This window comes from Alnus glutinosa, chromosome 12, assembly GCF_958979055.1.
Source record: "Alnus glutinosa chromosome 12, dhAlnGlut1.1, whole genome shotgun sequence".
NCBI classification, from domain to species: domain Eukaryota; kingdom Viridiplantae; phylum Streptophyta; class Magnoliopsida; order Fagales; family Betulaceae; genus Alnus; species Alnus glutinosa.
Window position 1 is genome coordinate 6,781,990 of NC_084897.1, and position 63,442 is coordinate 6,845,431.

Here is a 63,442-nt window from a genome sequence, read left to right on the forward strand (position 1 = left end):
TCTTCTCATTTTCAACATACTCTCTCCAAGCTCCCTTAGAGTCGATGCAAGTAACGATCCAACTGCTTCACATGGTTCTTTAAATGACTGCCTCAGAGTTGTTGGGGGCTAATGACATAATTCAAAAGAAATAAATTAGCCAATCAAATTTTTTTTTTTCTTTCAACTATTTAAAAGTTTGAAGTAAAACAAAAGTTATTGCATGTAATAGTCAAATGGCTATAATAAGAGCAAATATATATAGATGGTGATTATGTGTACCTGTCTAGGGGATTGAAGAGAACCTTTCAGTGAAAGGATGGTTGCTGCTACCTCTCTAAGTTGCTCTCCAATCTGTAGATATTTTCCCCAAGGGTAGGAAAGCCCAAATTTTCCATGCCATGGTTCCCATTTAGCAAAATTTGCCTGAATTAACACCACAGTATAACTGTATGAGCATGGATCCTTTTCCCTTTAACTTACACATATTTATTTGCTCTTCTTGACATAATACGTTTTAAAGTTAATGAATAATACAAAGATGAGTGATCCTTTAAAAAATTTAGTTTAGAGACGCCAAAAGTAGATAATATTGTGTCTTTGGGTGTTCGTTACATTTAGAGAATTAGATAATTATTTATAGCTTATCATTTCGTACTAACGTTGTCTTATAAATGGAATGAAGATCTAGAAGAGATATTATACCAGTGACTCATCCTTTGCCTTGGAGTTTAGGATGGATTTGCAGCTACTAAAATTTGCAGTGGTCTGGTTTTCCTTTTCGCTCATGAAACCAAAGTATTCCTCCAGGCAGCCTATAACAAACAAAAACAACATAATTAAGTCAACTTATGTAGTTTGAATACTCCTCTCTGTTTTATTGAGAATATATAAGAAGATAATTAAAGAAGCTTATAATTATTACCTTCAACAGAGCGTGCAACGTCTTCGAATTTAGAGGCCATAGAGTCGTGAAGTTCATCGCTTGCCCATATCGGGAAAACAAGCAAGCTTATGAAAATACAGATGGCGAAACCCATGGCGATTGTTGAGAGACGTTCACGCGCTATTGTAATTACCTCTTCAGCGCGTATACCAGACACCACTACTAGATTGAAGGTGAGGATGAATATGAGGGCCCCGTAGTCATATTTTTTCTTAATCCTCGGAATCAATCGTGCATACGTGGCTGCTGCAGCTGAAATTTTCATGATTTATGAGAATTAGTATCTTCTTTAATGAAATATTGGCTTGATTATATATATATAAGAGCTAGCTAGGCTACAGGCTATTGTGTAATACTTGCATATATATATATATATATATATATATATATATATATATATATATATATATATATATATATATATATATATATATCAGAACCCTCTACTCCCACATTGTTCATTTCAATGATTTCATGCAAGGTAGTTGTATATATATATATATATATATATATAAAATATAAAATAAAAATAATTAATACGAAAGAGAAAAGAGAGTAGAAGCGAAAAGAGATGTATGAGCAAATGTATTATATTCTCTATATTACGTGCAATGCTTCCAAATTATAGAGCAACGAACAAGTAAACTTAAAATATTATTATAAGAAAATTAATCAACATAATATGAAATATATATTCTAAAGCTTTAAACTTTCGTATTATATATTGGATGAGCTCAAATTTAATCTATTTCTTTAAATAACATTTTAGTAAATATGTATCTTTCATTGATAAGGCTCCATATATAAGAGTAAGTTTGGAGCTATCATGTGCATGTATATAGGGACAAAGACATGATACATAAATGCACTTCTCCATGCATGATAAATAAATGCACTTCTCCATGATGCTGCCACCTATTGAATATTGCTTAGGAAATATGTACATATGTGTGCATATATGCATGTATAATTTCCATACTTACAATAATAACAGAATCACTTTTGTGGTAAGAAACTGACTAATTAATAACGGGATGCCACCTCAGCTTCCCACATTCAACTAATAAGCTTCTTTCTTTTTAAACTCATAATTAGATGATTAAGAAAAGAAAAATCAATTACTCACAAAAAAAAAAAAAAAAAAAAAAAAATCAATTAATTAATTCTTTAGCTGCAAACTCGATCTTACCAAAAATGAATACAGAAGTACCAACAACAATGGCGTTGCCGATTCCACCGACTTGTTGAGCTAAAGCTGCCGCTAAACACCCGAGTCCGCCTCCTAAAATGGTTCCGATTCCACGGTTCAAGCCCTTGCTTAGTGTGGCACCTGCCCACAAATTAGAAGAGTCAGCAAAATGGAGATTTGAGAGCTCAAACATTTTCTTGTTCGATCTTTGACAAACCAGCGAGCAGATTAAGAATGTGGTAAACAAACCTGCGAAGAACTCAAAGATGACAGCAACAGTCATGATAGCCCACATGGCATTTTCTCCAACATGGCCGAAAAGAGGATCCAGTAGGAAGAGAAGTGAAACCAAGACGAGGGCAGTTCCAACCTTGATACTGTGAATCAGTTTTCTCAAGTCTTGCTTAGTTTTCTTCTCTCTAAGATAGGCAACAATGGGAGGAAGAGAATCTCTTAGATAGGAAATAATGGGAAGATGAGAAAACTGGAACTTCTTTTTCTCTTTAAGACCAAGTACTCCCTCTCCATCTGGAATAGATATTACAATTGACGCCATTGCTACTGAATACTTCTCTCTTGGAGAGGAACCATATGTATATATAGTGTATATAGACACGCACAGGCACCCATGATGTCAATAGTTGAAGAGCAAAAGAAGAACATGCAAAGGAGACACATGTAGCTTATGCATTAAACTCAATGGGGACACGTTAGTTTGAACTTAGTGTCTGTAGTGGAACACGCTTGCACGGCACGACGGTACCTTCGCATACATTTAATATTTTGTGGAGAATGGTCTTTTCGCAACACCTCTCTGTGCGTTGCGACATTGGCTGATCGAGAGGTGTTGTTGTACTATAATGCCGTTCGACTGGCTAGCTACTTCATGGAGATGGAGGCTTTCCGATAATCCCACTACTATACTTTTAAGGCTGTACTATATTCCCAGTGGAGAACCCATAGTACTCCAACACGACTAGTCTAATTAATTTTCGCCAATCTTTTCCATTATTTTTAGTGGTTGCAGAAATACATGGTAAGTTTTTTTTTTTTTTTTTTTTCTTTTTTATTCAAACATGGGAAAGGGGAAGGGGATAGAAATACATGGTACGTTGTTATGTATATTGTCATGTCCTACGTACTGCAGAGTTCATAAGATCGGAATGAATGTTTTGTTAGTATTTTTTTGTTTTGAATGGTTGATTAATACTTTAAAGACAAATAAAAACTTAAAACGCGTTGCAAAAGGAATTCATTATCTCGTGTGTGTTCATCACCCTTAGTCTCGAGTAATGCTAGGAGTCGGACCATCTTGTTATCCTTTTTTGTCCTCCTAAATTGATGCAGCTCTTAAAATTATCATTGGATTTGGGATAAATTTGACGCAGCACGGATTAAGAACAAAAGGACGACAATGGATTGGCGTCTCACCAACTGAATAAATATATATGATGTCACACCAGGAATGTAGAGTTTCACTACAAAAGAAGATCGAGCTCTTCAATCACAACTCTCAAAGAACAAACATCTATTTGTTTCTCAATCATAATCTATATGATCATTTGTCTTTACAATAGAAAAATATGCTTAAATAAACTAAGACATTGAACCCTAATGTGATTGACTTTTGGGCTAAACCCATTATTGCATACCGACTCTTAAAACATAAATTAAATATTAATAACGTTTGCAAAATAACACCGGCCGGTCTAATAAAATTTAAAGACCGAATGTTCTTTCCTTATTCTGCATCAGGATTACTATTGAATTTGATCCAATAAAGATTTTAAAAGTCAAATCAACTTTAAAAAAATATGACTCCTAACATTACTCCCTAGTCTCTCTATAAATTGAAAGCAATGTAATTCAATTTCAATAAATATACAAAATGTAGCCTATAATTCTCCAGTAATGTGGTTCAAGAAATGAGTCAAAGGAAGAGATATTATTAAATAAGTGGATCGAGGGTGACAATATAAAATGGCTGTGACTACTATTAAAAGTGATCATGATTAATTATCAGAAAATGATATCACCTCCGGCCAATAGTGGGCTATGTCGGATTGTGCTACATATCTTTTGTCTAGTACGTGATCATATATATATATACGAAGCTAGCTAGAGTCTTCTAATCGATCTAGCAGCTACGTTTTAAATTTGTTTACTTGAGTTTCATATGAAATATATATATATATAGTTGACAAAGTATTGGCCGGATGTTTTTGTCAAGTATATATATATGCGATGACCGAAAGGTCGCACTCCATATATATATATTACAATTATATATATCCTAATTCATTCATTTGGAGGTTTGCTCAGCAATTCATGATTTGGAGCGCACTTCAGGATATCCTGTTGAAGATGATCAGTTAATAAACTATATATTTTGGTAGAAATTAATACATTCTTTATGCCAGATTCAGATGATCTCCTGAAACATATTAGACTGCTCAAAACAAATTAATGAACCCCACAATCTCCTTTTATGCTGCTCGAAATTTTGTAAAATTCAAAAAGCCTAGCTAATTTGAGAAGATCCAATCCTCCTCCATATATATATATCAAGTAGAGAGATCAATCTTATGTTTTGGATTAGTTTTTGACCATCCCATCTGAAAATTAATTGGCATACATTTAGTGAGAGAAGCCAATATCTTTTATGACATTCAAAATCGTACTCAAGCCGTAACTACACGAGTAGAGTGGCACTATTGCACCCCAACATGATAAAATCCTCCTAAAAAAAAGGGGGGGGGGGGGCAATATTATGGTAGCTTCCAATATATATATATATAGGAGCCCAATAACTCCTTAATTAATTAAAATCTAAATTAGTAAACCTATAGAATAAAGCAAACATAGTAATATATAGTTAGTTAGATATAACCTAATTTAGTTTGAGAACCACTAGGTAGCACATTTTGATCCCAAGAAAGTTTGCTTTCTGATGTCCAAATGTTTTGGTGATTAGAAAATACTTGTATTCTGGTAAATGGATCCATCGCTTAACAAACACGGTTTAGCATCCTCGGACATCTCTTTCTTGGCTTTAATACATATATTTTGCTTCTTCGCTGCAACTTCGATCAGTAAGACCTAAATTAGGCCCTGAATTACCTTTATCAACATTACCAAAAGTTGAAATTCTTTTCTTGTACCAGAAAGGAGAAAGAGAAAAAGAATAAGAAAATGATATGATGCCTTTTTTTTCTGAGCAATATTTAAGAGAAAGATTTGCTTTATGAGACTGATGGGTCTAAATTCTCTCGATGCTGACAATTACAGAAGAGCTTCAACTGCGCGCTCACAAGGCACGTGGAATGCATATTGGTTTCTTTATAAATTTAAGAAAAGCATGCAATACTTTATCTCTCAAATGCGTACGAAAATTGTACGTTACGTGCGGCCCTTGGCCTTTGGGGGCACCGGTGATATCCACGCGTTAAGATGGTGTCTACAATCATTCCCTTTCAAAAAGCCGTCAGAAAATTATGTATATAATTAACTTTGATCTCGTGGGAACTTTTGTTAGTGCTATGGACTTTTGAATTTTGTGTGCTTGCAATGTTCACTAGTACTATACTAGAGCCTAATTGACAGAAACCTACCCATTGAAAGGTACGTATCTTGGCTTTAAGTAACATATACACCACAAATATGCACTAAAAGTCCCCATCTCATTCATGGAAGGGTCATTGGGTTCACATTTTAATTACCATCTTTCTCATTTTCAAATGATAAGAACCCAAGATAAGATGCTTCGGCCTGATATATAGATGAGGATGCATTTTCATTATCATGCATTGCTTCAATCTGAAAACGTTTTATTACTTTAAAAATATTAAGCTTGATTTATCTATTATTTCACATCTGGCTAAGAAGTTAAGAACCTAAGATAAGATGCTTCGGCCTGCTAGATGAGGATGCATTTTCATTATCATGCATTTGCTTCTATCTGAAACGTTTTGTTACTATAAAGATATTAATCTCGATTCTATTATTTCACATATGGCTAAGCAAGCTCTAGCCAAAGTGAGGTATATATAAGTTATCTGATTGGAGCTGTAGATCGATGTCCAATTGTAACGTACGTGGTCTGACAAAAAAATTTTTAGGGAAAACTTTACTTAATTTCTTGAACTTTTCTTCGCTTTTGTCATCATCCTCTTAAAGTTCAAAAACTCTTAATTTAATTTATTCAACTTTTAAAAAATTGGAATGTCGCCGTTCAGATATGATTTTCTATTAAACACTATATAACGGAGGCCTTGAACGTTTGGAAAGTACCCCTAGTGGGTCTTGTGGTCACCCATGTTGGGTCACATGCTTTTTTTTTTGGAAAAAAAAAAAAGGAAAATTTTATAATTTATAAATTTTACAGGGGTATAAAGTTCATTTCACCCATTTTCCATATGGTTTAACCCAAACCTTAAAAGGAATGGTAACATTGCAAATTCGTTAAAGTTTGATACACTAAATTGAGAGTTTTTTTTTTTTTTTTTTCTTTACTTAATGGAATGAATGCAAAAGCAATGAAAGTTCAGGTGGGTTAAGTAAATTGGTATAAAAGTTGAATTTGTTTCGCACTTTAAAGGAAGAGTAATGATAGAAGGAAGACTCGTGTCTTCCTTATGTCCTTTTAAAATTGATGTGACTTTTAAAATCACCATTAAATTTGTGATAAATTATTATTGGATTTTGATGCATGCAATTGTAGTTTTAAAATTCATATTAATTTTGAAAGAGTAATGATTCATTGCCACATTTTTATACAATTTTTCACCACCTTGCTTATGTGGCAAAGTGGTCTCCCATCTTATTTTATTTTTAAAACTCAAAAAGTAGTAAGGGACCACCTTACCACATAGGCAAGATGGTAAAAAGTTGTATAAAAATGTGGCAATGAATCATTACTCATTTTAAAAGGGCACGAATCTTCATTCTAGCATTACTCTTAAGTACTAGAGAAATCCCAATCCCAATTTACAAATTGTAACTCAATATTTTAAATAAATACTTGAGGTTTTTTTTTGGGGTGGTGCCATCTCATTTATCAACGTAGATTTCAAGTTCTCATTGGTTGCTTAAAAAAAAAAAGAAAAAAAAGGAGTATTTGCAACTTGCAAGCATTTTAAAACAAAAAAAAAAAACTTTGCAAGCATTTTAAAACGGAGTATTTGCAACTTGCAAGTCTCGCATTAAAGTAAAAACAAGTGTTTTAATCAACTAACAAAAAAAATGATATGGCGCGTTTTGAAGAAATATTAAAAGGTCGTCTTCTACCTTTCATCTAACCTAAAAACCTGAAACTGGTTTGGAAAAAAAAAAATTAATAATAAGACGTTGATGCCTAAATCATTTGCCCGTCATGTCTAATAACTGATTAGTGGGTGAGGGTAATTTGCCTCTAATGAGTGGTTAAGGATGGGCAACGAAAGCATCTAGGCAACTTTTTACTGAAAGTAGGGGAAAATTTTGAGCAATTTGTAAGTTAGGGCTAACCACATGAATTAATTTTACATTTATCATTTTTTTCTTTTAAAAAAAATGTATATTTTTTTTTTTTTTTTAGTTTTTAAGAGAATATAAGTACTATAGGAATATTTTCGACAAAAGTAGCATTTTTGGCATACTTTGATAGTTTGATGAGTCATATATATTAGTACACTTAAAAATTTAGAGACTATTCTAAAATCAGTTGATATTTCATGGGCATTTTCTTATATATTTTTTTAGGTTCGTACGTACGTGACACAGAAATCGTCCGTACATTTGTCTGACGTGTTATTTATCATCAATCTTGTCTGTTTCGTCTGGTTTCAAACACTAATGGGCTGCTGCTACTGTTGCCTCCACTGCTGTCATTATCGTTGTAGTTGGTGCACCGTCATCCGTCCGATCCCCACAGTCCCGGAGTCCAATCCAACATTCCAACCCCTCTCAACGTGGGGAAATGCTAAAAATCTTTCCCTCATCTTTTCCTTGGTCTACTTCTTTTGTTTAAAATCAATTTTTTTTTTTTGTAAATAGAGGATGAAGGATGAATGAGAGCATCAGAAACACCTTTCTCTTAAAATCAATTTTTTTATTATAAATGAATGTTGAAGGGTGGATGAAGAGTGCATGTGTAGCACCCCTCCTCAACTTGACTACTTGAGCACAAAGACTCCAAGTGCCTCCCAAAAGACATGTCTTAGACATGTTATGCCATTCTTGACGGACAAAGGATTTAACATTTTACGTCCTTGTTTTTATATCATGGTTACAATTTTATAGATTATACTCCTTATGCAAGCTTTAAGGTAGATTTTACAGTATAATTAGAGTAGTTATCTTAATTCAAATTACTTTACCGTCCGTTTGAATAATGCTACTTTTTGCATTGATTTTATAGGGACTGAAGTAACATGTTTTACGTGGTTTTTATTTTTTTGGAAACTTCACTTAGCCTCTTTTGAATTGTCACCACTCTTGCAATTATCCTTTAAACTATAAAAACTTTCAATTTAGTGTATTAATCTTTCAATTTTTTTTTTAAATTCATTAATTTGTTATGATTTTTCGTTAAATCTTGCCAAAATTTTCAAAATACCCATATTTTTTTAAAAATATATATACATGTGTATGTGTGTGTATATATATTTATACTTATATTTATATATATATTATATTCAAAGATTCACACGTGAGTATTTTTGTAAACTCTGTTAAATTCTTATCAACACTTAAATTTTTACAAAATTTTTTTCCTAAACAAAAGGATGGGTATTTTGAAAATTTTGATACTACTCCGTTAGAATTTATCGGAAAATTCTAACGGATTGACAAAATTGAAAAGAATTAAAAAATGGATACACTAAATTAAAAGTTTTAAAGTTTATAAAGGTAATTGCAAATGTGATGGTAGTTCAGGAAATTGTGAAGTTTCCTTTGTTTTTTTTTTAGTAAGTAATTGATATATGAAAAAGTCACTTAAAACACGTTATGTCAACCGATGTAAAATGAGTATTATAAGTAACGTTGCACGTTGAAAATTGTACGTGTTTGCCGCACTAAGTGACGACTCTCTCTTTCAAAAGGAAAGAGTTGCAATTCAACGAACACAATAGATGGGGGATAAGGAGTCATAGTCGATCTTAGTCATGTAGCATTTCATTTCCTTGTCCAATGGCCGGTGTCATTGATTTTTTTGCTCACAACTTGCAAAGGAGAAGCTGAAATGACTGCGAGAAAACGAGCACTTTGTAGGATTGAAAATCGAAGAAAATATCATTGACATGACTAAGTAACATTCTTCATTGTGTTCATATTTCTGCTTTACTCGTAGAAACACAAATTTATTTATTTTTATTTATTTATTTATATGACGGGAACCTCTCCAAGCATGGTAACATAATATTACTATGAGATATGTTATTTTTTTTAATTCTTGTGTCTAACTCTTTTTTAAAATTTATCATTGAATCTATAGAACTCACATATGATCTTATAAATTTAATAGTAGATTTGAAAAAAAAAAATATGAATAGAGTTGAACAGGAGGATGAAAAATAGCATTTCACTATTGCTATTATCATAGTCCAAGATTGAACCCGGTTAGTTTATATTTTGATTAACACTTTAATCTTGTCATAGGATTGTTTTAGCTATACTTGGTCCATTTGTGTTTGCGATTTCAAATAGTGTGAGTAAAAAATAGCTATTTTAAAACACACAATTTGAAAACCCAATTTTTCAAAACGCAATTAAGTGTTTGATAAAATCGCGATTTGGCTATTAAAATAAGATTTTATCTTTTAAAATAGTGAGTTTTTAAGAAGAGAAATTAATGATTTTCTGTCTAAATTAATCATTGAATCTGTAGGACCCATATGTGAGTCTTATAGATCCAATGGTTGATTTAGAAAAGAGATGTATAAGAGGTGTACAAAATACTTTATTGCGTGAGATTTGAAAATACGGTTCTTTTTCTATGTTTTCAAACTGTAATTTTTAAAAATGCACTCCCAAAACAATACATTTTATAAGATTTGGTTTAAAACGCATTGGCAAAAAATACATTTTCCTTTCTTTCTTTCTTTCTTTCTTCCATTAGAGGCCTATTATGCTTATGGAGCATATAATAATTAATGGAGGTAGTTCTATCTCTTCGAATAGAACTTCTTTTTTTTTTTTTTTTTCTGAATAGAATTATCTTAGTCTGATTAAAATTTTAACACAAAATAAAGTAAATAAATATTTTGAAGCGAGTGGGTAAGTGTGATATATAGTGGGTGGCTATGAATATTTACCTACCAAAGAAAGGTATGCAATTGGTAAAGATAAGCCAAGATTTGATTAAAAGGAACAAAAGAGTTTAGCTAACAAGAATAAAGTTCTGGCATAACAATTATTATCTGCAAGAAAGAAACCTCCAAAAATACTGAATTCAACTTTAAAATCCAAGGCATTATTACTATTAGTAAAAATATTTCATAATTAGTTGCTGTCTATCTCGAATATTCTTAAGTGTCATATTATAATAAGCTTTCCATTAATTACTTTTTAAACCAAAAGTGATTGCTTATCACACCAATCGTTTCCATTTCACTTCAAATGGAAATGAACCATTTCATGGTTATGATATGTTATTGCATCTATCGATGTAACTGATACTCTATCATTTTTAATTTTTTTAAATAACTAATGTGCTAATATATTTATCACATAACATCATCTATACCGTTAAATATAATAACATTAAATTTTAATTACTATAAAATGACTCATCTCAATTTTCATTGAGTGGAGAGGATCCTATTGCACTAACTATATATCATCGCATCATCATAAAATCGACATTAAAAGTAGGAGGGGAGGGGAAAATTACAAGAAAAACTTATTAAATCATCTTAACTAGAAGGAGCGGACTCAGGGACGAAACTAGGAACGGAGTCAGAAGTCCTTATGGGCAGGGGCCAGTGGCAAAAAAAAATTATTAACAGGGGCCAATAGACTAAATTTTTAATTTTTTAGCTTATATTATTTTTTTTTGTTTGAGATTTTTTTTTAACCTTATAATTTTTTTTATTTTTAAGGAAATTGGGGGGGGCCATGGCCCCTGCCAGCCCTCCCTCCCTCCGTCTCTGGACGGAACCAAAATTTCTCATGAGAAGAGGGGCAAAGCATGAATGAAGAGCCAATTCTAATCTTAATAGGGGTCAAGCTTAATTTTTAAGTTCATATATATTAAGGGACAATTTTAAAATGGGGAGAGGGACATTCCCCCTCCAAGGTTCGTAGCACATTTGACTAATGAATCTAATTATTCCCTCGCTTTTTAGCGTAGTGAGTCTTTTCTTTATGATTGACTTTAAGAAGTGGTTTCTAGACTCTCAAGTTGTTAATCTAGAAACCCAAAACCAAAAAAAAAAAAGGTTGGATATTTAATGACTAAACAAATGATCTCTAAATAGTTTGTGAGAAAAGAAGTAAGCAAGTGATAAGCAGGTTTTAAAAAAGAGTAAAGAGAGGACAAAAGGTAAGTGGAGAGTCCACTAAATCATGCAATTTCTGCAGCCGCTAGCTAGTGAAGAAAATGGCATGATTTGGCTGGCATATGGCCACTCATACAAAATGCTTATTTTTATTTTGGGTTAAGTTAGGTTATTGTCTGTTGGCGCTTCCCCTTTGTTGCTCAATACAGTAAGCTGTTTCTATTTTGAACGAACCGTGTGCATTGCCCCCTATATTAGAATAAAAAGCCATGCGCATAATCATTAATCAAACACTCATGAAAATTGTGGCAACCTTTATCTTAGAATATGACTTTGTGCAAATTTTGCAAATATTTATCATTTTCTGACGCAAATATATAATTTTGATAGGTTTAACAAAATTTATTTATTATTAATTATTAAATTTATTTTTTTCTATCGGTTTAAGCTTTTGAGATTAGTGGTAGTTTAAAATATGGTATCAGAGTCACAGTTCGAAAGGTTCGAACTTTGACTTTGCCATTTATCTCTTATTTCAATTAAATATCTCATGTGTTAGGCGGCCTCACTTTTTAGAAAATAGAGTTTGAATCTACACGTGAGTGTTATAGTATTGATTAAATTTACCACTTTTCCTAAAAGCTTGAGTTGATAGGAATAGACTAATTTAATCATTTATTTTATATTCTAGCACTCTCCTTAATGTGTGGGCTCAAACTCTCACTTAATTAGTGAGGTCCAACACATTGAATATTTAATTAAAATAGGAGGTGAATGACGGAATCAATATTCAAACTCATGACCTTTTAGCTTTAAAACCATGTTAAATTATTATTTTTTTCAAAAGTCTAAGCTGATAGGAATAGGTAAATTTAATCATTTTAATCAATACTTTAATATTCCCCCTCATATGTGAACTTAAACTCTCTTTTTAATAGGTGAGACTCAACACACGTAGAATATTTAATTGAAATAGGAGGTGAATGACATGTGGACTCAAACTCATTTTTTTAATAGTCAAAGTTCGAACTCAGGACTTTTGGCTTTGATACCGTGTTAAACCATCATTTTTCCTAAAATCTCACATGTGGACTCAAACTCATTTTTTTAATATATAATGCTCAACATGTGAAATATTTAATTGAAATATGAGGTAAATGACGGAGTCAAGGTTCGAACTCGTAACTTTTGGCTCTGATACCATGTCCAACCACTACTAGTCCTAAAAGCTTAAACTAATAGAAGGAGATGAATTTAATCATTTATTTTATATTCTAACATTATTTGGGGTAGGTTCTTAAGAGAGAACTTGGCTGATTATAATTTTCAACATACTTTATTAATCTCAAATGAGTCTATAGACAGACTTACAAGCTGGTGGAATGAGATAACATTAATACTACAACAAATCCTACCAAGCTAAGAGACTTAATCATATCCAAAAGATATTTATCCCTAATTGAATTATTTCTCCTAATCCTAATCTTATCAGCAAATGAGATGGTAGTCTCCACCACGATTATAACAAATTTGAAAAAAGAAATGTTATACACCACACTTTTATCACATTTTTATTACGGATGTAAATTCAGACCAGTTATAACTAGCCGGGAAACTGGTTCCGAGTAACCGGAATACTGGGAAATCGGGTTGGTACCCAATTATTTATAACTGGGTACCCAAACCTAAAGCCAAGTGTTAGTTTTTAGAACACCCAGTTATAACCGAGTAACCGACTCCTGGTGTATTAATATATTAAAAAAAAAATTACCCCCTACCTTTCCGCCTTTTGCGCTTTTCTCTACAACCCATCTACGCCGCTTGCCTTCTTCTTGAATCTTCATGCCACCTGCCTTCTTCTTCTTGAATTTGCACGCCGTTTGTCACGCTCTCCACTGTACACCCACGACTCCACAGTGTGTAGACTCCATTGCACACCGTCCGATCCATTGCACAACCACGATTCGCTGCCCTCACCATCGGCCTTACACGGTATTAGGTATACCCCCAGTCACCCCTTCAGTTTTTATTCTCCTTCGGCCGAATCAACCTTCGTCTTTGATCTTTCTCACACTTACTGACTTCGTCTTTATTTCTCTACAGATCTGGTTATTTCTGAAGCAAACATAGCAAAAGAAACAGACAGTTAGGTTAGATCTAGTTCATTTTTTTAGATTTGGTTTAATTTTTTGTAGCTCTGTTCTTTAAATCTTTTGTTTTGGTGCTTGAGTGTGTTATTGCTTTCTGATTTGAGTGCACTTTGCTTGATGAAATGAGGAACGGTTATGCCAGTTGCAGAAGAGTCTAATCCTATTTGAAATTTCTGCAAAGGATGTTTTTGTTGAGGTGGAACCAATCCTCAAATCTGCATTTGATGGGCATAATGTATGTGTCCTAGCTTACGGCCAAACAGAATAGCACATTGGCACAAATGCGAAACCAGAAATTCGTTGTTACTGTAATTGAAATTTGGATTTACTTTGTTATTGCATTCATGGGGTTGAATGATGATGGGCTAAAATGAATCTACAGGACAACACAAATGAGAAACTAGGAATTCTTTGTTACGGTAATTGAAATTTCTTGATTGAATTAGGCCCAATACTTTAAAAAATGGGCTAAAACTGTTTAAATAAAGCCTAAAAAAGTTTAAATGAAGTCCAAAAAAGTAGGCTCAATACTTAAAACAGGCCCAAAAAGTAATTTTTTTTTTTTTAAAAAAAAAAAACACTATCTGATCTGGATAACCGGTTTTCACCCAGGTCCCGGTTACGAAGCCGGGGTTTCCGGTTCCGAAGCCGGTTATTGAAATTCAATGACACTGTGAATCAGTCTTTTAGATCAACCATTATTTTTTAAAAAATAAAAAATTAATTAAAAGTTCCACATCAATAAAATGAGATAAAAATGTAGTGGACACCGATGTCAGGGATTAATCTTTTGCAAATATTTCTTTTGTTTTGGTCGAAAAGTAATAAATATAAAGTTGTATTTATTAAAAACTTGGTTGTTTGTACAAACCTTTTATTTTTCAAGTGATGAATCTTGGCTTGGGCCAGCAGCTGGGGTCTAGAATTAAGCCTTCCAAAGATTGAAACCTTCTAAATGGGCCCTGGTCGAGGCCAGAATGGAGCCACTAATCTCAATGGCGGACTAGGCCTGAACCTGGCCTTTTAATTTGCAGCCCAGAGACCAAGGGCTTTGGGCCCGTAAATGGACCGCTCCAATAAATCCTGTTGAACAGCCTCACCAGAAAATCAAGTCAAAGTTAAAAATACGTGAGAATGGCCGGTGGGAATGTTAGAGATGAATTCATTTTTTTAAAAATAAAAAATAAAAAAGTTCCAGCTGATGAATTCAATTTCAACGTGGCCATTATTTAGAAAAAAATTAAATAAAAAATTCAACGTGACCATCCATTTCATGTATGTACGGACCAAATGGATATGATTATTTTATTACTTCATGTAGCACGTCAAATAACCATGTGGCTCTTTAATTAATATTTCAAGTGAAGTGGGGGAGATTTATTTTTGTGATTTATATTAAATTTTATAAATTTAATGGTGTGGTGTCACGTCATTCAAAATTTGTAAATAGCGTGGCACTATGTATACCGTGAATCAAGATCTTTTCAATTTCATATGGAATGAAAATGATATATTTCATAGTTTAAATTAGATTTCACAAATCTAATTGTATATATATATATGTTGTTACGTAATTAATATATTAAACGACGTGACACTATGGATCTTCTCCTTTTCAAATCAAATGAGAAAAAAAATATATCCATTTCAAATTCTAAATTAGATTTTACTAATTTAATAGTGTGTATGTTGTTACATGATAAATATGTCGCCACATCATTTAAAATTTTAATATAATATGGTACCATATACACCGTTAAATTCAAACAACAAAAAATTTTGAGCGTAAAATAAATCATCTTCATTTCACTTTAAATGGAAAGAATCCTAATGTATGCATATATTAAAATGAGAAATTATACACATACATCCCCTATACATTTCATACACATGGATCTCTATACAACCAAGTTTCAAATTTAATAGTCCCCAAGGGATAACTCAATCGGCTGGGGACCACGCCTCATGAAGCGGAGGTTACTAGTTCGAATTTGTGAGACCAAATGTGGTTCCCAAAAATCTAATAGTGAATTTGAAAATGAGATGTGTAGGAAATTTGTTTATATAATTTCTCTATTAAAATTTTAATATAATGTGGCATCATGTACTCTATTAAATTCAAGCAATAAAAAATCTTGAGCATTAAATGAATCATCTCCATTTCACTTTAAATATAAAGAATTTTATGCTCAGTTTGTTTCGACGTAAAATGTTTTCTAGAAAATGTTTTCAGCATTTTTCGGTGTTTGGTGGGAGCGAAAATAATAGTCAACGGAAATTATTTTCAGTTTGACCATAAAAGCTTTTTTAATTTGTAGAAAACGATTTACGATTTTAAGCCGTAAATCGTTTTCTGCATTTAAACTTTTCATTCTTGCACGCACGCTTTTTGAAATCCGCCTCCGCCGGACATTGGAGTTTGTTGGTAGTCCGACTCTACCGCTGAAGATCCTTGGATTAGCAGAATCCAGCGGCATTGGCCAAATTCCAGCAACTGGCGCCAGAATCCGACAAACCAAATTTCGGCCAAACTGGCCGGAATTTGACCAGTACGCTCGGAACAGCCGAATTCCGGTAGTATTATCCGGATTGCGGCAGAATCATTTTTTGAAAAATAATTTCGTTGAAAGTATTTTTAGACGGAAAACATTTTATGTCGAAACAAATGGAACATTAGCATATACATACATCGTTAGAGAGAGAGAGAGTGAGAGAGAGAGAGAGAGAGAAAACAAAACGAAACGAAACAAAAACAAAATTATCAAAATTAAATTTATAAGGAATTAGGTTTAGCTGCCGCTTCTCTCAAAACCTCTCTTCACTCTCCTGGCATCCTTCTTCTTCGTGCAACCGGTGAGGGAGGAGGGAAGGGTCTCTTCTCTTCCCTCCTCTCCCCTCTCCTTCCCTTCTTTTTTTTTTTTTTTTTTTCTTTGCTTTGGTTTATCTCATATCCCTTCTAGGGAGTTTTGTTTCCCTGAGCTAGATCCGATGGTGGTTGATGTTCTCCTAGTTCTTCTAGGGCTATGGAGGTTGCTTTTTAGTTTTTCCTTGTGTTTTTTCTGTTGGTTTTCCTGGCAGAAGGCTACACGGGACTTCTGTGTAAGGGAGCGGCTTTTTTGGTGTGTCTCCGACGAGTTTTTCTGGCTGTGCTTTTTCAATGTATTCTTTAGAACCAAATCTGTGTTCTTCGGCTAGGTCCTTCATGACACGCACCTCTCTATGGTGGAGATCGTTGAAGATCGATGGTTTTGGTGGTCGTCTGCTGCAGAGGGAGGCCCCCGATGAGGTGTGTGTCTACAGTTTACACGCGTTGGTGCCGGTGACAGCTTTTTCCCGACGGCGGTTTCGTTTGGTTTCTGTTTGTGTGTTTTGTTTGTTTTTCTGTTCACGGTCTGCCTTTGTAATGCTCAATTGTTACTGGACTATTTGTTGGCATAGTGGCTAGATTAGCCCTTTTTTTTTTGTTTAGATTGTACTTAAACGTAAAGAGCGGTTCAAACGTTGTTCATATAATGTTTGTGTGTTGTTTAAATAGCTGTTTTAAATCAAATTTTTCTGACTTAGGGTGTATGAGGTCTTGTACCTTTATTCTCTCTGTAATTGCTTTTGGGTGTTCTTTATTAATATATGGTGACTCATGTTATCTGTTAAAAAAAAAAAAAAAAAAAAAACAAAACAAAATTTTGACTGAAAGGTGAAATGGACAGGATCCTGGCCTATTGCTGTAGTGCATGCACATATAATTAAATAGAACCAAACAAAATTTGGACTTGAAATTAAAATCGACAGGATCCTATTCCCCGCCGACAAAGGTAGCGTAAGAGTTGTTTTATTTGTGATATTAAATTCCTTGAACATTTATTGGGCATGGTGGTTGATTCATGTCCACCAATTTGGGGCGATTTTCCTTCGATTTATAAAAGATTTGAAATTTTGAACGGCTCAAGCATGTGATCCAATATTGGCGGCAAAAATATCATAAACATTAACAATATCATAAAGTAGTATATATTTTAAAAGTCTTTTTTCTTTTTTATATATAAGAAAAATGTTTAAAAAATAAAAATTCCGAAATGTCAGCTCAGAGTTGAAGAAATCTTTAAGGGCTGGCTCATGATCTTGTAGGTTATAATTAGGAAAAACTTTACTTATCACCTTTTATTTTTATTATTTTTATAATTGAACTTATAAACTTTAAAAATAATTAATTTAGTGTATTCATTATTTTAGGGTTTTTTTTTTTTTTTTTTTTCTTTCAATTTCATCCATCTGTTAGGATTTTTTATTAAATCCAATCAAAATTCACAAAATACTCATTTTTTTTTAAAAAAAACAAATATATTTAAAAAAAATCAAAGATTTAAGCATGAATATTTTTGTAAATTCTATTAAATCTAGACCAATGCCTAAATCCTTGCTTTTTTATTTTTTTTTTCTTTTTTGTCCTAAAAAAAAAATTGTATTTTAAGAATTTTGGCATCCCTCCATTATATAATTTAACGAAAAATTCCAATGGATGGATGAAACTGAAAAAAATTAAAAGATAGATATATTATATTGATACTTTTTAAAGTCTATGAGTATTATTTTAAAATTACTAATAAAAAATACTAATAAATAAATAAAATTAGTAAGTGAAGTCTTCCTTAATAATTATAAAGTGTATGAAAGCAGTCAGGGTAGTTAATGATCTGGTAGCAAAAAGAAGGGCAGTTGAATCATACAACAACCCTTTACATTCACCATGATAAATGTGATTCTATGTAGTCATCACTAGCTAGATCATGAACTAGGTAGGACCAGTTACATGCCATCATTTCAACTACTTTTCTCTGCCTATTTACATGCCCAAGAGGCAAGAGCTTATTAGTTTTCAAAGGTAAAATTATATGTTCTTGTCGCTACATGCATGTCTTCAGCATGTACTGGAAACCCCCACCCCCCCCCCCTCCAAAAAAAAAAAAAAAAAAAAAACGTTTAAATTGCACCAGTTAAAACTTTTTAAAACCTAGTTGAGACATGCATGGCATGATCAGGAGGTTCGTACCTGCATAAATAAATACATAAACACAAAAAGTAGTAGAGTAAAAAGTTAAATCATCTACTCATTTAGCCAAAAAGTGAAAAAATCATCATTGATAGCTTTAAAAAAAATTTGGAGTTGTCAAAAACAACCACTAAGGTAGGTCGGCCCTGGCATTCAAATTTCTTCCTTTTCTTTTTCCTGTTTTAGTTCTCTTATGTGGTGAAATGTGTATTACTACTTTCCAAGTGTGCTGATAATAATTTTTCAAAAACTTTCCTATATATTAGTGAAACTCTTTAGATGACTAATTCTAGCGTAATGGTTTAGTGGTCAAGGAAATTTAATTTCTAAAGTAGTTAAATATGCGTCGAAACAAGTGGCTCATATTTTCTTAGGTATAAAGAGTAATACAAGAGTACCAGTATAGTAACCAGTTAGCGGAGTATCATGATAGTAAGGTTTTGTTATAAATATATTATATATGTTATAACCCTAAATCATTATTGAAATAACTACATTCCTGTGGACATAGACATATTATCGAAGAATCTCACGATAAGAATCTTCCTGCATGCTTGATTAGTGTAATTCATCTTGGTTTTCATTAATGCCCTAATGAGGTTGGGTCGATCGATCAGGCTATGGTTCAGTTAGAGTTGAGCGCTTGATGTTCCAATTGTCTGGGCCTCTCGTATACAACTCCTAACAAATAAGTACTACTATCGTTACGCTCAAATAGAATAAGCACAGTTAGAATCTAAGACTTAACTAGTAGCTATTTATATATAGGGATAATTGAACCATTGGTCTCTATAGTTAGCTTAAATTACAAATCACTCTCTCTGGTATCAAAATGAATTCAGAGATCCCTGTAGTTGACTTAATTTACAAATCACTCCCTAAAGTCAAATTCCGTTAAACGCCACATCAGCACCAATAAAATGGCAACACGTGTTAATCTTAATAAAAAAAAAAATATAAATTTATTAAAAATATAAATAAATAACTTATTTAAAAAAGGCAAAATGGTGGCTGCCAACCACCGGTTTGGGGGTGGCCAACAATGTCGATTCTGGCGACTCCTCACCCGATACCGAACTCACTCACTCCAACAGCGCAACCCTGTCCCTATCAGTAAACAAGACGACTCCTCCTCCAAGCCAATCCAAGATGACAACAACAACAATCTCGATGGACCGCCTCAAAACCCTAGCTTGTCCGAACCCGCTCCAGCAAAGCCCGGTCCGCCGCCCAAGAAGTGTCACAGGAGAAAGAAATTATGTGACTCAAGGGCAACCCCTCGCTCTCTCGAAGCTGCTGGTCCGACGTGGCCAAGGCGTCGATGTGGAGGCCCTGATCGCGATCTCGGTGGGCTTCCCAATGGACTTGCTAATTGAGGAGGAGATCGAGGCCAACGTGGTGTCCACCATCGGTGACATCGAGCAGGCCACACAGGATGTGGCCGTGCGCCACCCCTGGCCTCCTTTGGGGTGGCCCGCGGGCAACTGCCAGCCACCCCTTTGCTATTTCTTTTTTCTTTTTTCTTTTTTATTTTTTAAAAAAGATAAGTTTTATTTATTTATATTTTTAATAGATTTATATTTTTTTATTAAGATTGACACGTGTCGCCGTCTTATTGACATTGATATGGCGCTGACGTAGCGTTTAACAAAATCTATCAAAAAATTTAACGGAATTTAACTACAATGAGTGATTTGCAAATTAAGCCAATCACATGAATCTCTAAATTTATTTTGATACTAAATAGATTAATTTGTAATTTAGACCGACCATAAACATTAATGGTAAAATTATCCCATGATATATATATATATATATATCCCCGTAATTTCAACGTACGTAGCCATATCAACCTAACGTGAATCCCGAGCTTGTCCATACTAATGACAATTGACATGTGAATATTTAAATAATGAGCCGAATAAGAAAAGTGGATTCCTTTGGGGGCTGGTAATGGTAGTATTGGAGCATTGAGTAGTAGACAGCTACACCGTCCACACAACTTAGCTTTCCATGGCTAATTGATTGTCTCGCAGTTGACAGTTGTTGCGGCACACCTAAAAGTACTGAATTTCTCCTTTCCCATTCACTCGTTGTTCATATTCAAACCCAAAATGTATAATAATAATATTAATTACCAACTACTAATATTAATAGAATTTCAGAATCAAATTAGATTTTGCAATTAATAATTCTCAAATTCTTTTTTCATTTTTGTGTTTTTTACTTTTTTTTTAAAATTACTTTTAATTAAAGGTATATTTGCATTTTTATAAAATGTACAAGAGTATAAGCGACATTTTATTTGTTAGCTGTTTGAGCAACTGAAAAATCATAATAGTAGGGGAGTGATTAAAATGGGCTAAGACGTTGGACACCCACATTATAAAGTTTTAAACTTTGAGAAGGGGAGGGGTTGGGGGAGAGACATTGCAAAAGGTGTGGTAGTTTGAGGAGTACGTAAGTGAAGTTTCCTCTATGTCAAATTAATGACAGGTAAAAAAACTGAGAATAACGTGCACAAAGTAATTTTTTAAAGCCTAAAAACTATCATACCATGCTACATGTTAGAATATTAATTAAATAATTAAATTCATCATCTCCTATAAAATTAAACTTTGAGAATAAGTAATGAGCTAACATGGTATGAAAGTAAAAATCCCGAGTTTCAACTATGTCTCAATAATTCACCACGTGACTATTTCAATTAAATATTTTAGGTATTGGTCCTTGTTAAGGAAGAATTTGATCTCACACACGTAAAAAGAATGATGTAAGATACTAATTAACTGATTAAATTTAGGGAGAACTTCACTTATAACCCCTGATCTTTTATCAATTTTCCTAAAAGATATCCAAACTTTAAAATGTGTCAATCTAGGGTATCCATATTTCAATTTTTTCAATTTCAACCTTCCGTTAGAATTTTTCGTTAAATTATGTTAAAATTATCAAAATACCCCTCTTTTTTTATGAAAACAAAAAAGAAAACAAATTGTTAGGATTTAGGTGTGGGTCAAAATTTAACGGAATTTGCAAAATCAGCAAAAATACTCATGCTTGAATCTTTAAAAAAATTTAAAAAAACTAAACACAAGGATATTTTGAAAATTTTGATAGGATTTAACGGAAAATTCTAATACAGGGTTGAAATTGAAAAAAAAAAAATTGAAAGATGGATACCCTAAATTGACAAATTTTAAAATTTGGGTACCTTTTTTCAAAAGTGATGAAAGATCAGGAGGGTTATAAATGAAGTGTTACCTTAAATTTATTATTATTAATATTATTATTGTCGGGAAAATTATTATTTTCAAAGCCCAAGTGAGCTCATAACCAAATTCAGGGCCCAATTGGTTTGATCAACCTGAGTAGACTCGATTGATCAGTCATAATGCATGCCACAACCAAGATTCGTAAAGATCATGAATTTTGTAAGGCCTAGGATCTGTAGAGTGTTATCTCCCTGAAGAGATAACGCTCCAGGAAGATCCAGAGCCTCGAAATCTCAATACCCTCTCCTTCATGATATCATGGACCCCTGAGAAATTTGCAAAAGAGATTGTGGATCCTGAGAGATCCATAGAGGAGATCATGGGTCAATCTCCCATGAAGAGATCGTGGATCTCGGGAAATTCAGGATCCTCAGTAGACTCCAACTGCATCTGTATACCTATAAATAGACATACACCCCATGTATCAAATTAGCTGCATTATTTAATTTATACTAAATACTCATTGGAATTGTCTACTGACTTAGACATCGGAGCGAGATTAATTGGCACCCCCGACAAGTTGTTCATTATTTTGCAGATTCAAAAGAACAAGGCGACACATCACCGTACCGAAAACTGTATCAACAATTATTATTATTATTTTATAGATGATTCAACAATTCATTTTTATGAATGGGACTTAAATAATTATCTCTTATCTCCGTGGGAATTGAATGTGAAAGAAAAGATAAACACATAGAAAAAATAAAGACAAAAGCGGAAATAATAAAATGGTGACAAGAGTTTTTTGTGATTCCATCTATAATCTACATTCACAGTGTAAAGTCCAAATGACTACATATTTGTTCTTATTGCTTGTTTGTCTACAATTAATACAAAGGTCCCGATTAATAGGATTTAGAGTAAATACAAATATGATAATAGATTTGATTACAATGAATCCATAAATAGAAAATATTACAATATCAATTAAATATAAAATACACGAAAAATATAATATATTTAGTACGAAAAATGATATTTGTACAACATAGGTACAACAACTTCACAACACCCCCTCACATGGGGGTGGACCTCAATGTGTGGGGCCCACCCCATGTGATCGAGGGGGTGTTGTGAAGTTATTATACCTGTGTAGTGTAGGAATCAATCCTCATTTAGTACTGTATATTCTAACAGGATGGATGAAGCAGGTGATCGATAAACGTGGCACTATAGATCCGGCAAACAGGATGCAATCCTTGGCCCCCAATAATGTCTCTATATATGCAATTAATAGCTTACGTAAGGCAAAGCTAGCTAAAAAAACTAGAGAGAGAAGCTCCCGGTGTTTCTAGAGAGAGAGAGTCGTCGTTTGGCTTTGTTTTGGGAGAGGGAGGCTTCATGCCTCCCTCCTCCCTGGGTTTTTTTGTTGTTTGGGTGTTGGTTAGTCTTCCAACCTTTTGGGTTGTGGTAGTTTTGTCTCCTCGGTGGATCCGGTGGAGTTTGTTGTTTTTTTTAGTTGTTTAGTTTGTGGTGGTAGGTGAGTTCTCTGGTGGAGATGTCGGAGGGGTCTGGCTGTCCATGGCGTGTTGCCGGCGGAATTTGTGGCCGAGTTTCTTACTGTCAGATTTTATAAGGCTAGATCTACGAGTTTCTGCCGTCTTCTGTGGGACACGCGCCCTCTAGCCTCATTCTCCGTCAACTTCTGGTGCTTCAGCCACTCCTCACGGCCTTGTGGTCTGTCGGTGGTCGGAGCGTGGTCATCACGCGCCTGTGCGTTATTTCTGCTTTGGGCTGCGCGTGATGGCTACAAACTGGTTGTTTTTGTCGTGATTAGTGGGGCTGATGGTGTTCGGAGGTCTTACGGTGTTTGGTGTTAAAGGGTTTTTTTGGTGGCGGCCCTCCCGGAAGACAGTCTCCACTTCAAAGTGCTTATCCTGTGTTGTTTTGATTGGGCTTTAATCTGACAGTGTGCTATGTGCGTGTATTAATTCAGTCATTGGCTTTTGCCTAGTATGTGTGATCGACTCCTTGATCAAGTAAAGGTGTATGTCAACGCAGAAGTACCATGCTGTTGGCTGGATTTTATTAGTTGTTACTGTTTGTATTTATTTGAGTCTTTGACTCAAGTTGAATATACACCTTTAGGGTGGCTGAATGCTGTAAGGGTCGAATGTTGTAATGTTGTTTGTATTAATGAAAATTCAACTTTCCCTAAAAAAAAAAAAAAAAAAAAAAATAGCTTACGCGGTGCATGTGAAACTGATATAGGGTGGAGTGGTCCTTATTATAGAGGGTGGCTTAAGTACTAGCTGGCTTACTGACGGAATGACCTTTACGGCAAGGCAGCTAATTACTGCTGATATATGAGTATAATTAGAGTAATTAATCAAATTAAGATTTGAAGATGGGCTTAATTAATAGCTTCCGGCCGGGGTGGTCCTGTCCTAGTGTCCTGGCTTCAATTTCAAGCTGACCTAACTTTTCAGCTGGTCTAAATTTAAGAGAATTGTTTGTCAGCTCAAATTAAACTCAATGTTACAATTTAATAAAATAAACGAAAAAAAAAAAACTTGTAATACATGCATAATAAGTGATCGTTATGCATGTGATTAATCTATGTATAATTAATACAGTTTATTATGGTTTAAAACTAATTTCTTAAAGATAATTAGCAAAATTTATGTTTAAAACTAATTTCTAAAGCACTTAAGCTGAATTCAAGGTCGAGGGTGCCAAAACAAGCTAGGTTTTAATTTTCATAAAATATCAATAATATCCAAGGGTCTCCAAGCGGACAAAAATTAGGTACAAATTAACTGGTTTATAGCTAATTCTTACGAACCAGTCTAATAAAGTGGGATGTGTTCCTAAAGCATGTAAAAATTACATACTTTCTTATTAATGTTATTAAAAAAATACGTGAGAAGTAGATGCAATTAAAAAGAACATTTGTTTCTCACATGCTGATCGATACATGTCACTTTATTATACTGGTTTGTAAGAATTTAAAATGGCGTGTTCCAAAAAAAATGTGAGAAGTACATGCTTTCTAATTAATGATATTAAAAAAAAAAAAAATTATGTTTTTCACATGTTAAGGAATACACGTCACTTTATTAGATTGGTTTGTGAAAATTAACTACAAATCAATTTGTAACTAATTTATATCCCGAGCGAAAACTATATCTTGTTTATCGACATTAAAGATATTTGACCAATAGTGTTTCATGACAATGATATTTGACTATGTTGTTAGTTTGATATTTGACAATAAAATTAGATATATATACTAGTAAACCATTTCGCATTTGTTGTAATATCACAATTTAAAAAATATAAAATATCATTCTTGTTTTCCATTACTAATAAATAGATATCATTATACCTCGATATGATTTAAACCATATCCGATTGACCCAAGTATTTCACCATTTTCGTACGTAAAGAGATCGTTAATTTTGGAAAGCACCACTTCTCTTCTGTCTTCACTTTAAAAATAATTAATTAACACAACAAAAAATTAATTAATTATATAGCAATGGGTTTATAACATCAAGAAACAAAATGGAAATCAGGTTATTTGCAACACCTTACCAGATCGAATCAAATCAATTGCTATTCATACAAGCTTGATAATTGTGTCAAAGTAATTAAGAACTTTAATTCCAATTTAGTTTGCTTTTATCTCTATGAAGATTTTGTTCCTTTATTAAAAAATTGATTGCGATTTTTTACTTTAATCTTCTGGCCAGTATTGTTTGATAATTGTTTTGAAAATTATTTTAAAAAAAAACTAAAGTCTGACCCGCCGTGGCTGGGTCACAAATTGGGTCTCATTTTTCTTTTTTTCTTTTTAAAGAAGGGAGGGGTATTTTAGAAATTTCACTTTTTTTGTTAGGATTTAACGTTGAATTTTGACGGAATTGTTGAAATTGAAAAAAAATAAATAAATTAAAAGATAAATACTCTAAATTGACAATGAAATATCAATAATTGTACGTAAAGTTTTCTCTTAATTTTTTTTATTTCGTTAGCCAATCAACTGTGGGTGAAACCATGAAAGATAGTTTCCGTCTGGGAATTTAAAAAAAAAAAAATTGAAAAAAGTTTATTGGTACTGTCACGTCAACAAAATAAAATAACACCGAGATAAAAGATTATAATTTCTAACCTTACTCGATGCAAAAAAAAAAAAAAAAAAAAAAAAAAAAAAAAAGTTCACTTAATGAAGCCATGCATTTTTCATTTTTAAATACCAAATTTATTTATTTATTTATTTAATTTTTTATGGGGTAAAGTAAAACTAATTAAACAGGTTCTTCACTGCATGCCCACTAGAGTACTGGTGTTGATGAAAAACAATTAGACAAGTGGGCGTAGAAGTACTGGTGGCCTCCTCACCCAATGCAAACTCGTTATTGTCACTCCCAACGCCCAGTCTTCGCCACCTAATCACGCTCTCTACACTTCTCTTTCTCTTTCTTATCGATCGAAGACAAAACACGCACGTGCACACAACTAACCAAAACCCAACCCCATACACACGTACCAGAGCTTGACAGGTATCAGAACTGTCTGGTAGACCGACCAGTCAAAACCCTCATATCTCTCTCTCTCTCTGAGACACAAACCCTAACTACTCTCTTTCTTTCTGTTTTGAATTCATTTCTACCTAAGCTAACGACCTTTCAATATTTTTTTCTTTTTCCGATCGTCAACTACAAAACGTGGAATTTCTTGGGCGATTCACATATCCTCCTCAAAGTCATCTAACTTTTCTCCTTCTCCCTCACCTGCGGGTCTGCCATTTACCTTCTCTTCTTTCCTAAAGTTCCTAGCTCCCACACCTTCTCTTCCCTTTGTTTTTGGTGGGATCGATTAAAGGCCTTTGATTTTTAGATCAGATGACCACTTCTCCTTTTTGGCTATTTACAATCATTGAAACCCGAAAGTGATTTTTTTTTTTTTCTTTTTTTTTTCCTCTCTTTTTCCTTTCCTTCTGGCCGGGTCTGATAATTGATAGAAAAGAGCTGAGCTCGAGTAGGTCTGGCGGTTAGAACTGATCAGCTGGACCCATGGCTGCACCGCCAAGTAGCCGGCTTCAAAGCATGTTGCAGGCGGCGGTGCAATCGGTTCAATGGACTTACAGTCTATTCTGGCAAATCTGCCCACAACAAGGGTACGTATGTAATTTCTATACCAAAGAGAGAAATGATCAAAACTCCACACTTCTCATCAAGAATTGTGATTTTGCGTTTAATTATTTCTTCATGTTTATATGGTGGCCCAGGATCTTAGTTTGGGCAGATGGCTATTACAATGGAGCAATTAAGACTCGGAAAACGGTGCAACCAATGGAGGTTAGTGCCGAGGAGGCATCTCTTCAGAGAAGCCAGCAGCTTAGAGAGCTCTACGATTCATTGTCCGCCGGAGAAACAAACCAGCCCGCCCGGCGGCCTTGTGCCTCCTTATCACCAGAGGACTTGACCGAGTCGGAGTGGTTTTATTTGATGTGTGTCTCCTTCTCTTTTCCCCCTGGTGTGGGGTAAGTTCTGCAACTTCTGCTAGATTAGCTTTCTTTTCTTTTCTCACCAATCCGCCGCTATACAACTGAGATGAAGCGAATATCAGCTCTTAAAGTTTTTGATTCATTTACTTATTATTACTATCAAATCATCAAATTAGTAAAATAATAGTCTTGCTAAATAGCATTCCTCTTGTGTGTCAAGTGTCAATCAGCAATAAGCACAAATAGAAACAAAATCATGGGCGGATGATTTCGTTTGTCTCACTTCAAAAAATTTCTAGCTACTTTCTCCCTTCTCTCACTTCAAAATTTTCCTTTCCTAGATAGTAGGACATTTATTACTGTTAGTGTCCGATCAATTTTTGAATGCATACATGGCTGGAAAACAGGTCCACGTTCCAAGAAAGAGTAATTGAGCCTGCTGGAAATCGTGGTCTGCCCAACAAGTTCTTGGAAACAAATCCCGTTGTTTTTTTGAATTACTCTATAGTTTGAAAGATGTTCCTGGTGCCGTTTAAATTGCCCGCACGACACATTTAGGGAGAGCCTTTAATTATATCAGTTTTTTCTTTAATTTCCTCTTCAGTACGTTCCCATGGATTTGTCGTTTAACAGTTATAGGATTGAAAACTACTTTACTGACTTCTGCAAATATGTTTGTGGAAGCTGTCTCAAAAAGTCATGGTAATCAAGAGTTATAAGTAAATTAGAAAAAGTTGAACACTGGCCCAATGAATTTGCTACTTTGGAAAAACAAACAACCATTCTAGGCAACTAAAGCACGTTTCTATTGTACTCAGATTTCTTACATCTCTCTCTGCCTCCATGACCAGTCCTATTTCCAAATACCTGAACATCAGATTTTTGTACTCTATGATACTTTTATTTACATAGAATCCTATTTTTGTACTCTATGATACTTTTTGTACATGATACTTTTCACATGCATGTTAATCCCCATCCACATAGAATCCTATTTTGAATAGAGTTTTTCCTTATTCTTCTTTCTTTCCTAGTATGGAATCGTCTTCCTATATCATACGTTAAAGCAGTTTTGCATGCCAACATGAAATGTATAATAAATTAACAGTCCATTTTGCTGTGATTCATGAATTACTCTAACAACATTATCTCAACTAAAACAAGAAAAAAAAAAAAAAAAAAAACTTACAAGCCGAAATTTACCAGTTTTGAGCAGACGAATAGGCTTACAAATATATTTTCTATGTTATACATACACGTCTATAAGTTTGTAAATATCTAATTACGAGGGACGTGATTGTAGGTTACCGGGAAAGGCATATACAAGGCGGCAGCATGTATGGCTCACCGGTGCAAATGATGTCGACAGCAAAATCTTTTCCAGAGCCATTCTTGCCAAGGTATTTTAATTTGCCTTTCTTTTTCTTATGCATTTGAGAACGTACTCAATTAGTGCGAATTTACAAGCTTCTTTTTAGTCCGATTCAATAACTAACTACGTCCTCGATCTCCTGCTTTCCAACTCGAACTTCCTTGCGGCTGCATGAACAGAGTGCTCGTATTCAGGTAATCCCAAGGTCCACGCAGCTTCACCTTCTCTACTACGTACATGTTTTTCTTTCTATCAAATTATCCATTGACTAATTAAGAAACCACCCATTTCTCCAAAATTTTCAGACTGTAGTATGCATTCCTCTCCTGGACGGCGTCGTTGAATTTGGCACAACAGATAAGGTACGTATATATATATATACCACCAATTCTTTTTCATTACTTTGCGTGCTTTGCATAAATATATAGCAAACGAATATTCCTGACAAATTGTTCCGCACTGTAGGTGCAAGAAGACCTTGGGTTTATCCAACACGTCAAAACCTTCTTCGCCGACCACCCCCACAACCACCACCAGCAGCCTCACCCACCAAAACCTGCTCTCTCCGAGCACTCCACATCCAATCCCGCCACGTCGTCCGACCACCCTTCCCGCTTCCACTCTCCTTCGGTCCCGCCCATGTACGCGGTGGCTGACCCACCGGTCAACGGCAACCCAGAAGACGAAGAGGAAGAGGAAGAAGAAGAGGAGGAGGACGAGGATGAGGACGGAGAGTCCGGCTCGGAGGCCGAAACTGGCCGTGACGGACGGCCCAACATCGCAGAGGCCCAAAACCCTCAGGGAATAGCCGCCGCCGAGCCGAGCGAGCTCATGCAGCTGGAGATGTCAGAGGACATCCGACTAGGCTCGCCAGACGACGGGTCGAACAATTTAGACTCGGACTTTCACATGCTCGCCGTGAGCCAATCGGCCATCCCCACGAACCACCAGCGCCAAGCCGACTCGTACAGGGCCGAGTCGACTCGGAGATGGCCACTGGTACAAGACCCATTAGGCGCCAGTGGAATGCAAGTTCAACCACCAGATTCAGGTATTAACTAAAACTGGTAGTTAGGGCTTCCAGATGTTATCTAAACTTCAACGTACGCAACGTGTCTCCTTTACGATCCTTAAATTTGGTCTCCCCGATTGGGGTCAAAGTAGTGGGCCCCACTGTCGTCATGTCACTGAAAAATCGAGACCCTAATCACCGTTGGATGAAAATGATGTCAAAAATGCACATGGGAAATGGGAAATGGCAAATGGCAAATGGGTCCCCCGACAAATTGTTTACACGTGGGTCTGGGTTCCACTGTGCATGGGAAAGCCCTAAAGCCTTAAAGGCTTTTCGGCTTTGCTTTCTACTTTCTAGTGGTACGTGAAACTGTAGCTTCTGCCTTCTAGGGATCCTGACTTTTTGGCTGAAAAGGGGCAAAATATTCCATGAAGAAGGGTGTCTCGACTCAATGGGTGCAACAATTGGAGGAAATTTGAACACTTATTGGGACTTCAACTAACCCTTGCAATATTCAATACAGTGGTTGACAGACAGATAGTCATGACATTATTAGATATATCATTGTTTACAAATTAATTTTTGTATTAGAAAGTAGGATCTCCCATCAAAATCTGTCAACCTGATTTACTGTCCAATCATTCACAATTGTCTACGACGCTGTTTGGTAATTCATTGACAAATTTTCAATTCTCATTTCACTTCTTTCAAAAATATTAAATAAAAAACATTCTAATTTTTTTACACTTTTTACATCACATCAATAATTTTTTATTACTATTCAAATAAAAAAACTCACTACAAAACAAAATCTTTTTATAAAACATTCTCAAATTTTATATCACATCAATCACTTCCTACTACTATTCAAATAAATATTCCATTACACAATTACTTACCAAACTTACCAAACAACTTCTAACGTGTGCTCGTGTTATTGGTGCAGGAACCCCCCCTCCGCTAGACGAATTGACACAAGAAGACACCCACTATTCCCTAACGGTCTCCACCATCCTCCAAACCCAAAGCCAGCCCAGCCGATGGGCCGAGTCTTCATCCACAGCCTACATCCCTTACTCCACCCAATCAGCATTCGCCAAGTGGACCATCCGTGGGGACCCACACATCCATGTTCCTGTCGAGGGCACATCCCAGTGGCTCCTAAAGTATATTCTATTCAGCGTACCATTCCTCCACACCAAGTATCGTGACGAAAATTCGCCCAAGCTGCGCGACGGCGACGCCACCACTCGGTTTAGGAAGGGAACCTCACAAGATGAGCTCAGCGCCAACCATGTCCTCGCCGAGCGCCGTCGCAGGGAAAAGCTCAACGAAAGGTTCATTATACTAAGGTCATTGGTGCCGTTTGTAACCAAAATGGACAAGGCCTCAATATTAGGGGACACGATTGAATATCTTAAACAATTACGTAAAAAGATTCAGGACCTAGAGGCGCGTAACAGACAGATGGAGGTTGATCATCAACGGTTGAGATCGGGGGACCTACAAAGGTCTAATAGTTTGGGGGACCTACAAAGATCCAATAGTTTAAAGGACCAGCGAAGTGGACTAACAGTAGTGGACCGGCCCCGATCGGGTCAATCCGGGCCAGATAAGAGGAAGTTGAGGATTGTCGAGGGGAGCTGCGGTGGTGCAAAACCCAAGATGGTGGAGTCACCACCACCGCCGCCACCGCCACTGCCACCGCCACCGCTATCACCAACCTCGATGGAGACCTCGGTACAGGTGTCAATCATAGAGAGTCAGGGGTTATTGGAGCTCCAATGCCCTTATAGGGAAGGGTTGTTACTTGACATCATGCAAATGCTCCGGGAGCTCCGGATTGAGACCACGACAGTCCAATCTTCACTGAACAATGGGTTCTTTGTAGCTGAATTGAGAGCCAAGGTATAACAATAATGCTGGGTTTTATTAGACTTTTTAAGATTTCTAGTAACAATCTTATTTTTTATTATTATTATTTTTGACGATAATTCTTTTTTGTGTTTCATTCTCCTCAGGTGAAGGAAAGTGTTAATGGGAAGAAAGCAAGCATTGTGGAGGTGAAGAGGGCCATAAATCAAATCATTCCCCATACTGACCCTTAGATAATTGCAGAATATGAGAGGGGGGGAACCCGTAAATTACTGACTAATCGATGTAGTAGTGTACAATTATAGTGTTTTTCTGATTGTCGTTGAGATCAAGTAGTCAATCTCCCCCAGTGTAATCTAACAAAGTGTATGTGTAATAGCATAAAAATGCCAAGAAATGCAAGATGGAATTTCTCGAATAAACGCCTGTTGATACACTGTATTTGAAATTGATATTTGAATATTGTATAGCTATAAATTATAATCATCTTTGCAGCTGGCCAAGAGTAGGAACAATATCTGAAATTGGGCAACCTGTTAGTCAGCATTTATGGCCATTTACCTGTTCAACAGAAACCAACTCATAAGCTTATAGCTCAGACGGATTCGGCGACTGTGCCGAGCACGTGTTTTGTTGACGGTTCAAACCACACCAGAATTTGTCATTCCCTTTTCAAGACCAGTCTTAACCTAAAAGAGCTTTAAGCAGGCAGATTTGAGGCCTCAGGCCACATTTTCCAAGACTAATTACAAAGCCAATCAGCATTCATCATAACAAGGTCTATTTGGAAGCATTCATGAATTGCCCTAATGTCATAATGTAAAAGATCAAGTAGCAACAATATCTCAAATTGGGCAACCTGTTAGTCAGCATTTATGGCCTTTTACCTGTTCAACAGTTACCTACTCATAAGCTTATAGCTCAGACCGATTCGGCGTATGTGCCGTAAGAAAACTACAGCATATGTGTTTTTTCGACGGTTCAAACCACACTAGAATTTGTAATTCACTTTTGAAGACCAGTCCTAACCTAAAAAAGATTTAAGAAGGCAGATTTGAGGACTCAGGCCACATTTTCCAATACTAATTACAAAGCCAATCAGCATTCATCATAACAAGGTCTATTTGGAAGCATTCATGAATTGCCCTAATGTCATAATGTAAAAGATCAATCAGCAAAGTGTTGATGAATCATAAGGAGCTCACATTTTGATTTTGGCATAGCCAAACGGAGAAACTATTTAAACGCAACAAAATTGAATAGAATTTGAATCATTATCTAATTGTATAACATATTGGTCGAAATAAGTGCAACTAGAGCTACAAGTATATCACAAGAGAGACAGAATGCGATATGCACCTGCACCAGGAATTTGTACGCCAAAAAAAGAAGAGAACAAAACAAAATTCATTTATGTGAATCCATTCAGAACATTCTAACACTCATAAATTCCATGATCAGGGAAAATTTAATGCTTTGAAAACATGGGTATTTTCTGCTTTAATAGGAAGCTTCTTCTCACAACTTTTCGCAACTTATCCAATTATATTCTCTTTGTAAGCATGGACCAAGGAAAGAATGAACCACCAAAAAAGCACCCATCAGACTGAAAATTTGCTAGCAGGCAGATAAACCCTCAATACAACATTTCGTTCAAGTTGGCATCACTCATCTTCTCCACATCTTCTTGGGACAAAAGGGTTTTGCTACTGCTGCTACCAGCTTTATCATATGGTTGAGCCATCTTCCTAAGGAACTGAACCGAGAGAAACGATTATTAGCATTACACAACTATATCGTATATGACAAACATGCTACTTACATATTGTATTAAACTGACTTGTATCCAAGATATGAACTTTGAATTTTGTCATCTTGCTTTAATAACAAACCATTTAAAAATTGTCACGATGCAAAAATTCAAAATTTCATAGTTCTAGAATTTTCAGATGGTAATTTTGTTTCCGCTGAAAAGTTGCCAAAAAAACTTTACTGATCAACCAGAGAGATATGTAGATCTTCATCTCAGATCCTTCAATCTTTATCTGTTTGGCCAACAAAGCCAGCAAACTGTGTCACACAGGCATGTGGATGGGGTAAGGTGAGATTAAATAACTGTTCCTACTAAACTCTCACACTCAATCCTCCTTGTCATTCCCCCATGATCATCACAGACAAAAGGCAAAAATAAAAGAATGCAATTTCAAATCATACGATAAGCCAAAATAGCTCAGGCAATAATTTTTGGATCGCTATCTGGTAAATTAGACAAAAGATGACACTGATGTGCTTTCAAGTTGTTGGTAAACTATCCTTGAAACTTTGATAGATGTCTTTCAAACTGTAAAATGTCAAAAGCTTGTAGAAACAACATGTGATAGCAACAAGGGTCCTACCTCCCGTGCTATATGCAGAGCCATGTCCGTGCTCAAATTCAGGTGTGCATCACGTAGATGCGACAGAATCCACCTAGGCAATTTAGAGCGCTTGTCATGACGGCTATACCTGCACAAAATTAAGGTCAACAGTCCAACATATAAAATTTTCTCAAGATTGGGAACTGCAACCATGAAGAAAATAAAGTAGTCATCAAAGGTATTTGCCCGATAAAGATTTTAACAATCGCAGTGCCAAGTCCCCAGGTAAAATCAACTAACTCGTTCTGGGAACGTATTACTGTCAGTTTCCTCGTACGCTTTTTAGCAGTCGAAGAAGAGAGGATAAAAGGTCAACAGATTCTTTTAAATATCATAGTTATAAAATGTTCCATCAATAAAGAAGGGGCTTTCTGGACCTTCCCACAAGCAATCAGTTATATAGGTGCCAATTCCCCACTGACCACTTCGTACTAAACTTTACTTGGTTATCTGTCTATTTACATCTTTACAACTTTTTGTTTGTTATTGTAGCCCTTGGTGGACCAAAACAATATGTTACAGCTCGACGAACTGACAACTTTGCCTCAGGTTGTTATTTAATATAAGTAAGTTGCTCAACAAACATGAGTATGATTGTGGGAAAACTTCTACAGTTCCAAAAGTAAGCAAAATCAGCACATTGTTTCTTATCCATATGAATAATTCTTAAGCTCCAAAGAACACTTCTGAGCTGGCTCCATTAATGAATACAGGAATTTGGAAAAAAAAAATGATAAACAGGAAATAAGGCAACAGACCTTTTGTCAGCAAAGATCATCATCCCATAATCAGCCTTTGACCGAATTACACGGCCCACACATTGAGCAGCTTGTCTCTGGTCCAGTAAATTTCAATGAATAAATATCTTAATCTTCCAGACGATTTAATGGAGAAAAAAAAAAAAAAAAATCCCATATAGCCAAAACAATAGATGTTCCTTTGACAAAATGGGTGCTGGAACCATACCAAGGCATCAAAAGTCAGAAAATCTCCTTCCTTTATCTGAAAGGTGTCCCGTAGATATTCCAATCGGGCAAGCAAAATCCTGCAAAAACATGCTTTTATCTGTCACATCATAGACAAAGCATTTTCAACAGTAACATAGATCTTCCACTAACTAAAAGTTCATAAAGCTGAACACATACTTAGTTCCCAAAATCTATTTCACGAAGTAGTACAGAACCATTGTATCTTAAAACTCACTTGCTCAATGTGTACTGGAAAGGAACACCAAACATGATGACTAGTCTACCATAATGACGATCAAAGTCTATACCTTCAGCAACTTTTCCCCTGCAAAAGTACAGATATATTCTCAATCTAACTGAACCTGTATCAATCAAATATCTCCTATTACACAAGCAATTCCTTTAAGACTCAGCAAATGACACAATACTCATAGAAAGATACATGGAGACTAGACATAGAATCTGAGTCACTTCTCAAATTTTAGAACAAGAAAATGTAGGCATATAAGATGGAGATTGCCTAGTGCGGAAGTGCCCATCCCATTGAAGTTGGCCACTCAAAATTCAGCTTCAGAGAGTGGGGCTGCAGAACTTTAGGCCTAACAAAATCACAGGAACCTTTAGGCAAAATTTAATCTGCCAACATCTTTGGCTGTAAAGGCACCTGAACAGGGGCAGATTGCCTCAAACCAAAACACATTGCAGTCAGTTTGATAATAAACAGATAACAGTTCCCCCCCTCTCCCTTCTCCTTTGCAGCAAGTGCTTGTTGGACCACCATCTATATTTCTCTAGAGGGGGCTGGCTGCTATAGAATTTCCACAGCATTGCATGGTGTTCTTCTCATCATTTATAGTGTTAACACATACTGGAACTCAGGCGCATGCACTTGATAGCCCGAGAGTTTACAATTGCACCAGAGAATGGCCCCTTATAAAGACTACTACTATATTTCCTCCATTACATTCTAGAATTTCAATGGCATTCAGTATTCAGATTGATCCTTTTTTTTTTCCCCCATCTGAACGTTAGAGAAACGATTAACTCAACAATTCCCAACACTCACAATGAGTCAAACTAAATATCTCCACCTTTGCAAGGTGGAGAAGCAGTCAACTAGATGTCTCCACCTTTGCAAGGTAGAGAAGTATAACTAGGTTAAAAGGCTGAAAAACATTCAAAAATTCAAGAATCAATAGATCTTGAAAATTTTAAGGCAACTTTTTATCACCAAACAGAACTAATTTTTTTCTTTTTCTTTTTCTTTTTTTTTATTTTTTTATTTTTTATTTTTTTAAAAAAGGCATTTAAACGTGACTAATAATGATACCTGGCAACAGAGAAAAATATAGCACCCCTCCCGCAATCGCAAGCCTTGCGATAGTTGTCAAGAGCCAAAGTAGTTTCCACCACATCCTGTGTCTCGATGAATACAAGCTTATGCTGCATTATTTCCTATAACAATCAGAGTGTCAAGAACCTTTCTAGATAATCAAATACTTAACAAAACTCAGGGGGGGCAGCAGGGTGAAATTCAAGGACAACAGAGTAGAAATTAAGAGAATATGGATAATGCAGCTACCTTCAAAATTCCATTGTCATTCCAACTATTCACTATTCCATCCATGTATGAGTAACTGACAAAAAAGCATACAATCCCATCTGGAACAATAGATGCCATCTCCACCAAGAGCCTCCCATAATTTCTTACAACACCAAGATCACTTCTCATATCAAATTTGGTACTGACTGGAAGCTGATCGCTGAAAGAAGAACCAAATTACCTAGATACTTAGCAAAAAAGTAAAATAAACAAGAGAAAGTGGCCTAGATGTCTTACAGACTAAAAAGTCATAACAAAGATGGAAAGACTAAAAATCATGATCTGCCAGCTGAAATACTAACATATTTTAGTAAAACTTATACCTTCCACGAGTGAGAACCATTGGGCAAATGCAATCTCTTGTTAAGGACATTTTAAAACTTCGACTGACAACTGGATGGAAATTAAGAAGACGGGGGTAGAGATCAATTGGACTCAGAGTTCCAGATGTTATGACAACAGACTGAAATCGATCGAATACTGGCTTTATGGCAAGAGAAGCATCATGGCAACTAAGCTGAAATGTCAAATACAAAGAGAAAACAAAATATTTAAATACTAAATTCAAAAAATAAGACAAATTAGGATGTAAATCTTCATTGCAACCACTGCCAAAGAATAGAGAAAGTTTGCCAACATATTAACTGAACCCCAAAGGTAAACTAAACTGAAAAAAGAACAAAAACGAAGGAAAAAGGATGGAGAAAAAGAGGGGGAGGTGGGGGAACCAACCTGAAGCACAGGGTCAGGAATATGCGGCATTCTCTCATCAAAAGGTTCAATTATAATTGAAAAACCACGCGTGTACGTCCCCACGAGTGTTGCAAAGTCACATATTGTTTGGATGTGTAAGAACTCATCTGTATCGGTGATTTCTAGTGTCAACATCAGTGAATGTAGGCGATCATAACAAAATTTCAATGTTTTTTGATCAATTCCAGCATAGGTATTAAGAGAGGCAACAAACGCAACAGGCCCCTCCTTCTCAACATTATCAGTTTCTAGCCGCCCCTCCAGATATTGGACCAATCTACGTAAGACTTGGAGAAAATGCTCTGCTCGACGAATATTTCCCGGCACCGCCTCCTTCAAAATATCATCAGGTAAGGCAGGATTAGAGAGCCAGGTGTCCGAGACTGCAAGATAAAGAAAGTTCAGTCGATGACAACCAAGGACATTGTCAGACAGAAATCGTGGGTCTTAAGAATGAAATATTGATGTAGTCCACATACTAGGCAGGTTTCCTCTTTGTGCCAAACCCTCAACAAGCCGATTGTATTCTGCACGCAGTCTCCCAGCATCTGTAGCCTTGAACCTTCCTACCATGTCAAACAATTTAAACAAAGGCTGTATCAAATTTTAGTTTAAGGTCCAAAGAGAGACTAAAAAACAAATGTAGTCAAGAATAATCAGCTATTAGGCCTTAGAATCGCATCAGAATAATGACAGGCAAACACAAAAGAAAGACCTACATATTAAAAAGAAATAAAAAGAAAAAATTATCCGGGTAACGGTCAACCGCATTGCATGGGCCCCACATCGACAACATTAAGAAGGGAATCTTTAGTTTCCATGAAACAACTAATTATGAACCTAATACACAGTATATATCATTGAATCAGAAAGAATTTAAAAATTGAGGAAAAAACACATACTTCTCAATCTCCTGACGCATTTTATTGAGATTCCTTCTGGCCCCTTCAAGGGTCTGCCTTCTAACACTAACACTAAGAGCCTCAATACAAACATTGTCAATATTATGTGCCTCATCAAACACTACAACAGACTCCCTCTGCATTTCCTTGGATATAATCCCAGCCACCTTAGGATCCAGCAGATACTGATAACTATAAACCACCACATTTGCAAACTGCACCATATGTCGCGCCAAGAAGTATGGACACCACCCTTTCTCCTTTCCATACACCCTCAGATCCTGCAAGCACAGTAACAAGTTTTGATTCAGGAATTGTTCTACATCTGACTGATTTTGGATCTAGAATGTAAAAAATAATTGGCCATTTTAATATCTTAATTCGGGTTGAAAACCCAAATTTATTCTTTAATTATCAAAAACAATGGGCATAATCAGATTTCATTCCTTTGAGCTAAAATGGGGATAAATTTGCTTAGAACTCAACAAAATTGTTATTATGCAGCCAACAAGGATACCACGGGCAGCAAAACGTGTTATTTCTTCATAACTATCCAGAATCCATGAATAAAAAAAAAAAAAAAAATTATAATCCAAACTGAAAATAAGTTCCAGCTACTTCAATACGATGATTAAAACTTGTTTAACATAAACTCAGAAAAATCAGAAATAACCACCGATTCTCGTTTAGAGGCTAGCAATGTCGAAACCCCATTTGGCAACAAACACTTTTCTTTCCTAATTACCCAAACAACCCATAAAAATCAACCAAAAACACAATCCCAATGCTTGAATCAATAAAACAATCAAACCCCAATTCATTTCTACCTGCAATGTATAAACTCCCGGCGGCAACACCGCGCTGGACGCCGACCTCTCATACTCCTCGAAGAACTCGCACGTGGGCACGTTCGGGTTGGCCGCGGCGGCGGCCCTGACCCAGGTGGCGGTGAGTCTACGGCAGCTGGCGTCGACGGAGTCCCGGTTCTCGGCGGCGAGAACCCGTGGGTTGACGCAGAGGTTCTTGCGGGAGGAGAGGCCGACGGCAAGGATCTTGGCGCGGTCGCCGAGATGGGTGGTCTGGTAGGCGTGGAGGAGCTTGAGCTCGGCGAGTGTCTTCTCCATCTCGTGAACGGTGCGGGTGCAGTAGATGAGCTTGACAGGGTTGTGGGGCTTGGAGAGCACGTAGCTGGTGATGAGGGAGAGGAGAGCGATGGTCTTGCCGGTGCCTGTGGGCATTTCGAGAAGGCAGTGACCCTTGGCGTCCAGGGATCGCTTGAGTTCCAGCATGTAGGCGTATTGCTCTGGGTATATGTGGTCGTAGGGGAAGTACACTGTTACGTCCTCCATTTGGAACTTCATGGCTTTTAGGGTTTTGCGAGAGACGGTGAGAGAGAGAGAGAGAGGGAAAAGAGGTTTGGGGCCGAGTGTATCAGAGCTGGTTGATTTCCAGAGCTCTAGTTCTATTGTTCTTCTATAACTCCTGTTTATGTCTTTCTACTTGGTTCTTCTATAGCTTGTCGTTTAATGAGCTACAAGTCTTTTTTCTTTTCCTTTCGTTTTTCTTAAACTGCAATTCGGTCTTACTTCATTCTTTTGCACATAGGATTATCAAATTTTAACCCCAACCGCACCTTTAATAGAAAATTAGTGGGTTATGATTTAGGGATTTGACTAATTTTATTAAATAAATTAGATTAGGATTCACATATATAATCTTTTACTTATGCATCGATGCGACCCAAACCCAATATACGATATTTAGGCTTGGTAATTTTTGACACGACACATGAACTCGACATGAAATTGGCGAATTATGGTTAAGGGTTTTGAGCCGTTTAATTAAATTTGTCGAATTAGAGTTGGCATGTATAGTCTTATATTTATCTATGCATCTACACGATCTGAACCAAACATGCAAACACGAATTATTATTCTTACTTGTATTTGTGTAAGGAAGCTCATAGCGAGTATTAGCAAGATAAGATAATACGAGGTTAAAAAAAAAAATGGGGTGTAAGAGATTATATATACGAACATATAATCTTTGCGATACACAAACTTTTTTTAGGGAAAAGTTGTACTTGGAGAAAAAGTACATTGCAAAAATACTTAAACGCTTTAGTATGCATAATTCTAAACTAGTGAATACTCCACCTGCTATTCATTTCAGACTCTCAGCAGTGTTTGCATCGTACAGTGAGGAGGAAGAGTGTTTCATGTCGCATGTTCCTTACTCTAGTGCAGTTTGGAGCATCATGTATGCTATAGTCTGCACTCATCCAAATATTTCACAAGCAGTCAATGTTGTTAGTCGCTACATGGCCAATCCTCACAAGGTTCACTGGCAAGCAGTGAAATGGATACTCCATTATTTACGAGACACTACAGATGTTGGTTTAATCTATGACAAAAGCAATGGTATCAATTCCAGTGTCACTAGATATGTCGATTCAGATTATTTTGGTAATATGGATAAGAGAAGATCTCTAACAAGTTTTGTTTTCACTCTCTTAGGATGTGCCATTAGTTGGAAATTGGCATTACAGTCAACAATTGCTTTGTTCACGACAGAGGTAGAATATAACAGCGGTAGAGATAGTGAAAAAAGCAATTTGGCTTAGAGGTTTGATCAATGATCTAGGTTGGCAGCAGGATGAGACTATTGTGTTTTGTGATAACTAGAGCACAACACTGATAAATGCTGAATGTTGTACATTCAATCTCCTTAACTCTCATTTGTTAACCCCTTAGCTTCCTTGTAATATAATGTTTTGCATTTTTTTTTTTAAAACATTTTCAGGTTATAAATGAAAACGACAAGTAAAGCAATCAATTTTGAGCTTAAAAGGGCAATTGCAGTTTTTTGCGAAGACAACGCGCTCTAGCACAAAACAAAAGGGATCGAGCACACAGCCAGTTGGTCGAACGTAAGAATCCAACCGGCCAGCATAGTGAGTTCGAGCACACAAGCACTCGAGCACAATAGAATTGGGATCAAGTGCATTGAATTGCAACAGAAAGTCAAAGTTTTTCTTAAAAAACTAAGAAAAGCATAAGAAAAAATCGACGAGAAAAAATTCCTTTCTTCGTAAAGAAGAAAGGTGAAGATTTTTTCCTATTTGTCTCTAGAAAGACGTAGAACCAAGGACCTTTTTTTTTAGAATTTTAGAGAACTCTCTCTCTCTCTCTCTCTCTCTCTCTCTCTCTCATAGCGAGCACATCAGTAGGGGTACAAGGGAGAAGAAGAGGGAATAAAGGCTTTATTGCAGGGGATTCTCTTTAATATTCTAGTTCTTCTTCTTCTTTTATTCATGCCTTTTTATTTGTACTTTGCAATGTATTTTAATACGATGAGTGGCTAAATCTCTAGCTAAGGCTAGGTGTGAAGCCTACTATATTTTTATTATGTGTTCTTGAGACTATGTTTAATGTTCTTCAATGTTTAATGGTTGAATATTGGTATGATTTTTATTTGGAAGTAATTTAATGTGACAAATTTATTTTGATTTATTATAATTTTTGTTTATATCAAATTTTTACTTTGTTTGATTTGTTATAATTTGAAAATATATTGAATGCTTAATTTATTGTAACATATTATTAAAATCAATTTTTTTTTTTATCAATTCAGGTTCAATTTATATTTTATTTTTCATTGCACTTAATTGTTTCTGATTCAACCTAGGTTGGCGGTTGCAATTCTTATAACATTCCTCGATCCCCTGTTAAGAGAGTCCTTGTCCTCAAGGACAAAATCTGGAAAGCAAGCTTGGAAATCAAGGACTTTTTCCCAGTTAGCATCTGCAGGATTAAAGACGAGCTAATGGATAAGAACTTCTCTGTTGTTGATGGTGCCACGATAGTTTAGAGCTGCTTGAGGGTGAAGCACAGGATGCTCAGACTCGTACTCAGGAATAGCAGTACTAGTAACAATTTCGGGACCCACTTTTTGTTTGAGTAGAGACACGTGGAATACCGGGTAAACCTTTGAATTAGTGGGTAGCGCCAACTTGTACGCCACCTCCCCAATTCGGTCTAGCACTTTGAAAGGGCCATATAACTTGGCAACCAACTTCATATTAGTTCGCTTGGCTAAAGAATGTTGGCAGTACAGCTGCAGACGAACATACACATAATCTCCTGGTTGGAAAGTCTGCTCCTGATGCTCCTGATGATTACGATCATAAATCTGTTTCATTCTATTTTGGGCTGTCTGAAGGCGAACTGTAACATCTTTATCTGGTGCACTAGTGATTTCTTCTTTAATTGGCTCAACCCAATGGGGAAGGGGGCTAGAAATTGCTGTCAGTTTCCCTAGTTCGTCCCTTCGAGAAAGACTCTCAGCAGCCGAATTTTCAACGCCCCTTTTGTACTCGATGGTATAGTCGTACCCCAAGAGCTTGACTAACCATTTATGTTGTGCTTCTGTGGTGATAGTTTGCTCTAGCAGATGACGAAGACTTTTTTGATTTGTACGGATAATAAATTTATTGCCCAACAAATATGGCCTCCACTTTTGGATGGCAGAAATCAAGGCTATCATCTTTTTCTCATAGGTAGAACGAGCTAAGTGCTTCCTGTGAGTGTGCGACTGAAAAAAGCTATGGACCGAGAGGCTTGCATTAAGACAGCTCCAAATCCTGAGCCAGATGCATCGCACTCCACAACAAAGGGCATTGTGAAATCTGGAAGAACCAAAACTAGGCATGTAGTCATTGCCTGCTTGAGATGGGTAAAAGCCTGCTCTGCTTGTTCATTCCACCCGAATGCATTTTTTTTTAAGAGCTGAGTAAGTGGGCTAGCAATTATTCCATAGCCTTTGATGAACTTAAAGTAGTAGTAACCCGTGAGACCGAGAAAGCCTCGCAATGCCTTGACCAACTTAGGCCGGGGCCATTGTTCCATTGCTGATATTTTTTCCCGATCCATAGGGACTCTTTGATTAAAGATTATATGACCTAGGTAATTTACTTGTTCTTGGCCAAACTGACATTTCTCCTTCTTGACAAACAATTGATTCTCCCTTAAAATTTGTAAAACAATACTGATATGATGCAGATGTTCAGGCCATGATTTGCTATAAATTAGAATATCGTCAAAAAATACCAATACATACCTCCAGAGAAGTTCCTTGAAAATCTCGTTCATAAGGGATTGAAACGTTAATGGAGCGTTAGTTAGTCCATACAGCATCACATAAAATTCATAGTGCCATTGATGCGTACAAAATGTAGTTTTCTCAATATCTGCTTGACCCATGCGGATTTGATGGTAATTGATGTGGTCTTTTATTTACCAAAATATATCAATAATAATAATTACCACTCGCAATAGGACGAATCCTTATAGGATAGAGCTATATTGAGGGTGTCGAACCTTAAAGACTACGTATGAATTGCTATCAAGTTTTTCAACATTAAATATAACTTAATTAAAGAAGTTTGATTTTATTTTATTTATAACTAAGTTAAATGCATAATACTGAAGACATAAAAATAAAGATTGTAGTAATGAGAGAAAGAATAAGGGGGTTGATTTCACCACTCACCACATAACAATGGTTAATCATAAATTAACAAGAGAAATTCAGACTATGCATGATATAGGGCTCGTCTTACTCGAGTAGTTAAGAAATTACCTTTAAAGAATAAGTATAATCCATCTTCAATTGGCATGGACCATCCACCTAACCACTAAGATGTGGTACGACCCGTCTTCCCTAGGCATGAATTAGCTACGTCTTTAATAGGATATACACAATCAATGGAAAAGTATAACTCATTTTATATTGGTACGAACTGTCTACCTAAATTACACTAAACTAGGGTGTAGTATAATTCGTCTTCCCTAAGCATGACCTATCTAATCCTCTTGATCATATATCAATTAAAACCGTTGTATAACAATCATTCACATAATCATAGAAAATATGAAGGATTGAGTTCAATCAATCTAAAAGACTTTCTAAGACAATATAAGAAATTCATAATGATTGAATATAAACATTAAGATCAATTCTCTCAGTTATACAACCATCATGCATATAGAAAATCCAAAATTAAAATACAATTAAACCATTGTTACTTGGAAAGGGCTACATCAACATCCTATTACGAATTTGGCCGCTCATCGTGGTGCTGTGATGACTTCCTGCCATGTTCTTCCCCTCTTCAACTTGTCAAGCCTCCAAGAAGAATTTTCTGTCTAAAACTAAGCACACCTTCCTTAGGAATCCAAGTAAAATTAGAACTTAGTCTCTTAGTCCAAGTAGGAGATTGAAAATTCAATCCAAGTAGAAAAAGGATTCCAAATTCGTCCAAATTTGCAGTCTTTTATTGTGAGGCGATTTTGACATAGTAAACGTTAGAATTTGGAAAAAAGTTATTTCTGATACACTTGTTTCATTTTTTATTAGCTTTCCAACGACATTAATTTCATTGCAATCCAAAATATGAGAAAAAAGTTATGATTGAAACACTAAGACATGTGCAGAATTCAAATTTGAATCTAATCCGATTTTGACTCTTATTGGAGAAATTTTGATTTAATCATTTCCTTGATTTGAGTAAACTTAACCACATCATAGAAGTCCTCTATTATGATTGGCTAAGCTTAACCATATCTCCTAGTTCTTCTCAAAGTGTGTTTTAAGCCCAAAATTAATAGAATTAATTGCATCTTTATTTAAAACTTGAAAATAATAAAACAACACAAAATCAAATAAATAACAATGCTAAGGAATTAACATATGCAAGTTAGAGAGCTTGAATGTGCAACATTCATCACTTATTAGTAACTCGATCGAAGGTCGAGTTTGAAAAATATATGGGCCCCATTTAATTCATCTAGAAGTTCATTAATAACTGGGATTGGAAACTTGTCTATAATTGTCATGTGGTTGAGGGCGCGATAGTCTAAGCATAATCTCCATGAACCGTCATGCTTCTTAACTAACAAAACTGGTGAAGAGTATGCGCTAGTACTAGGTCGGATGACTCCAAATTGTAAAAGGCCTATTACAATCTTCTCGATCTCATTTTTTGTGATAATAAAGGTATCAGTAAGGCCTTACATTAATGGGCCCACTTCCAGATGGTAAGGAAATTTTGTGGTCGTGCGATCTACTCGGTGGAAGTCCCTTTTGCTCAGCAAACACATCAGCAAAAGTGTGTAATAGTGAAGCCACTTCCTTACCTTGAGAATTCGGTCCCCTTGTTGTGCACCAAGAGTAATAATGCCCTTGTTTGAATTTTCTGGGCCTAAACACGTGATGCCTAGTAGGTCTTCACCTTTAACACTACTCGATGAGAAGCACGCGACAACCTCCTTGGTTCCAGCGTGTTGCAAACGTGGGAGAGGCAGTAATTAACACAACCACCCACTCCTTTTCTTCTTTAATTCTCTGTACCCTTCATGTCCGTTAACTAAACGGTGATATGGGGATCTTACCCCTTTCAAGCCAACATCTCTTCCTTCCCAACGGGAGTTCATCAAAAGTTTGGCAAAGTCCCACCAAACTGGACCGAGTTTACGCAGCCACTGTGTTCCTAGTACTGATCATAGCCCTCTAATTGAAGCAAGAGAAAATCTATGGTAAAGGGCTCACCTTAAAGCATCACTCGCACTCCACTGCAAATTCCTCGGCATTCTAGCTTCTCGCCATTAGCAACTGTGACTGGCAAACGTACCCCCTAAGTCGGCTTCAGTTCAAGGTGTTCGGCCAGCCGTGAGTTTAAGAAGTTGTGGGTGCTTCCCGTGTCCATCAACTTCATGATTAGATGATTGCCCAGCCTCCCTGGAACTCCCCCTGGTTCGTGGTGTAGGTGAACCCGTGATGATGTGTAGAGAGATCCTTGGTTTGTCGAGTGCGTCTTCTTCCAATTCAGTATCGTTGTCCTCCTATCCTTCCTCTTCTGTATATATGCCTTCAATCAAGAATAGTTTGCGGCAACGATGACCCGAAAAAAATTTCTTGTCACAATTAAAGCACAACCCGCGACTTCTTCTATCTTGCATCTCCTCTGACGTTAATTTTCGAATGGGGGGATTTTTAGACTTGGTTAAGTTTGGCGATGGCAAAGGTGGTAAGGAGTCGCCATAAGTCTGTCATCGAAATTACGCTTTCGGGGGCTTCTTCCCGCCCCAGACTTTTGCTTCAAACAACCATGCCAGTTCCATTGCCTTAGTCAAAGAGGTGGGTTTTGCATCTTGAACTTCTCTTATGATGTATCCTTCAATCCACTAACGAAACACCCCAGCTGGTGTTGGGTGGATAGTTTTCCCACATGACTAAAGAGCCGCTCAAATTCCGCCTGATAATCCTTTACCGAACCTCCCTGCTTTAATTTGGTAAGATCACCAAAATAATCTTCAAATCTGGTCGGCCCATATCTAGTGTAGAGTCCTGCCCTCAGACTTTCCCATGAGATCTCTTCGTCGCTCTTTTTAATAATTTGATACCATACCTAGGTTGCTCCTTCCAAGTGATATGCTAAAAAAAGGATGTTTTTCCCCTTCTACAGTTTGCTGATACTCGAAGAATTGTTCCACACGACAAATCCAGCTCGTGGGATCTTCATCGCCACCGAACCGAGGAAAATTCAATTTAGCAAGTTTGGGTGTTGCTGAATTGGATGATCTGCAGTACTTCTTGCCCTTATTTCTGGCGTTGGAATTTTCTCCAGACCCGTTGTTGTCCCCGTTGGAGATTAGGCTGTCTGATTTGGAATTTGTCTCTTTCATCATCTTCATCAGGCTGCTAAATTGCTCTTCTAGATGATTGATGTAGTCGTTTTGTGTACAAAAATATCAATAATAAAATTACCACTCACAATAGTACGAATCCTCATACGATAGGGCTATATTGAGAGTGTCAAACCTCAAGGACTACATAGGTGTTTTGTTATCAAGTTTAAGAGGATTACAAATAACTAAATAAAAGATTGTTTGATTTTATTTTATTTATAACTAAGTTAAATGCATAAAACTAAAGACATAAAAATAAATATTGGGGTAATGAGAGAAAGAATAGGGGATTGATTTCACCACTCACTGCATAACAATGGTCAATCATAAATTAACAAGGAAAATTCATACTATGCATGATATAGGGCTGGTCTTACTTAAGTAGTCAAGAAATTATCTCTAAAGAATAAATATAACCCATCTTCAGTTGGCACGGACCGTGCACCTAACCACCACTAAGATGCGGTACAACCCGTCTTCCCTAGGTATGGATTAGCTACGTCTTTAATAGGATACACACAACCAATAGAATAGTATAACCCATATTTGGTTGGTACAAACTGTTTACCTAAATTACACTAAACTAGAGTGTAGTACAATCTATCTTCCCTAGGCATGGCCTATCTAACCCTCTAGACCATATATTAATTAAAACCGTTGTATAACAATCATTCACATAATCACAGAAAATATGAAGGATTAAGTTCAATCAATATAAAAGACTTTTTAAGACAAGATAAGAAATAAATAATGATTGAATATAAACATTAAGATCAAATTTCACAGCTATACAACCATCATGCATATATAAAATTACAAATTAAAATACAATTAAACTATTATTACTTGGAAATGGCTACATCAACATCCTATTACGAATTTAGCTGCTCATCGTAATGCTAGGATAGCCTCCTGCCATGTTCTTCTCCTCTTCAACTTGTCAAGCCTCCAAGAAGAATTTTCTATCTATAGCTAAGCACACCTTCTCTTGAAGCTTATGGGTCTATTTATAGAGACTAGGAGAGGCCTAAAAGCCCTAGGAATCCAAGAAAAATTGGAACTTAGCCTCTTAGTCCAAGTAAGAGATTGAAACTTCAATCCAAGTAGGAAAAAGATTCCAAATTCGTCCAGATTTGTGTTCTTTTATTGCGGGGCAATTTTGGCATAGTAAACGTTTGAATTAGAAAAATGTTATTTTTGACATATTTGTTGAATTTTTATTATCTTTCCAACGCCACTAATTTCATTACAGTCCAAGATCTGAGAAGAAAGTTATGATGAAAACACTGAGACATATGCAGAATCTAAATTTGAATTCAATCCGATTTTGACTCTTATTAGAGAAATTCCGATTTAATCCTTTACTTGATTTGAGTAAACTTAACCACATCATATAGGTCCTCTATTATGATTGGTTAGGCTTAACCATATCTTCTAGGTCTTATCAAAGTGTGTTTTAAGCCCAAAATCAATTGAATTAATTGCATGTTTATTTTAAACCTGAAAACAATAAAACAACACAAAGTCAAACAAATAACAATGCTAAGAAATTAACATATATAAGTTAAGGAGCTTGAGTGTGCAACATTCAACGCTTATCAATGATCAATCCATGGATCCGCCATAGAAGAATCTGGCTCTGATACCAAGTTGTTATGAGAATTAGAGATTGATCGAGTAATTCTCCTTTCAAGAGGGAAAGATGCTGGATCAAATCTCTTCTTCTTGCCTATCTTGAATAAAGAATGGGATAATTATAGGGATTTTAAGAGTTCCTAAGCTCTTCAAACAATAAGTTTGATTGATAAATTTTTACATACCTCTTTATTGATTTGTTCTCCTTTAAATAGAGTACAATAACCTGCTGAAACTAGGAATACAAGTTAGGCTTGTATTAGGAAAAACAAATATGACTAGGCCTAGGAAAATAAAATAGAATCTGACTCCTTTTAGGAATAGATCAGAATCTTACATAATATGGAATACTTTCCTTATTAACTTTAGGGTTAAATACCCTATTGATACATGAGTTTTAAGCTTTTTTAAATTTAGTACATGAATTTTCATTTGTTTCATAGGTGGTACCTGAGTTAGGGATAAAAACTTGTTTAGTACCTCTGTTACATTTTCTATCCAAATATTAAGGGCCCGCCACGTGTTAACCACTGAGGTTAACACGTGGCACTATATATATAAAAAAAATTAAGAATCTTTAAAAATTAATTAAAAATTTAAAAATTTAAAAAAAAAATTGAAAAAAAGAAAAAAAAAATCCCACGGGGGTGGTTCGCCCACTCCTAAAGGCCAAAACCCATCATTTTTTTTTTCTACCATGGGGTGGTTTGACCACCCTAGACTGGCCAATAGGGTGGCTTAGCCACCCCTCTATTTTTTTTTTATTAATTTTTAAAGATTATATATATATATATATATATATATATATATATATATATATATATATATAGTGCCACGTGTCAACTTCAGCGGTTGACATGTGGCGGGCCGTTAATATTTGGACGGAAAATGTAACAAAGGTACTAAATGAGTTTTTACCCATAACTCAGGTACCACCTATAAAACAAATGAAAACTCAGGTACTAAATTTAAAAAAGCATAAAATTCAGGTACCAATATGGTATTTAACCCAATAACCTAATGGAAATAACTTCCTTATTGAAAAAAGCCGCCCTTAAACCTACTTTGACGACATCAACTCTTAACCTAGGTTGACGGCTGCAATTCTTATAACATTTTTGTGGTTCTCATTTTACCACATTTGTCTTTCTTTTGGCTTCTTGGACAAGCTTTTGGACTCATTCTTTTAAGACAAGCCATTCGGTCATTGTTTGAGGTAAAGAGCAGCAACTTTGTGAGAGACACATACACATGTTTGTTTCAGTTGTCTCACGTGTATGGAGAAGTTTTCTCTTTTGTCTTTAATTCTCTTTTGTGTGTAGATTTGAGTGTAACAAGTATGCTACTGATTTACGTGTTTGAAATGAATTTGTAAGATTGAGAGAAAGAAATTGCTTGTATGGAGAACTGGTGATAAGCGTTGAATGTTTTACATTCAAGCCCCATTAACTTGCATATGTTAATTCTTTGGCATTGTTATTTGTTTGATTTTGTGTTGTTTTATTGTTTTCAGGTTTTAAATAAAAATGCAATTAATTCCATTGATTTTAGGCTTAAAGCACACTTTGAGAAGACTTAGAAGATATGTTTAAACTTAACCAATCATAATAGAAGACCTTTATGATGTGGTTAAGTTTAATCAAATCAAATGAATGATTAAATCAGAATTTCTCCACTAAGAGTCAAAATTGGATTGGATTGGATTCGAATTTGGATTCTGCACATGTCTCAGTGTTTTGATCATAACTTTTGTCTTAGATATCCGATTTCAATGAAATTGATGGCGTTAGAAATCTAGTAAAAAATAAAACAAATATGTCAGAAAATAGCTTTTCCATAATTCAGATGTTTACCATGCTAAAATCTCCCCTCAATAAAAGACCGCAATTCTGGACGAATTTGGAATTCTTTTCCTACTTGGATTGAAGTTTCAATCTCCTACTTGGACAAGAAGACTCAAGAGACGATTTTTTTGGAATTCCAAGAGCTTCTAGGCCTCTCATAATTTCTATAAATAGGCCTTTAAACATTGAAGAAAGACATTGCTACTTAGAGCAAATTTAGGCAGAAAATTCTTCTTGGAGGCTTGACAAGTTGAAGAGAAGAAGAACATGGCAGGAGGCCATCTCAAGACCACGATGGACGGCTAAATTCTTACAAGGGTGTTGATGTAGCCCTGTCCAAGTAACAATGGTTTAATTGTATTTTAATTTGGTATTTTTTATATCCATGATGGTTGTATAACTGTGAGAATTGATCTTAATGTTTAAATCCATTCATTATGAATTTCTTATCTTGTCTTAGAAAGTCTTTTATATTGATTGAACTCAATCCTTCATATTTTCTGTGATTATCTGAATGATTGTTATACAATTTTTTTAATTGACATATGATCAAGAGGGTTAGATAGGCCATGCTTAGGAAAGACGAATCATACTACACCCTAGTTTAGTGTAATTTAGGTAGACGATTCGTACCAACCGAAAATGGGTTATACTTTTCTATTGATTGTATATATCCTATTAAAGACGTAGCTAATCCATATGTAGGGAAGACGGGTCGTACCGCATCTTAGTGGTTAGGTGGACGGTCCGTGCCAATCGAGGATTGATTATACTTATTCTTTAGAGGTAATTTCTTGACTACTTGAGTGAGACGAGCCCTATATCATGCATAGTATGAATTTTCCTTGTTAATTTATGATTGACCATTGTTATGTGGTGAGTGGTGAAATCAATCCTCTATTCTTTCTCTCATCACTCTAATCTTTATTTTTATGTCTTTAAGTTTATGCCTTTAACTTCGCTATAAACAAAATCAAATCAAACATATTTTAAACTAATGCTCCGTTTGTATACTTATTCTTTAGATGTAATTTCTTGACTACTTGAGTGAGACGAGCCCTATATCATGCATAGAATGAATTTTCCTTGTTAATTTATGATTAATCATTATTATGCGGTGAGTGGTGAAATCAATCCCCTATTCTTTCTCTCATCACTCTAATCTTTATTTTTATGTCTTTAAGTTTATGCCTTTAACTTAGCTATAAACAAAATCAAATCAAACATATTTTAAACTAATGCTCCGTTTGTTTCAGCGTAAAATGATTTATGGAAAATAATTTCGGTATTTTTCGGTGTTTGGTAAGGGCGAAAATAATAGTCAACCGGAAAATGATTTATGTTTGACAAAAAATGCTTATTAAATTTCAGAAAATAATTTACGCTTTTTAAAAGCGTAAATCATTTTCCGAAGACACCAGACACTCGACCCCTTTTGAACGACATAGTCGACCTTTACGTTCAAGCAATCCACCATCACCAAAATCTTGTCGGTACCGAAATTCGATAACATCCGGTCAATGTCACCGAAATCCGGCGACGGAATCTGGCCATCTTCGCCGAAATCCGGGTTGACCGGATTCCGGCGACCAAATTGCTCGTATTCCAGCCATTTAGCCTGAATCTTGCCAGAAAGGTAGGATTCTGGCCGGCTAGCCGGATCTGGCCAGAACGGCTGGCTGGCCGAACAGATTTGGCCAGAATATCCCGGCTGGGTCTGGCTAGAACGGCCGGATTCCAGCGGTTCTAGCAAATTCCGACCAGTATGCTGGAGTCTGGCCCTTCTGTGCCGGATTCTGACAGTTTTGGCCGGAATCCGGTCACTTTTGCCAGAATTCAGCCACTTTCGTCCGAATCCGGCCGACATAGATTCTGACGAAATTGTCCGGATTTCAGCCTTTAACTTGAATTCTGGCTACAGAAGTCGAAATCAGTTAAAAGTAGCTGGAATTCTGTTGGTCAGTGACAGAATCTCGTCTCTGTTGATTTTTATATTATTTTACATTAATATTTATATGTTTTGAATAAAAATTGATTTTTATAGGTTAATATGATCGAATAAAAATATAAAAATTATTTGTGATTTTCCATACGTGCCAAACACCAAAAAATGCTTTCAGCGAAAAATATTTTCTAGAAAAATGACTTCCCTGAAACCATTTTACGACGGAAACCATTTTACGTCGAAACAAACGGAGCATAAGTTATATTTAATCTTGAAAAACTTGATAGCAATACCCCTGTAGTCCTTGAGGTTCGACACCCTTTCTATAGCCTTATCCTACAAGGATTCTTTCTATTGCGAGTGATTAATTATTATTATTGATATATTTTGGCAAACAAAAGACCACATCAACTGCAATTCTGATTACACCATTACAGTAGCTAGGAAACTAAATGCTAAGCTAGATGCTAATCAGATTACAAATCACCGAATGAATCCAAATACAATATAGATTAGGCTTTTATTCTCTAACCCACTTTTGTTCCAGCTCAACCCAAGTGGTTATCCCACTAGCTTTGACAGCTCATATCTGTTATAACAAACTAACAAGACCCAATTAGTTTCAACCAACTAACAGTAGCCCAAAAGCCCATGTGATTGAATTACTCTAGATCCTTCCAAAATGCCTCTTGCAATCAAACTACTAGTTGTCCTCTCACTTTGTTTCTCGAGACTACCAGCTGTCCTCACACTTCGCTTCTTGAACACTTGGCCAGCTGTGAAACGCTTGGCTTGAGAATGACTTATGGGCTTTACATGAAAATACCATTTCTCTTCCCCAACTTTCGTTCCTTTCTCCCACCTTCACGCACAGCAACTCAAATCTTCCTTATCAAACCCTTCACTCACAGCAAATCTGATTCTCACTAATCAGATCTAAGACAAATACCTCTCCAATTCAAAACACCTTGCCCACAAGTTGTGGGTAAGATGATTTCAAACGGTGGAAAGGCTCCCAAGAGGCTTCCCCCACCGTTTGTCCCTGCCAACGGACCAAACCATCCACCACTGCACGATTATGGACCCGTCGAGATCAATGGTCTAAAAGCTCTTCAGGCTTGGGTTGAATGACACCCTGATCATTAACAGGAGGAAGCTGAGAAATCATCGCAACCGACCGACCCAACTTGAGCTTCAGGTGAGAAACATGAAAGATAGGGTGGATAAGGGATCCCACCGGTAGATCTAAACAATACGCCACAATACCCACCTTCTGCAAGACATGGAAAGGCCTATAGAACCAAGGAGACAGCTTGAAGTTACGACGCCAAGCTACCGAAAGTTGTTGGTAGGGCTACAAGGGTAAGTAAACCCAGTCACCGTCAATAAAGTGGCATTCTATTCGTTTTAGATCGGTATATTTTTTCATCTGATTCTAACTTTTCTGAATAGTCTTTTATAACAGCTTCAAAATCTCATCCTGGGAGTGAAGCTGAGTCTCAACAGCAGCCAATTGTGTAGTCCCTGACATGTAGGTAAGCAGTCGGGGAGGTAAGCAACCAATAGCCTCAAATGGAGTTATTTTTGTTGAATGATGATAGAAGTGTAGTAGTAATATTCTGCTAATGGTAGCCATTGCACCCACCCACTTGGTTTGTCACATATCATGCAACACAAATAATTCTCCACATATTTTGACTGCCTCTGACCAACCATCAAACTGAGGGTGATAAGTTGTACTAAAAGCTAGAAATACACCTTGAGCCTGAAAATTTTTAGTCCAAAATTTACTTGTAAAAGTAGAATCTCTGTCAGAAATAATTGAATGAGGCATACTATGTAGTTTCAACAATTGACCGATAAAGAGTTGGGCCAGCTTGTCAGCTGTGTAAGGGTGTTTAAGAGCTAAGAAATGAGCATACTTGGTTAGCCTATCCACTACCACCCAAATCACACTATAGCCCCCTAAAAGTGGTAAACCTTCAATAAAGTTCTTGGAAATATTGTACCAAGGACGTTCAAGGATTTTCAAAGGCTACAATAACCTTGCAGAAGACACATTTTCTGCTTTGACCCTTTGGCATATATCACATTCTCTAATAAACTACTTAACATCAGACTTCAACCCTGGCAACAGCAAAAAAAAAAACCTTTCTGGCTCGGTGTATAGTCTTATCATAGCCTGCATGACCTACTATAGGACTAGCATGCACAAATTGTAAAATATTGTCCCAAAGGCTCTCTCCAATATACATATGTTGCTTATATAGGAGAACACCATCCCTTAGGGAAAATTTAGTGTTAGAAAGCTTACCCTCCTGAAATTGCCGAAGTAAGCTCTTCATAATAGGGTCGACACCATAGCTCTCCTTCAATTCAGCTATCCATTCCAAAGTAGGGTAAGAAATCACTGATAAAGTGAATTCTTGTTTTGCCTCTTCATCCTTACGAGACAAAGCATCAGCTACTGAATTGTCTTGGCCTTTTTTGTACTCCAAACAAAATCAGAGTCTAACAATATAGTAATCCACTTTTGCTGCATAGGAGTGCCTATCTTCTGCTCCAAAAGAAACTTTAAACTCTGGTGATCTGTTTTGATAGTAAATGAATGACCCAAAAAATACGACCGCCACTTCTTAACTACTGAAACCAAAGCTACCAATTCCTTCTCGTAGGTAGACATAGATAGAAATCTACCTTTAAGAACTTGGCTAAAAATGGCTATTGGCCTTTATTGTTGCATCAATATTTCCCCAATACCCTAACCTGAGGCATCACATTCAATTAGAAAAGCTAGCGAAAAATCTGGTAAAATGAGAGCCGGAGGATTAGTCACAGCCCTTTCAAGCTCTAGAAAGGCTTCTTTAGCCTTTTCACTCAAACAAAAACATTTTTCTTCAACAAGCCTGTCAAGGGTGCTGCAATGGAGCCATAACCCTTACAAATTTAAGGTAATAACCTGTAAGGCAAAACCGGTTTTAGGTCTAGGCCATTCCACCATAGCCACCAACTTCTTCCCATCAGTTTTAACTCCTTTGACTGAAATGAGATGCCCAAAGTAATCAATTTCAGCACACCCAAACTTGCATTTACACCTCTTGGCAAACAATTGATGTGCCCTTAGGACTTCTAGAGTCAGCTTAAGATGGTGTAAGTGTTCCTGCATAATATGACTATACACAAAATGTCATCAAAGAACACCAAAATAAATTTTCGCAAATAAGGGCAAAATATATCATTCATTAACTCTGAAAAGTTGACGGAGCATTACTTAAGTCGAAAGGCATAACTAAAAACTTGTAGTGTCCTTCATGTGTCCTAAATGCTATTTTAGAAATATCTTCTAGTTTGACCTTTATTTAATGATAACCGGACCTTAAGTCCAGCTCAGAGAATACTCTAAAGCCATGCAACTCATCTAGGAGTTCATCAATTACCGGAATAGGGAATTTCTCCCTTATAATCTCCTTGTTTAAAGCTCGATAATCCATACACATTCTCCACAATCCGTCAGCTTTCCGGACCAAAAAAACGGGGGAGGAAAATAGGCTTTAAAATGGCTGAATGACCCCTGATTCCAAGAGCTCCCGGACAATTTTCTCAATTTCTTCCTTCTGAAATAGGGGTAACGATAGAGCCGCACACATATTGGTTGGGCATTAGATTTTAAGAGCATAGCATGATCATGTGACTTATAAGGAGGTAAACCCTTAGGTTTAGCAAAGACATCAGTAAAATCCCCCAAAATCTGTGATAAATCACTATCAATTATTGCTTCTACAGAATCTCCAACATTCTCCAAAAGCTATAGTAGTAACTCCTTTTTTCCTTCCAACTCCAAATTATGAAATTGAGCTTCCTCCCACAAATGTGGGGCAACCAGCCCCTATAACCGAAAGGACTCATTGTCAATTGTAAACTCCATGGTTAGAGCTTTAAAATTCCACACAATTGAACCAAGAGTAACTAGCCATTGAATACCTAGAACCATATCACAACCGACTAATATGATTACATAAGCATCCACATTAAAAGACATCCCTTTAAACTATATTTGCACTTCACTACATTTCTCTGCACTCAACACGTCCTCCCTATTAGCTACTTTCACCCGAATTTGACATTTGTTGTTCATCAACAACCTAGTCTTCTTAACAACAGAAGAATCTAGGAAATTATGAGTACTTCCACTGTCAATTAATATCACCACATTTTGCATTTGAATCTTCCCTACTATCCTCATAGTTTTAGGATTTGCACTGCCAGTAATGGCATGCAATGAAATTTCTGGTTTGGATTCACTAGAACTAAACTCTATGAGGTCTAAACCCTGCCCTTCCAACTCCGATTATGATGACACTTCAATTTCTTCAATAATTTCTTCAATGTCTAATAAAAACAGCTTAGGACTTTGACACTTATGACCAAATTGTCACTTAGCATCACAATTATAACATAGTCCTTTTTTTTGTTCTTTCTTCCATTTGAGATTGAGAATTTTTCTGAATAGGAATAGCAGCTTTCACAGGAGTCACATGCTGTGGATTAGTGGAAGTATTTCCAGGCTTAGTAAAACCCGAATTATAAAATTTCCTATAATTTTTTCTCCCCAACAGAACATGTTCTTCCTGCACCTTGGCTAAACCATAGGCAGCTAGTAAATTAGGAGGATTAAACATACGTACATGTAGTCTAATCTCTTCTTTTAATCCACTTAAAAAAACAACTCATCTTGTTATGATCACTAATACCCTTCAATCGGTTAGAAATAGCCTCAAAACTCTCATAATTTTCCTCCACACTAGACACTTGTTTCAGCCTAGTAAGTGATTCCATTGGATCATCATAACACGTAGGTCCGAATTTATCCAGCAAAGCATGAGTAAATACCTCCCAATTAGGTAAGGCCCCTACCATATCCATATCTTGGTACCAAACTAGGGTTTTCCCTTCCATATGAATTAAGGCTAACATCAACATTTGATTATAAGGAGTTCTATTAAAATAGAAAAATTTGTTTGACTTATAAATCCAACCAACAGGATCAGAACCATCAAACTTGGGAAAGTCTACATGCACTGACCTTGTTGTAATTCCACCATGATCCTCACCTTGTTGTTCATACATTGCATTTCTATCATCATGAAAATGCCTCCTTGCATGCATCTCATGTTGAAATCAACAGGTTGTTGAGTTTGAAATCAATACGTTGCTGAAGATCTGTGCTCTTTCCGGAATGCAGCAACACCGGAGGCATTGGCTCATCACCACCTCCCATTGGACCGAAAGTTTCCCCAATAACAAATGTGGATTTGTTAGGATGTTTGATCACCTCCATAGCTTGAGTCAGATAAGTAAAATTTCTTTATGGATAATTTGCTCAAACTTTTTATCTCCATCACTGCTAGTTTACATTCCTTCCATCTTCTTTAGCAAATTTGTATAATTCTTCTTTGCTTAAGCCTCATTCTTCTCCATCGTCTTCTTCAATGCGGCAAAATGTTCCATCAACTGATTCATCCTTATACCGTCGGCCATAAAAGCTTCAAGAACAATTGATCCACCAGGAATTGGTTGCTCTGATACCAATTTGTAACAAGTATGTTACTGATTTACGTGTTTGAGATGAATTTGTAAGATTGAGAGAACGAAATTGCTTGTATTGATAATTGGAATTCTAATTACACCATAAAAGTAGCTAGGAAACTAAATGCTAAGCTAGATGCTAATCAGATTACAAATCACCAAATGAATCCAAATACAATACAAATTGGGCTTTTATTCTCTAACCCATTTGTGTGCCAACTCAGCCCAAGTGGTTAGCCCACTAGCTTTGACAGCTCAAATCTGTTATAACAAACTAACAAGACCCAATTAGTTCCAAACAACTAACAAAAGCCCAAAAGCCCATGTGATTGAATTACTCTAGATCCTTCTGAAATGCCTCTTATGATCAAACTACCAGCTATCCTCTGACTTTGCTTCTCGAGACTGCTAGCTGTCCTCACACTTCACTTCTCGAACACTCGGCTAGCTGTGAAATGCTTGGCTCGAGAATGACTTCTCGGCTTTACACGAAAAGACCATTTCTCTCTTCCCTAAGCTTTTCTCTTCCCTAACTTTCATTCCTTTCTCCCACGTTCACATAGCAACCCAAATCTTTCTCATCAAACCCTTCACTCGCAGCAGCTTTGATTCTCACAAATTAGATCTGTGACATGGAGATATTAGGTTTGAGTGGTATTCTATGTACTACTCTTTGTGCTCCATCCTTTTGATTGTGAATGTTTTATGGATCATCTCCACCTGTGGATATAGGCTTGTTAACTCAAACCACGTAAATTTCGGTGTCCTGTGTGATTGTATTATTTACTTTTCTACTTCTTTGGTGATCCTTGATTAATTTGTGTCTCAACAATGTTTAAAAATTGGCAATGTATACCCTAACCAAGTTTTTGAAATTTTCTTTACCATTTTGATTTTCTTCATATCAGCGTAGAGGAAGAAACAACAAAGAAAGAATGAGAGAAAGAGAGAGATAGAGAGAGAGAGAGAGAGAAGGAAAAAGGAAATTAGAAGGGAACTCCTCTCCGGGACTCTTACGGGTAGGGGTGTAAACGAGCTGATCTTGAGTGGGTATTGGTTGTTCGGGATCGGCTCATTTGTTTTGGTATCAAGCTCGAGCTCGACACGAGCCTAAATTTGGTGTTCGAGCTCAGCTCGCTATGGTCGATCTTGAGCTCGAGTACTCGGCTCGAGCTTGGCCCGAGTCAAATAATTTATTTAGCATTAAAAGAAACAAATTAAACCAATTTTATTAATACTCTTTCCAAAAACAATTACAAAGAAATTTCATAACTATAATGAACTAAACCTTACAAATCACATTTAAACAAATATAAATACAAATAAAATAAAATTACAAATACAATAAATCACTATTTTTTGGTTCAACTAGAAACTCCATTCAACAATGAATCGGCTCAACAACTTCGTCAACAAGACAACCTTTTTTAACTTTAAAACAAGGTTAAACGAACAACTTCAGGTATCATGGTCAAATGTTTGCCTTAATCAACAATTTGAAATAAAAAACTATAAACACTAAAAAAAATAAAATAAAATAAAAGTTATTTTTTTTCTCCCTTTCATTATTTACACAAGTTCCTTGATAAAAATGTCAAAGGAGGTTTGATAATAACACAATTTAATGTGCCTAAATCATTAATAACATTAACAAAGACAATCTCTATGAGTTCAAAACAAACCTACCAAAGAGGCTATATTATAATATAACATATTACTGGAAAAACAATTAGTAGTTGACAAAGCAAGTTAGTGGCACTGTGGCAGACTAGCAGTAGCATATAATGATATAATGTTCATAATATAAAATAAAAATTAGTAAGACATGCTAAACACAACATAAGTAGACTACCTAATTGCATTTGTACATATTATGTTCAAATGACAACAACAATGTCAACAAACAACACAAGTCCCATGTAAGTCTCCTTGTAGGCCCCTCAGGGAGTAAATAATAAGTCTAGAAAGAAAGTTTCAAAGTTCAAACTCACAATTTAATATAGTAGGAAAATTTGATGAAAAACATATAATATCTATATATTTTGTGTGTGTGAAACAAATTAAGCAATCCATTGTCTTCCTAGAAGACAAATCCATAGTCCTATCACTTGGGATTTATGCAATATTTCTTAAGGCACATGTGCTTGGTAAGGTATAATAATAACGTTTGATTCCTTCAAATGCTCCCAGATAAAACCTATAGGTTGTAAACACTTGAAAAAACTAAAAAAAAGTTAAGACAGGTTAAATAATAACACAATTTAATGTGCATATATCATTAAATAAGGAATCATATATTACCTTAAGTCTTCATGTCTTGAACAAAATAATATTGTACAAGATTTTCAACAAAATAAAATTGTCCAACATAGTCCCCAAACCAAAAATATATAGTTATATTACAACTCAAAAAAAAAAAAAAAAAAAAAAGGAAAAGAACACTAACAATTAATTTGCTTCTGGCAAACTTATCTCCACATCATTTTGATCCTCCTAACATAAAAAATAAAAATAAAAACAAATGAGTAATTAGTACAATGTAAAAGCAAAATTAAATTAACAAACACCATTAGAAAAAATAAAAAATAAAACAAAAACTCACTACATACTTCTTTTTAAGCCCATACATTGATCTGACCTAATCATCCCCACATAACAACTTTTGAAATGTCTCAGTTGATAATGAAGCTTGCTGGGGATCAATAACCCATCCTCTGGCACTGAATGTAGAACTTCAAAGTTACAGTAGTAATCGGTGTTGACAAAATATCTTTGGCCACTTTAGACAAAAAACGATACTTAAGGGTATTTGCTTTTCACCAATCCAAGGCACTAAATTTGAAACTCTTTTCAGGTAGATATACACCCTCCTCAAAATATATTTCTAATTCTGATTTAAGAGGTTGAAGCACCGTTTCAGCACGTTTGATGAATGACTTGTAAATTTCTAGACCACCCTAATAAACCACACAAATTAAATGATTACTTGAAGAGCTTTCTTGAGCATTGCTTGTAAGATTTTGTTCCATAAGATTTTGGATTGTGTTCATTAACATACACATCATATATCTCATTTAAAATTCTTTAGACATATTCAATATTCTTCGTAGCTTCAGCCTCTTGACAGATCTTAGGAAAGCAAAATCGTATGAACACCATCTTAAACCTTGAGTCCAAAATTGCCGCAATTGCCATCAACAAATTGCACTCATCCCAATATTTATCAAACTTGGCTTTTCATTCGTTGTGCCATGAATCTAATGTAATCATTTTCATCATCACATTTCTTGGTTAGGACATATTTCTTTCACTAAATTTCAAGAAGGAATAAGTTTGTTGTTGGATAGTCACTCCCAGATACAATCTTGGTTACTTGGTTGAAAACCCCCAAAAGTTCACACACAAATTTAACTTTAGCACAATCTTCATGTGATGGCACCGAAGTAAATTGATAATCATTGTATCCATACTTAGGAAATACCTCCTTAAAATCATGAGCAGCTGCTAATATCAAATATATGATATTTCAACGAGTAGAAACATCTAAAAACAACTTCTTGGGTGACAATTGTAAGTTTTTTGCAATTTCACCAAATTGCATTAACTTTCCCTCTGATGCTACCAAGAATTTAATTTTGTCCCTCACAAAATCAACAATCTCTCTAATCTCGCCAAGACCATCCTAAACCATCAAATTAGTTATGTGTTCACAACAGCCCATGTGAAACAACTTCCCCCCAACAATATGCAATTTTCTCATATTAAAAACATCTTTCAAGTGCCTCATTGCTACATCATTTGCCTTGGCATTGTCTACAGTGATTGAACAAATTTTATTCTCAATATCCCAGTCTCTATAACATATATGAAGTGCGTCAACAATAAGAAGTCCGGACTATGGAAGCGGAATATTGCAGAATTTCAACACACGCCTATTTAATCGCCATTCATAATCTATGACATGACATGTCACAACTATTTAAGAAACTTTTTGAGAAGTCCACATTTTAGTTGTAATGTTAACTTTTGAGAACCCGATTCAATAAAACTTTCAATTTCTTCTTTTCTAATTAGTAGGTGGCAAAGCAAAGACTCTTGGCAATAACTCGGGAAAATTTTTGCCAATGCGGTGTGCAAGCTTTTATAAACTTATTAAACAATACATGCTCCACAATTCTAAAAGGATGTTCATGATACAGGATCATGTGAAATAAAAGTTCTCTCACCTTACTTTCATCAAACTGAAAATTTGAAATGGTACCCACATCACCAGACTCACTATCCTCAACCGACAAAACCTTCTCCTTCTTCTGTGAACCTATGTACTTGAAACACGTCTCTAAGTGTCTACCCAAGGTAGATGTACAACTTTATTTTGATTTGGTGAATTTACTTTTACACCATTTACATTGATTCTTTTTTATACCACCCACCTCAACTTCATCAAAATGATTCTGCATAGTAGCACCATGACTAACTTCAAGAGAATCCTCATTCTCATAGTCTTCAATTGGCTCGAGTTGGTGCAAATCACCATCCATGCCTTTTAATTTTTAAATATTATATTACAAATTATTATGAAAAAAGAAAAAACATGTGTTAGAAACTTCAAGCTTGAGTTGCAATCTGAATTTTTAAATTCAATAGTAAAATTTAAGTTTGCATATCATATGATTCATGTGAATTTAAAAAACTCTCAACTTTTAATTTTTTAGTTCATATTCTTTTAAGGATTCTAATCTCTGCCCATTTTTTTTTTTTAAAAAAAATGGATTGTTCATAGTTTTTTGTTAATTGCTTCCTTAAGGAATTTCAGATCTGCACAGTTTTTTATATTTAAGTTTTGTTCATAGTTTTTCAAAGATATTAAGATCTACCTAGTTTTTTAACAAATTTTTTTTGTTCATCTTTTTTTTTTTCATTAATCATAAAAAAAAAAACACAATATTACATAATCAAAACATAAATTTTTAAACATTGTGAAAAATTTCTAAACAGTGTAAACAATTTCTAAACATTATGATTCGAGAACATTCATTGAAGAGTTTGTTAATCATAATCACTAATCATAAATAAAACACAACATTACATAATCAAAACATAAATTTCTAAACATTGTGATTCGTGAACATTTATTGAAAGGTTTGATATTAATAATCATCAATCATAAATAAAACACAGTATTACATAATCAAAACATAAACTTCTAAACATTATGACAAATTTCTAAACATTGTGAACAATTCTAAACATTGTCAAC

The 63,442-nt window shown here is 35.7% G+C and overlaps 3 protein-coding genes and 1 long non-coding RNA gene across 4 annotated transcripts in view; 2 read left to right on the forward strand and 2 right to left on the reverse strand.

Moving 5' to 3' along the window:
• The window catches only part of LOC133852090 (aluminum-activated malate transporter 12-like), a 3,307-nt gene extending 375 nt beyond the window's left edge, over positions 1 to 2,932 (reverse strand). Inside the window, exons 1-6 of the mRNA XM_062288762.1 lie at positions 2,364 to 2,932; positions 2,115 to 2,255; positions 905 to 1,177; positions 685 to 794; positions 262 to 405; positions 1 to 108 (exon numbers count right to left, since the gene is read on the reverse strand). The exon at positions 1 to 108 is cut by the window's left edge and continues 375 nt beyond it. Coding sequence (XP_062144746.1) covers positions 1 to 108; positions 262 to 405; positions 685 to 794; positions 905 to 1,177; positions 2,115 to 2,255; positions 2,364 to 2,670 — 1,083 coding nt within the window. The 5' untranslated portion in view covers positions 2,671 to 2,932. The remainder of the gene's footprint in view (positions 109 to 261; positions 406 to 684; positions 795 to 904; positions 1,178 to 2,114; positions 2,256 to 2,363) is intronic.
• A 23,817-nt stretch (positions 2,933 to 26,749) lies between these two features.
• On the forward strand, positions 26,750 to 32,218 carry LOC133852171 (transcription factor BHLH42). The gene is made up of 8 exons (XM_062288865.1): positions 26,750 to 27,190; positions 27,302 to 27,556; positions 28,824 to 28,920; positions 29,072 to 29,086; positions 29,198 to 29,254; positions 29,358 to 29,943; positions 30,854 to 31,815; positions 31,929 to 32,218. Exons 1-8 carry the CDS (start codon positions 27,087 to 27,089, stop codon positions 32,013 to 32,015), a joined length of 2,163 nt encoding a protein of 720 aa, XP_062144849.1. The 5' UTR covers positions 26,750 to 27,086; the 3' UTR covers positions 32,016 to 32,218.
• Positions 32,219 to 33,021: 803 nt separating this feature from the next.
• On the reverse strand, positions 33,022 to 39,916 carry LOC133852170 (general transcription and DNA repair factor IIH helicase subunit XPD). Its single transcript, XM_062288863.1, has 12 exons — positions 39,253 to 39,916; positions 38,426 to 38,706; positions 38,003 to 38,085; positions 37,503 to 37,906; positions 37,094 to 37,287; positions 36,750 to 36,930; positions 36,498 to 36,622; positions 35,403 to 35,492; positions 35,166 to 35,244; positions 34,958 to 35,034; positions 34,179 to 34,287; positions 33,022 to 33,538 (listed from the first exon to the last, which is right to left on the reverse strand). The coding sequence occupies exons 1-12, from the start codon at positions 39,784 to 39,786 to the stop codon at positions 33,419 to 33,421; spliced, it is 2,277 nt and encodes a 758-aa protein (XP_062144847.1). The 5' UTR covers positions 39,787 to 39,916; the 3' UTR covers positions 33,022 to 33,418.
• Positions 39,917 to 45,704: 5,788 nt separating this feature from the next.
• On the forward strand, positions 45,705 to 47,275 carry LOC133883021 (uncharacterized). The gene is made up of 2 exons (XR_009902806.1): positions 45,705 to 46,776; positions 46,950 to 47,275. It is a non-coding gene; the product is annotated as an uncharacterized LOC133883021 (long non-coding RNA).
• Positions 47,276 to 63,442: the final 16,167 nt, after the last annotated feature.

Coding starts and splice junctions, on each gene's coding strand:
- LOC133852171 (XM_062288865.1), top strand. CDS start 27,087: ATGGCTGCACCGCCAAGTAGCCGGCTTCAAAGCATGTTGCAGGCGGCG. Junction 27,557..28,823: donor TCTTTTCCCCCTGGTGTGGG/GTAAGTTCTGCA, acceptor ACGTGATTGTAG/GTTACCGGGAAAGGCATATA. Junction 29,255..29,357: donor AATTTGGCACAACAGATAAG/GTACGTATATAT, acceptor TCCGCACTGTAG/GTGCAAGAAGACCTTGGGTT.
- LOC133852170 (XM_062288863.1), bottom strand. CDS start 39,786: ATGAAGTTCCAAATGGAGGACGTAACAGTGTACTTCCCCTACGACCAC. Junction 34,288..34,957: donor ATGATCTTTGCTGACAAAAG/GTCTGTTGCCTT, acceptor AATTTTGTGCAG/GTATAGCCGTCATGACAAGC. Junction 33,539..34,178: donor CTCTGCATATAGCACGGGAG/GTAGGACCCTTG, acceptor CTCTCGGTTCAG/TTCCTTAGGAAGATGGCTCA.